Source organism: Moschus berezovskii, chromosome 5 (genome assembly GCF_049115385.1).
Source record: "Moschus berezovskii isolate FMDL1 chromosome 5, NW_MosBer_1.0, whole genome shotgun sequence".
Lineage (NCBI taxonomy): Eukaryota > Metazoa > Chordata > Mammalia > Artiodactyla > Moschidae > Moschus > Moschus berezovskii.
The window spans coordinates 113,828,785-113,900,873 of NC_142464.1; the positions used below are offsets into that span (position 1 = coordinate 113,828,785).

Below are 72,089 nucleotides of genomic sequence, written 5' to 3' on the forward strand. Positions count from 1 at the left end.
AAGCACTTTCTATTTAACCAGCCTCCTCCACTGGGCTATGAGTTCTTTCAGCAGGAACTGCGGGATTCATCCCATAGTCTCTATCATCCATCCAGGCTGTGTCTGGGATAAAGTGTGCACCAAGGGTGGTGGTGTCTGCACCAGATTTTCCTCTGGGCTCCAGCTTGCCCTTCCTCACGCAGTTTTGGTGGACACACAGTCCTGGTACCTGACCTGATTCAGTCATGAGTTGGGTGAGGAACTCAAGCTGGGCCAGTCAGATGTTCTTCCCTGAGAATTTCAGGCATGATAGAGTGACTTGAGGTCACTCTAGTTGGCACCAAGCTGTTCTGACTTCTCCTTACTTTCTGGTAGCTAGAAGCTCAGTTTCCCCAGGTCCTGTCTCTCTGAGGCCTAGTAGTTCAGTGTCTCGCAGCTTCTGGGACCTATCCTGAATCTTGGAAATGAATATTTTCTGTTACAAAAAGACTTGCCAGAGTCCTTTTCTGTTGCTTACCTCCAAAGAACCCTGACAGACGCAACACATCTATATTTTTAAAAGTAGATGTGTGGATGGGGCAGAGATAGGATGGGAAGGGTGAAAGGAAGAGAAGGCGCCGCTGGCAGAGAGATCACCACCGACAAAGATCCCCGGGAATCTGCAGGCTGGCTGGGATGCTGCAGCAAAGGGCAGTGGGAGGAGCTGGTCAAAACCAAGCCTGAGACTCAACACTGGGCAAAGCATGAAGTGGAAGGCAGGCTTCATCCATCCTCCACGAGGCAAGGGCTTCACAGAGCTGCTGGGAAACGCGTACTGAGAACGTCACCTCTAGAAATCATCTGCACCAGGACACTCTGTCCCCTGGGATTTGTTTACTTTGTGTCCATTGTGATTTCCTACAAAACAGATAGACGATGCTCGAACACACACAGCAGCTTCAGGTAGTGGGACTGGGGACAGGAGGGCGCTGGGAATGAGGTTCTGGACGATGCCCCTCTTTTCAAGTTTTCGATGGAAAATTTGCGATGCAGTACGGTGCTCCACTGGAGAAGGAAATGGCACACCACTCCAGTACTCTTGCCTGGAAAATCCCATGGACGGAGAAGCCTGGTAGGCTACAGTCTGTGGGGTCACAAAGAATCGGACACGACTGAGTGACTTCACTACGGTGCTCCACAGCCAGTTGAAAAACAGAGGCCTGAATCAGCTGACAGCGCACGGTGAGGAGTGGCCTCATGTAGATAAAAATTCACAATCTCTCCCTTAAGCCATTCAAAAGGTGGGCTCCAGATGGACTAAAGCTTTAGATGTGAATGTTACAATAACAAAGCCAATCAAAGAAAGCATAAGAAGGCGTCGTTGTGCCCAAGATAGATTCTACTCCAAATGACTCAAAAAGGGCCAGACAGAAGGGAGAAAAAAATGATGGATCTGCCTGCATCAAAATTAAGGAATCCAGCTGATGCAGGAGGCCACAGGCAAAGGCAGCAGACAGGGCACACGGCACAGATGCAATTGACAAGCAGTTATAACTGAGAACATGCTGAAACTCTCAACAATAAGGACAAAGGTCTGATAGAAAAATGCCCAAAGGTGGAGCCTAAAGAAGACAGGCCTGAATGCCTAATAAGAGATGCTCAAACTCATTAGTAAAGAGAGGCACGATGATTTAAAAAGTGAGGCATGGCAGCTTAAGACGTGTTAGGAGAAAGGACTGTCCCTGAGTGTGTGGTTGGGCTAATGTGGAAGGTAATGTGAGCAGGACAGGCCGGCCCGGGGCCCCAAGCCCCAGGTAAGGAATCGGGCTGCCAGGCACCCAGCACGTAGGTCTCTGGCAGGCAGGATACAGATGCCCAAGTGGCCCACGGGAAGAGGGGGACGGGGGACAACCTGGCACCCATCTCTCACTAGGAAACACATGTAGTGGTCAAGGCGGAGGGGTCCAGGCATATGACACCATGGGATCAGGTGGTAAGCAAGGGGAACAAAGGTGACATTCTGAGGTCACAGAGCAAGGCCTGCACTTCTCGTTCCAGCATCTGCTGGGCCACTTTCTAGCTGTCTGAACCAGGGTGAGGGAACCCTCTAAGCCTCTGTCTCCTCTGGCAGATGAGGGGATTAGAAAGTCCTACAGCTGCAGCAGCAGCAGGGCCAGGCCCCTGGTAGGTGCTCAGTAAACAGTAGTCACCAGTTCTTCCAACAAGATATCTGCAGCAAGGCCAGGCTCCCACACAGGGAACTGCTCACCCTTGCTTCTCAGGATTGCCGGCTACCCAGCCAGAGTGCCTGGAACCTCCTGGCACCGAGTTCTTTATTTAGGCTCCTGAAGTCAAGTCTCTCCAGTTTCTCTTTCTGGCCATATTAGAAGCTGCACTCACCGCCCCCCGCCCCTCCAAGCTTGGTCCTGCCACAGGAAATGCAGCCGGGCTGATCCTGAGGCCAGAGTGGCCTCCTTCCTGCCCACCCCCTCCCCCGCCGCCTGGGCCCTGATTAGCCTGGGTATTGGATGACCCTTGCTCTTCTTTTCTGCCCCGCAAGGGTTAATCAGTCTTCCTGCTGGGCTGCTGGGCGGCTCGGAAGGAGGCAGCAGGGCGGCCTGGCGGCAGGAGGCTTTCATTACTTTGATGGGATACATGTGCTCGGCTTTATCTCCGGCCCTTTCTCCGTAATTCAGCGCTTGAACGTCTCAGCTGTCGGCCAGCCGATCTGCAGACAATTGCTCCGGGTAATACTATCCGGAAAAAGCTGATAAAACGCAGATGTGACGAGGCCTCTGAAATTTGCGGTTTGCTAAGTGGTTTGCTGCGATGCTAGCCCGTGGCCGGGGCGGCTTCCCCACGAGGTTGGGAACGGGAAGGGGTGGGAGCCGCCTTTTTTTTTTTTTTAAGTGAAAGGTTGAAGAGAGGAAGTGACTGTGGAATTTTCTATAATTAACGGAGATGGGCAAATAGAAAGTGGAGGGTGATGTGACCATCAGCAGGACTCATGAGCTCACCGGCCCCTCTGCTGGCATCCTAACCAAGCTTGTGGGACCTATCTTGGAGTGAAGTTTTCCCCCCTGGAGTTTCTCTGTGCAACCTGGAGTCGGGTATGATGTAAGGGGTCCTGGGGTGGGGGGGACCTGTGTGACCTCCAGCAACTCACCTGACCTTTCGCTCAGCCCACTCAAACAGAAGACCAAATCACTGACAACCACAGTTACCCACCACTCCTGATGCTGCGATGTGATTGGCAGGGTGTCAGGCACACAGTAGGAACTCACTTAGTGATGTGGAGGTTTCTTCCATCCACTGAGGTTCCCAGAGGACCCCAGAGAGTAAAAGTGGCACGATGCGCACATGAAGAGACTGGATCCCAGTTGGGTGGTAGGTGAGAAGCCAGGTTATGACTTTCCCAGGCCAGAATCAGGAGGCTGGACCCCTTGGGTAAAACAACAGTCGCCGGGGTCTTCCTGGGCCAAAGGAAGGGTTAGAGCAGTGGCCTTCAACTGTATGTGTGCCCAGACCCCCGTGATCATGCCCGTTCCGGAGGCCGGGGAGGGGTGCTGAGAAACTGCATTTCTCGCAAGGTCCTAGTGATGCTAAGGTCCCTGGACCACACTGTGAGTAGCAACATGGGGGAGGACCCCAGTGCATCGGGCAGGAGAGAGGATCCGGGACATCACAGGGCTCATCCCCGCGGAAGTCTCTGCTGACCAGAGAGGGCGGGCAGTGTGTCCAGTGTTGCTCAGCACATCCGGGGCAGAGCCATGCTGAGGTTCGCCTCTGATCACACATGCGTTCCTTCGCTGGCTGAGAGCTAGTCTCACACAGTGGGGCTTCCCCGGTGGCTCAGCAGTGAAGAATCCGCCTGCAGTGCAGAAGCTTCAGGAGACTGGGCTCTACCCCTGAGTCAGGAAGATCCCCTGGAGGAGGGCATGGCAACCCACTCCAGTATTCTTGCCTGGAGAATCCCGAGGACAGAAGAGCCTGGCAGGTTACAGTCCATAGAGTCACAGAGTTGGACACAACCTAAAGTGACTTAGCACGCATGCATGCATCCACATGAAAGCATCCCAAAGACAGCACGCTTCCTTACGTCCTTCCCAAATCGCTCTGATGACAAAGGAAAAAGTATACCAAAAAATCCCATTACGTGCTACCCTCGAGGCTGCATAACGTGGTTCTCCAACAGCCGATGGGTCTGACTCACAGCAGCAAATATTGCCATCTGTTTGTGGACCCCAGGCCTCTCTTGGTGAGAGCATCTCCCCGCAGATTGATCAATAATTCCACCAAGAGAGCCTGTGGAAACATGGCCACTGCTTCAGGTTAGCTGTTTGCTCTCCTTTATGTTTATGTTAAGGTGAGAACAGCCAGCGTGCATCAGGCCCTTCCCCTGCTCTTACCTCTTGCCCTAGCCCAGAGCAGTGAGTTGATCATACCCATTTTTCTGATAAGAGAAACTGAGGCCCAGGAAGGCTAAGTCATATGCTCACTCCCAGGTGATGGGGCAGAGCTGGGGTTCAAACCCAGTTATGTTTAAGAGCGGTCGACTGCAAAGCCGCACACCTGTGTCTGTCCCACCCTGCCTCCGGATAGACAAACACTATCCTGGGTGAGTACACAGACGCTTCAGCCAGCTCCAAAAGTTAGAGCCAGGGTTGGGTCTTTCGCTGCCATTAAAGGGCCCGTTTGCAGTTCCCACCTTTCAAAGAGAGAGGGCGTCTCTCCTCCTGCTGGGTGTGGGCAGAGCTGGTAGCAATTTTCCCACAATGTGTAAATTAGTCAATCTCCGAGTCTGTAAACGGGGGCCTTTGAAGGGGCCTTAATGAAGCACTCCATTAGGGCTTAATGACGGCCGCCTCCAGCATTACTGGACCGAGTGCCTTTTGATGTCTCCGGGCCACGAGTTGGAGGCTCAACTTATCTCAGTGCCCCAGCAGGCTTAAAAAAAAAAAAAAAAGGCAAAAAGCCCCCTTAGAGAAGTTGAAAAATTTTTAATGAAAAAAGTTAGTCCTGGCCTGACTGATGTTGGCACTTCAAAGCCAGTGCGCACTAAATTGCTGTAGACTGCTTAATTCAAAAGTGCTCCCTCGCTGGTGACAGCCCAATGGTGACAAAATACAATTGGCAACAGGAGACTGGCAAGATCAAAGGCTGGCTATTGTAATAGTTTTGTTCCATGAAGAATTGCTTATTGTCAGGAGTTTTTCAGCCTTTTTTTCCCCCCACTCTTCTTTTCTCTTTTTTTTTTTTTTGGCTCCAGCGCCATCTCAGTATCCTCTGGTTCGGAATCCGCGCACTAAATACTTGTAATTACATCCTTTTGATAGTACATTTTAGTTTGCAGAGGCCACAGCTGCCTGTCCGTCTCTTTCGAGGTTCATGGAGCTGTGTGGTGGGTTGGACTGTAAAAAACCATTTTTGTGTTTTTGTTAGAAAAGGTCTGATGAGGCACCCGGAGAGTAAATTAGAGCTGGGATGCGCTCCTCATAGTCCTGGAGCTGTTTTAGGATTTAGTTCAGATTAAACGCCTGCTGATGGGGGCCCTGGTGGAGCAGAGGGGTAACATCAGAGAACTCGGCTCTGAGGTCCCGCTTGATTCTCCCAGTTTCTCCTAAACTCAGTTTCCTTAAGGGCAACCCTGGGGCTCATCGGAGCCCACAAAAATACTTGCCTTGTAAGGTTGTATAAAAGATGGGGAGAAAGGGAGCATAAAAGCACTCTGTAACCTGGAAGTTTCCCCGGGTGGCTCAGCAGGTGAAGAATTTGCCTGTGATGCAGGAGATGTGGGTTTGATCTCTGGGTCGGGAAGAGCCCCTGGAGAAGGAAACCCACTCCAGTATTCTTGCCTGGGAAATCCCATGAACAGAGGAGCCTGATGGGCTGTACAGTCCATGGCCAAAGAGTCGGACACGACTTTGAGACTAAATAACAACAACCTGGAAAGGCCTTCCTCCTCCTTGGTTTTGGAGGGTCGTATTCAGCAGGTTTACCTGCTTCTGAGGCCCCAGTCGTTGCCTCGGAACGCAGAACCTGGGATGAGACATTCTGGCGAGCCGGAGGTCCCCCAGGTGAGGATCACACCCTCGCTGCTCTTCTCACAGTGTGACTCAGTTGGGCCACTTAACCCCCCCAGATCTCAGTTTCCTTCTCTGTAACATGGGACTCATCACCCCTGTGCTGCCCTGACCTGACCCAACGCTCAGACAAGCAGAAGGATGCAGAAGCAACTTCTGAAAAGCCAGAATGCCATCCACACCACCAAGTCATTTCACATTAATTTCCAATAGACATAACTGGAGGAGGCTGTTTTGAGCCGGGTCGAGTCTGAGGATGACTGGGGACCTTCAGGAAGCAGAAACGCTCCGGTTCATTTTATTGCTTCGAATATTAGTCACCAGGAAGCCACCCCATGAAGCAAACACGCCTCGTATCATTTCCTCGTCTTGAATTAATTAAGAAGGCCGGTATGGGGACAATTAGAGAGACCTTAGGCTGATGACATCTCCTCGCGATGGAATTTGCTTCTGCATCCACTCTGCCTCCCTTGCAATTTCCCAGATCCTGCCAGGTTTGGTTTTTTCCAGACAGGGTGTCTCAGCTATAAGGTAGGACTGGATTCATGATTCTGCCGACATGTGGGGGGCACACATAGCCCGGGGGGACAATGGCTTGAGGGTCAAGTTGATGTTCGTCTATTAACGAGGAATCCTGGCTTGCTTTCTACCTTCCTTTCCACCTCCCTTCGGCCACTTGGCCACCCTTGCTGATGTTTCTGTCTGTCCTTTGTTTTGAAATTCCATGGGCAGCGAACATTCTAAATTCCCAAACATTTTAAGCAAACATTCTAGGGTGGCACTGTCCTAAAGTCAACACTCTACAGGGCTCCACCCCCACTTTCTGAGGGTGCTGTCCAAACGTCGTCCACAGGCTATGTGAGGACCCCAGTGACTCTGAGACCCGCCTGTTCCCCATAATCACGCACAAGTATGCATAAACCCAGCTGAGCAATTATGAATAATTAAATCAATTAGAGACAGTCTAGCACTAGGGATTATGGCCGCTCGGGTGTGGGCCTCTGTAATATTTTAACAGTAAATGCAAGAGCCCCAGAGAGGGCTGGCGGGAAGAGGGGAACAAAAGCGGGCCCAAATGCCAAGCCATGTTGCTTGGTGACCCTCCTCTGCGGAATCGGCAGCCTTCCCAAAGAAAACAATGGCAATGAAATGCCAATAAAATATTTGGGGGGCAAGTATGAAAGCTTTGAAATGAGTTAATTAAAAACGGATAAAACACGAACCGCCGAAAGTATGTTGAGTAAATTTCGGGCTTGAAATTTGACAGAAGGAAAAGGTTCTTGAACACGAAGCAGAACTTTTTAAAGTGGCAGCGCTGGGCAACTGGGTCATCTTCTATACCAACCTCCCTCCGTCTCCGCCGTGGAGGGAAGCTCAGCGGAGCCTAGAAGGCAGTGACAGCGGTCTGTGGTTCCACAGCCCAGCTGGGGCACTTCTTTAAGGCTGTCTGGGGACTGGGCACCCAGAAACTTGTTTTAGATGTTGGTGGTGTACGAGGTGAGTGAACTCCAAAAGGAGCATGTGCAATGTTTTGCATTAGCCAAGCAAACTCTTGACTGCATTCACGCTGGCGTATCAGTTAGCCCCCCAATAAATCCGCACAAGTGACAACTGGAGAGACTCATGCTGTTGTGACTCATTTCCCAGAAAGCAGCCAGCCGGTTCAGATGGAGAAAGAGTCTGGAATTGAGGACACATCCTTAAAACATCTTTTTGGGGAAATGGGACTCTTCCCGGCAGCCCAGCTGGTTTGAGAGCTGCCATCAAAGGTCCTGGCTTCCCCAGTCCCACTGCCCCAGTGACCTGGACATGGTCGGGATCTCAGGGTTTAATTGTAGACAGTTCAGGAACAATTAGGGCTATGATGGACTTGATGAAATCGACAGGGACATCATCACTTTTCTGTTTTCTCAGTCTGAGTCAAAGCATCTGATTTGCTTGGGCCCAGAAGAGAGATCTGAACGGAGCCCCTCCCGTGACAAAGGACAAATGTGCTTTTGAGTGATGATGTGTCCAGACTTGCCGATGAGGGCAGACATGTTGCACAGGAAAAAGAGTAGGAACGCCAAGGGTTGTCTCCAACAGCCCAATGCAGCCCTGTGTTCACAAGTGTGAAAAAAAGCACAGCTTCCCACACTTCATTCTTCCAAGGTCCCAGTTAATGGTTTGCATTGGCTGTTCACTCTTACATTGATCTTTGAGACTGGCACCTCTGTGCTCTAAACAAGGCTACCAAGCTCAGAGAGGTCGAGGAACCTGCTCAAGCCTCCACGTGACAAGGGGCAGACCAAGATTCAATCAGATTTTTCTGGGTGGACTGCTCGCACTCACAGTTCCCGTCTTCTGAGGCTTCTCGGCGTGAATGCGATGGCCACTGTGCTAACAACCAAGGGGGTAAAGATACCCCAACAGTATGCTTCCCCATGATGAGTTCAGGGCCCTCATCGGTAATTTGCAGGATTGTTGCAAGGATGAGCAATCACTTCCCTCTTCCCCGTTAGTCATTCAGTCCTGTCTGACTCTTCACAGCCCCCTGGACTATAGCCCGCCAGGCTCCTCTGTCCATGGAATTTTCCAGGCAAGAATACTGGAGTGGGTTGCCATTCCCTTCTCCAGGAGATCTTAGGTCTCCCAAATTGCAGGCAAATTCTTTACCATCTTCATCTACCAGGGCTTCCCTGGTGGCTCAGACACTAAAGCATCTGTCTGCGATGCAGGAGACCCGGGTTCAATCCCTGGGTCAGGAAGATCCCCTGGAGAAGCAAATGGCAACCCACTCCAGTATTCTTGCCTGGAAAATTCCATGGACTGAGGAGCCTGGTAGGCTGCAGTCCATGGGGTGGCAAAGAGTCAGATATGACTGAGCGACTTACTTTTCTTTACCATCTGAGCCATGGGCTGGTTTAATCACACCCCTACCCAAACCTAATTTCCCCCAAATCCCAATGAGCTGGCTTCCTCCAAGGCTTGATCCTTTGAAGGGCGGGGGACTCTCACCATCAGGAACCCTCACAGGTCCCTAGGTGCACCCCCACCTTCAGCTCAGGCAGTCTGCTGAGATTCCGTTCCCAGTGGCCTCAGAAGGGACCCCAGCACTTTTCAGAGTCTGGTGGGGACGTCTCAGGAGCACGGCCTCTTCTCCAGACTCTGAGAAAGCTCATCCTCTCCACCATCCACTTGGTATCTGTGTCCACAGGCCGATTCAGTTCATCCAGCAAGTGGCACCAGAAAAGCCCTGTGTTCTCAGGATGCCCACGCAGAGGGTGCCCCGCAGTGAGATTCAGAACTGGGGGAAGGACCTCCTCGCTCCTGCTACGGGACACAGAGAGGGTCCCCTGTAGTGCTGCCTTGGCCTCTACGGGCTCAGGGAGAAGTGATGCCCTTTTCCCTTCTAGAAGCAGTCATCTCTAGGGAACCACCTGGGTGTCTGTCCAGGGGATGGATTTGAGTGAGACTGCTGAGTCCTGGGTCACTCTCTTCTAGGGACTCGGGCTTTGTCACTAGGTAGTTTTCTTCCAACTGCTGTACCTGCCTAAACAAGTGATGGATCCTTGAGTCTGTTCTTTCTCAGCAGGCTCCTTAGCTGCCCAGGCATCAACCCTGGGGCTTTCTTTGACCATTAGCCAGATGTGCCCAGAGAGCTTTGCCCATCAGCAGTGGAGGCTCTGTGGGTCCACGCTGGGATCCCACTCCACACACGTGATGCCTCGGAGATGCCCTTGGTTCATGTGAAGCATAAGATTAGAAGGACTGACGCTGAAGTCGAAGCCCCAAGACCCCCTGATGCTAAGAGCCGACTCATTGGAAAAGACTCTGATGCTGGGAAAGATTGAAGGCAGAAGCGGGTAACAGAGGATGAGATGGTTGGATGGCATCACCGACTCCATGGACGTGAATCTGAGCAAACTCGGGGAGATGGTGAAGAAAAGGGGAACCTGGTGTGCTACAAGTCCATGGAGTTGCAAAGAGTTGGCACAAATTAGTGATGAAAAACAATGACAAAATTAGTATAAAGAGCAGAGGTGTTCTGTCAGCCCTAATCTGGAGGAGGAAGAGCAGACTGGCATCCTCCCATTGAGACTTTCTCAACGATAAGCTCAGAGCACGCTTTGGAGCTGAGGGTGGAAGTAGGTCCACTGAACCCATTTCGTTCAGTGGGTGCTCGTGGAAGCCCTGGGCTGGGGTCCTGGAACCCCAGGAAGATCCTCTCCTTGTTCTCATGGCCACCGGGAGGATGAGAGGGCTGGGCATCAGAGCCTGAGCCGGCAAACTCCTCCGAGTGGCCTCTGCCCCCAGAGGTGGGGACGCGTCTCCTGCTGTCAGGACAGTGCAATCCCATCTTGCTAAGCCCTTCTCAACCACCAGGAGCCTCATGATCAAGTAATTCCGTGGGAAACTGGGGAGAAATGGGGCCTAGATGATGGGCACGGGGATTCGCAGGAACAAAGACCCAATTTCTGGTCTGCCGTTCTCTCCAGGACCCACCCTGCACCAGCCCCGCACCCTGGCATTCATTCCATCCCGTGGCTGTAACAAGGCGGTTCTGTCCCTGGTTGTGGATAGCTGGCCCCGGTGACAGCAGCCTGATGGGAATCTGAGTTCCCCACCCCCACCCCCTGACAGCCACCAATCAGATCACGGTTCCGAACCTCAGCTTCCCCATCCAGACAATGGGGACAGCCCTCAGGTTGGCCTGGCTGTCCCATGAGAACAAGGGGAGGAGAGAAATGAAACAGTGGGTGATGAGTGACTTGCAGACTGTAAAGTGCATGTACATCAAAGACCTCACTATCTTACCAGGAGACCAGCGGAATCAGAGCATTTAAGGCCACATATCTGTATTTGGTTTCCCAGACACGATAGTGAGGAGTAAGCAAATCCCGAGTGTGTGATTTTCCAAGGATTGTCAGTTTCCAACTCTGCTTCATCCCTTGGGGGCCACAACAGGGGAGACTCAGTGGGTAGAGCTCAGGGTTCACCAGCTTAGCTCTGCTCTCTTTTCTGCTTTACAAACGATGAGACGTCCATACAGAAAGATGCTAACCTTCAAGAGATGTCTAAAAGCCACAAAGTGCCCCTGGCAGACTTGTGGGGAAGACAGACCCCCCACAGATAACCCCAGGTAGGGCCCCAGAGGAAGAAGTCGAGCTCTTTGCTGAGTAAAGAGGAAAGACAAATCCCTTTTTTCCCCAGGATATGACAGTCACATTGGCCTCCTGAGATTTCTGGGAGAGACGTGGCTCCAGGAACAGGGGAGTACCTGGCGTCTGATTTGCTCAAATCTCTCCAAGCTCAATGCAGGAGACCAGGATTCAGTTCCTGGGTCAGGAAGATCCCCTGGAGGAGGAAATGGCAACCCACTCCAATATTCTTGCCTGGGAAGTCCCATGGACAGAAGAGCCTGGTGGGTTAGAGTCCAACGGGTTGCAAAGAGCTTGACACGACTGAGCACTCGGGCACACACGCTCCAAGCTCTCAGCTCTCCTGGCTCCAGACTCCCTGGGTGGCTTTGATCCAGTCATTTCCCCTCTATGAGCCTCAGTTTCCTCATCTGCATCATCAGAGGGTGGGCTGGAGGGTTTGCAGGCACCCTGTGAGCTCCAACACCTTAATCCTCTATTCACCAAGACCCTCTCCCTGCCAGGCCCATGGCACCCTCTCTGAGCCCTGCCTCCGTCTCCAGGGATTTCCAGCATCCCTACCTCTGGTCAAAACCCCTATAAATTCAGACTTCCCCTCCTCCCTATGAGGCCACTGCGGAAAGCAGCAAAGGCGGACAGAAAGCAACGATGTTTTAATTTACTCGATTAAATCACCATGTGGACAGAGGCTCGCGAAGGAATCTGCTCTACAGAACTTTTCGTTTAATAGAATTAGTTGAAACCAGATCAGCCAAGCCCCTGTTCCTGCAGGCCATCTGCCCAGACGGGGAAACGACTTCCCTAAATAGAACCCCATGCTGCCAGGAGCCTCTTCTAAACGGCCGGCAGGGAGCTGCCCCCTGCACCCGCCTGTCTGTTCGAATGGGTTCAAAGTCCTTCCCTTTGGGGCCAGCCAGGCCCTCAGTGCTCACGTCCACTTTCGGCTAAGACTCGGGAACTATAATCAGCTTCACATTCAGTTCCACCTGTGGGGGACTCCTGCCAAAACCGGGGACTGTGCAAAGGCGATGCCAACAGAGAGCCTTTTAATTCAGAAAAGAAGGCTGTCAAGTTATTGGCCTGGACTCTTTAAGAAAATTAGATAAACTAACATTTACTCAGCATTTTAGAATCTCCCAAGAAGTTTCCCACATGTTTTATTTAATCCTTGTGACAATCTTGGAGGAAGGTTTGTCATGGTCCTTTTGCAGACGAGGGTGAGAGAGGTTTAGTAATTCCCCAAGACTGCAGAGTTAGGAACGAGGACCCGGGGACCTCGATTGCATGAGTGCTCAGTCGTGTCCGACTCTTTGCGACCCCATGGACTTGTAACCCCCCAGGTTCCTCTGTCCATGGGATTCTCCAGGCAAGAATACTGGAGTGGGAAGCCATGTCCTCCTCCAAGGGATCCTCCCAACCCAGGGATCGAACCGGGGTCTTCTGTGTCTCTTGCATTGGCAGGCAGATTCTCTGCTGCTGAGCCTCCAGGGAAGCCCAAGCGAAGTAGTATAACTGCAGTGTCTCTTGCACATGGTGGAGTTTTCTGCCCTTCTGTGTACATGGGCCCAGAGCTGCTGGTTCGAATTCCACTTCTGCCCATTCTAGGTATATGACTTTGGGGAAGTTACCTGTTCTTTCTGGATCTCAGTATTGTCATCTCTGAAATGGGAGAGGGCAGTGACCCCTCTCTCTCGAGGTCAAGTGAGTTGACATAGAAAAAACTGTCTGGCACCCCAGACACACGTTCAATGTTTGTAACCCACGCTGGGAATCCCAGGTACCCACCTAAATCCTATAGGTGGCCTCCTTTTATCATGCCAGAGAGAAAGTTGCCAGCACAAAGACACTCAGGAAGGGGGACTCACCGTTTAGAACAAGGGTTAGCAAACTCTGGCCCTCAGGTCAAATCCAGCCCGTCTACTTTTGTAAATAAAGTTTTATTAAAACAGTCATACCCACTAGTTTACATATTGTCAATACCTGTTGTGACAGAAAGCATAAGGTCCCCAAAGCCTCTAAGAGTTACTGCCTGGACAGGTGGCACTAGTGGTAAAGAGTCCACGTGCCAATGCAGGAGACACAAGAGTCACGAGACACAGGTTCAGTCTCTGGGTCAGGAAGATCCTCTGGGGGAGGGCATGGCAACCCACTACAGTATTCCTGCCTGGAGAATCTCATGGACAGAGGAGCCTGGTGGGCTACAGTCCATAGGGTTGCAAAAAGTCCGACATGACTGAAGTGACTTAGCACTCATGCATGGACCTGTACAGAAAAACAGCATGGACATGTACAGAAAAAGTTTGCCAATGCCTGATTTAGAGTAAGAGGGTCATACAGACCCTCCCCCGCCCTCCACCCACCAAAGAGGCTGAGCTCTAGTTGGGGAGGAGAGAGGAAGTTGCTTGGGGACATTCTATCCTAATTGTTAATGAGCTTGTTTAACCTCTCAGGGTCCCACTCCCTGATCCTAGAGAACAGTTTGGGTCTTACGTGTTTTAATGTTGCATTCATGTTGAAAGAGGAAATTATGAACGTGCCCTGATTAGTCGGCCTTGAGGAGTTTAAAAGGAAGGAGGTGGGGTGGGGATAAACTGCTCTGTTATCAACGGCCACTTTATAAGTCTGGGACTTCCACCGCGGGGAGTGGCTGCTGTATGGAATTGATCCACACGGAGATTTATAAGGTCAAGTTTTATGAGCCTACAGATTCTCGTGGTGTATTACCACATCCTTATTACAAGCTCATGCTGCTGTCCAGTTAAACCAACGGAGCTAATATATTACTCCTGCCTGCCTGGGCCTGAGACTTGAAGGAAACACTGCAAATAAAATACTGCCTTTGGGACTCGATCGTGTCCTGTTTTTTTCTGCACAAATGACTTGGGTTGTTTTTGTCTCTCCCTAAACCCACAAACTGCTGTGTGCTCAGAACAATGCCTGGGGGGTGGCCCAATGGGACACTCCAGCTGACCCTGGTGATACCTCTCCAACGGGAGGGGACAGCCACGGGGGCCCTGCATAGACACTGCGCAGGAGGGATGTCTTCACCGCCGTCGTGCTAACAGGACCATCAATTAAGCCTGGGTTGTTTGTCTCTGGGATGTTTGAATGGGGAAGGGAAAGGCGGAAGCCTGAACCAGGACACGCCCAGGCTGGTGTGGGCATCCATGCCTTTGGCTCCGAGCCTCTTGACCCTCGCAATGGGGGACGCCCAGGACGGGGTTCCAGGCCAGTTTTGGGGAGCAGAGGCAGGGGCCATTCCACACAGGGGAGCAGGGGTCCTGGCCCCACCATCATGACTAGAGAGACATGTGGAAGTGATTCCTAATCCATCTCTGTCACCGATAACACGGGATGATCTTCTGTCCAAATATACACATTTACTTCTCTTTTCAATGAATGAACTGATCTACACACACACACACACACACACACACACACACACACACACACACACCCCACCCCACCCCACCCCCGGGTTCTGAAGCCAAAGCAAATGCTGACGACAACTGGCTGAGATGACCCCCGGAGTCTGTAATGCCCATAACATGAGGTCCTGCTGCCCCGTCCATTCTGCCCTGGCCACACCTCACTCCGCCTCAGGTGCTGTCGGAACCCCGGTCCAGAAAAATCTGAGCCTCTGGATCCACACCAGGGGCCAGTGGCAGATGAGCACTGGCAGGAGGGTCAGTCTTGCTGAGTTCTTGCCCCCTCGGTTTTGTGACCACAGGACAGCTCCTCTCTGGAGCTCATGGCTCATTTCCGCTTCCTTACAAAAAAGTCTCATTTCTAGAAAGCAATTTGACCATCTGCACGAAGAGTCTTAGATCATTTTGATTTGGGAATTCTACTCCTAGGAATCTATCTTATGGAAATAATTAGATATTTGTATAAAGATTAGGGATCAAAGTATGTATCCCAGCGTTGTTGATGTCAGAGGGTTGGAAATCACATAAACATCCAACCACAGGGGACTGGTTAAATAAACGTAGGGTCATCTAGTCAATGAAATGCTAAGCAGTCATTAAATATTTATCTTTGTAATGAATTTGTAATGACATGAGAAAAGCAGGCTATAATGCTTGCGGATAAAGCAGGATACAAGGAGAGTCTCAACCCTGGCTCCTGCAAAGCTGGAGAAGAGGCAGGCACTGGGGACCAACTCCCAGCAATTAAGGTTCCTCCCTCTCCCCTATCAGGGCCACGAGGGCAGCTGCAGGCCCACCCAGAGACCGAGTTCAGTCTCACCCTAGGGTGTCAGGCATGACTCTGCATCTTCCTCCGTGGGCTCCCTGCAGACCATGAAGCCAGTGGGCGCCCAGGACTCCCAAAGCACCTTCACAGGCCTGTCATTGGTCGCAGGGTGCTACCTGAAGAGAGCACCTGAAGAGAGTTGTTGTCCATGCCCAGGTCCTGGTTCCAGACAACTTGGCACAGAGAGGCTATGTGACTGGCCCAAGGTCACACAGAAAGTTGGTGTTGCCTGGATGTGAACCCAGGCAGGTCTACCTCTCCAAGCCCAGGGTCCATTCACAGTGAAGTCCCCCTCTCTGAGCCTGCTGCTGGGCACTGAGCATGTAACACCCCCTTGGATTTGCTGTACTTACAGCTGACCTTTGACTCAGCACAGGATGAGGTAGGGGAGGCTGGAGAAGCGATATGTTGGGGTGGCAGCAGGGAGCTAACAGGTATGCAGTCTTCCCACTGTCAGGCGTTGGAGTAGACACTATACAGGTGATAGAATGAACACGCGGCACCAGCTGTTGACCTTTACAGTGAAAGTCGCTCACCCATGTCTCACTCTTTGGGACCCCATGGACGGTACAGTCCATGGGATTCTCCAGGCCAGAATACTGGACTGGGTATCCCATTCCCTTCTCCAGGGGATCTTCTCAACCCAGGGATCTAACCCAGGTCTCCCCACGGCAGGCAGATTTTTTACCAGCTGAGCCACCAGAGAATTCTGCTAAAATCCCCACTGCCTCCTACACAGCTGCTGCTAAGTCACGTCAGTCATGTCCGACTCTGTGTGATCCCACAGACGGAAGCCCACCAGGCTCCCCGTTCCCTGGGATTCTCCAGGCAAGAACACTGGAGTGGGTTGCCATTTCCTTCTCCAATGTGTGAAAGGGAAAAGTGAAAGTGAAGTCGCTCAGTCGTGTCCAACCCTTAGCGACCCCACGGACTGCAGTCTATCAGGCTCCTCCATCCATGGGATTTTCTAGGCAAGAGTCCTGGAGTGGCTTGCCATTGCCTTCTCCGTCCTACACAGCACGCACTATTATTAACCTCACAGGTAGAGACACAGAGCGCATTCCTTGCCCAAGGTTATGGACTAGCAGGTGGCAGAGCTGAGACTCAAACCGAGGCAGACAGGCTCCCCAGCCCAGCTGAAACTCTCCCATCTAGACCCACAGCAAGGGGGCCCTGCGATTCACCCTCTCTCTGCCTTAGATCCCACTGGATCTGCCGGAGTAAAGGACTAATCCTCAGTCTTAAAGCCGCAGTCTTGTCAGAGGCCTGATGGCTCTCCAAGCAGCCCTTTGACGCCGTGGCTTGACGTCTCTGCATCATCAACAGCGGGTGTCCAGTGCAGGGGGCTGAGAAAGAACAAGAAAGCATGGGAAAGGTCATACCCGGGGAAGAGGCGTGGTGGGATGTGTGGCCACTTCCTCTCGCGCTCCATTGGCCAGTATCAGTCACGTGGCCCTGAGATCTCTGGAGGCTGGGAAGGCGGAGTTGGGTAGGGAGGGCTAGGTAAACTCCCCAAGGAGAAGTGAGGTGTTGGTAATGACTTTCACGGTCTGCCTTTCTGGACACCAAGTATTCTGTAAATGGCTCATCCCAGAGCCAACTCTCCTGCTCCCTTAAAAGAGAGAACTTCAGACCTCACAGTGCCCAGGTTGGGGTTTGTCTGGGCCCAGAATGGGGTTCAGGGGACCCACATTCCTACCCCCCAGCTCCCCACCCCTCCCCCCACCACATCTGGAAGGCTCTAGCACAAGCTGGAATCAAGATTGCCAGGAGAAATATCAATAACCTCAGATATGCAGATGACACCACCCTTATGGAAGAAAGTGAAGAGGAACTCAAAAGCCTCTTGATGAAAGTGAAAGAGGAGAGTGAAAAAGTTGACTTAAAGCTCAACATTCAGAAAACTAAGATCATGGCATTGGGTCCCATCACTTCACGTCAAATAGACGGGGAAACAGTGGAAACAGTGTCAGACTTTTATTTTGGGGGGCTCCAAAATCATTGCGGATGCTGATTGCAGCCATGAAATTAAAAGATGCTTACTCCTTGAAAGGAAAGTTATGACCAACCTAAATATCATATTAAAGAACAGAAACATTACTTTGCCAACAAACGTCCATCTAGTTAAGGCTATGCTTTTTCCAGTGGTCATGTATGGATGTGAGAGTTGGACGGTGAAGAAAGCTGAGTCCCGAAGAATTGATGCTTTTGAACTGTGGTGCCGGAGAAGACTCTTGAGAGTCCCTTGGACTGCAAGGAGATCCAACCAGTCCATTCTAAAGGAGATCAGTCCTGGGAGTTCATTGGAAGGACTGATGCTAAAGCTGAAACTCCAATACTTTGGCCACCTCATGTGATGAGTTGATTCACTGGAAAAGACTCTGATGCTGGGAGGGATTGGGGGCAAGAGGAGAAGGGGACGACAGAGAATGAGATGGCTGGATGGCATCACCAACTCGATGGACATGAGTTTGAGTGAACTCCGGGAGTTGGTGATGGACAGGGAGGCCTGGCGTGCTGTGATTCATGGGGTCGCAAAGAGTCGGACATGACTGAGCGACTGAACTGAACTGAGAGGCCTCAAGGCTCCCTGACCTAGTCCCTCATCCTTGGTGGTTGAGAAAGTTGCCAGTTCGAAGAAACGGGCAGCAAGGCAGGGTGGCCCACAGGCAGGGTGTGGTCTGTGTCTGGGTGATGATAACCCCCGCCTGCCCCCTTACTCTCTGTGCCCTGGTTGTCCTTCCCCACTTCAGCCCTCTCCAGGCAAAGCCAGGACAGGCTTGATGTCCCAGCTCCACTGAGCTAAGCTGGTGAGACCCCTTTTTGAAAATCTATGGGAAACATTTCTTCTCAGTTATCTGTGCCAGGAGTAGCAAAGCCATCGTGTGAGCCAGTGTCCTGTCTCTTATCGACCCTGTGCATCTTGCACCTGATCGTGTTTGCCTCTTTGCTTTGGCCACAAGGAAACACAGTCACCCTAGAAGTTCGGCTGTGTAAATGCTCACCACCTACGGCACCCTCTGCAGACCGAACTTAGCTTGGCTCCACCTTACTTTCCTATTGCACCCAAATGTTCTCATTTCCCCCCTTTCTTATTGCATTAAATGTATCCCCTTACAATGTCTCAAGTCCTCTTTAATGTGAGGAAGAAGTATAATATACATAAGTCCCTTAAACCCTCCTGCCCCAACATTCTGCTTCCTGTCCCCTCCCCGCCCCTGTTCTAAGGATTGCTCTAACGAATATCCTCATGAGACACTTTAGTTTTTAAACAGTCAACACTGAGCCAGACATCCAGAAAGATGGAGAATGCAAAGAACCATATTGCACAGCCACCACCACCGCCAGAATCCACATGGTCATCCCAAGGGATTTCTTCACTTTTTTTTTTTTTTTAATCCCAGCCTTAAAATGACATCAAGAGCTCTGGAGGAATTCCAGGCACTGTCTAGTTTTCATCCTGCCCTTCTGTTGTGTTACGGCCTTGTTAAGAGAAGATGATCATGTCTGATGCGAAAAATGGCTCCATCCCAGTGTTTCCCACGGCTCTGCCAGCCCTGCCCTTCCCCAGACAGCCTCAGAGGTTGGAGGGAATGTGGCCTGGGGCTCTTGGATGGCTCGTACAGAGCTCAGCTAAGACTCGTGAACACACAGCCGTCATCGTAGGCAGCGAAGAAGCATGGCTCAGAGAAGTGGGTGTTTCCCTCGCTGACAGCTTCAGGAGCATCTGAGAAACCGATCCTGAACGTGCCCATACTTTCTTCTGACAGTCATGCTGCTGTTGCTGTTCAGTCGCTCAGTCGTGTTCAACTCTTTGCGACCCCATGGACTGCAGCACGCCAGGCTTCCCTGTTCTTCACCACCTCCTAGAGTTTGCTCAGATTCATGTCCATTGAGTCGGTGATGCCATCCAACCATCACATCCTCTGCCACCCGCTTCTCCTCCTGCCCTCAATCTTTCCCAGCATCAGGGTCTTTTCCAGTAGGTCAGCTCTTCACATCAGGTGGCCAAAGTACTAGAGATTCAGCATCAGTCCTTCCAGTGAAGGTTTAGGGCTGCTTTCCTTTAGGATTGGCTGGTTTTGTTTCCTTGCTGTCCAAGGGACTCTCAAGAGGCTTCTCCAGCACCACAGTTCGACAGCATCAATTCTTTGGCACTCAGCCTTCTGGTCCAACTCTCACATCTGTCTATGACTACTGGAAAAACCATGGCTTTGACTACATTGACCGTTGTTGGCAAAGTGATGTCTCTGCTGTTGAACATGCTGTCTAGGTTTGTCATAGTTTTTCTTCCAAGGAGCAAGTGTCTTTTAATTTCATGACTGCAGTCATGGTCTGCAGTAATTTTAGAGCCCCAAAAAAGAAACTCTGTCACAGTTTCAAACACTTTTCCACCATTATTTGCCATGAAGTGATGGGGCCTGATGCCATGATCTTAATTTTTTGAATGTTGAGTTTTAAATCAGTTTTTTCATTCTCTTCTTTCACACTCATCAAGTTTCTCTTCTCTTTCCACCATTATAGTGGTATAGTCTGCATATCTGAGGTTGCTGATGTTTCTCCTGGCAGTCTTCATTCCAGCTTCATTCCTGGCTGATTCATCCAGCCTAGCATTTCTCATGATGTACTCTGCATAAAAGTTAAATAAACAGGGTGACAGTATACAGACTTGTCGTACTCCTTTCTCAATTTGGAGGTAGTTCATTGTTCCATGTCTGGTTTTAACTGCTGCTTCTTGACCTGCATACAGGTTTCTCAGGAGACATGTAAGGTGGTCTGGTATTCCTACCTCTTTAAGAATTTTCCACAGTTTGTGTAATCCACACAGTCCAAGGCTTTAGCATAGTCAATGAAGCAGAAGTAAATGTTTTCTTGGAATTTCCTTGCTTTTTCTATGATTCAATGGATGTTGGCAATTTGATCTCTGGTTCCTCTGCCTTTTCTATATCCAGCTTGAACATCTGGAAGTTCTCAGTTTACCTGCTGCAGAAGCCTAGCTTGAAGGATTTTGAAAATAATCTTGCTAGCATGTGAAATAAGTGCAACTGTATGGTAGTTTCAGCATTCTTTGGCATTGCCTTTCTTTGGGATAGGAATAAAAGCTGACCTTTTCCAGTCCTGTAGCCAATGCTGAGTTTTTCTAATTTGCTGACATATTGAGTGCAGCACTTTAACAACATTATCTTTTAAAATAGCTCAGCTGGAATTACATCATCTTCGCTAGTTTTACTCATAGTAATGTGTCCTAAGGCGGACTTGACTTCACACTCCAGTATGTCTGGCTCTAGGTGAGTGACCACACCACTGTGGTTATTTGGGTCATTAAGACCTTTTTTGTACCGTTCTTCTGTATATGCTTGCCACCTCTTCTTAATCTCTTCTGTTTCTGTTAGTTCCTTGCCTCCTTTATAGTGACCACCTTTGTGTGAAATGTTCCTTTGATAGCTCCACTTTTCTTGAAGAGATCTCTTGTCTTTCCCATTCTATTGTTTTCCTCGGTTTCTTTGATCATTGAGGAAGGCTTTCTTATCTCACCTTTCTATTCTCTCGAACTGTGCGTTCAGTTGGGTGTATCTTTCCTTTTCTTCTTTGCCTTTTGCTTCTCCTTTCTCAGTTATTTGTAAGACCTCCTCAGACAACCACTTTGCCTTCTTGTCTTTCTCTTTCTTTGAGATTGTTTTGTCACTGCCTCTTATACAATGTTACGAACATCTGACCATAGTTTTTCAGGCACTGTTCACCAAATCTAATCCCTTGAATCTATTTGTCACCTCCACTGTATAGTCATAAGGGATTTCGTTTAGGTCCTACATGAATGGTGTAGTGGTTTCCCTACTTTCTTCAAGTCTGAATTTTGCAATAAGGAGCTCATGATCTGAGCCATAGTCAGCTCCTGGTCTTGTTTTTACTGACTGTATAGAGCTTCTCCATCTTTGGCTGCAAAGAATACAATCAATCTGACTTTGGTATTTACCATCTGGTGATGTCCATGTGTAGAGTTGTCTCTTGTATTGTTGGAAGAGGGTGTTTGCTATGACCAGTGTGTTCTTCTTGGCAAAATGGTTAACCTTTGCCCTGCTTCATTTTGTATTCCAAGGCCAAACTTGCCTGTGACTCCAGGGATCTCTTGACCTCCTCCTTTTGCATTCCAATCCCCTGAGTTGAAAAGGAGATCTTTTTTTTTTTTTTGGTGTTAGTTCTAGAAACTCTTGTTGGTCTTCATAGAACCATTCAACATCAGCTTCTTTGATGTTAATAGTTAGGGCATAGACTTGGGTTACTGTGATATTGAATGGTTTACGCTGGAAACAACAGTCATGGGATTAGTACAAATTAGAGGAGGCCTATCAGCTACCTTTCTGTCCATCAGAGAGGAAATACACATGGAACTGGGTCAATTCCTACTTGGGGTGTGGACTGGGTGACCGAAGGACAAGCAGGGTCCCCTGAGTATTGGGGCCAGAAGGCAAGAGCTTAGACTTGAAGCTGTCTTACCCACTGAGTCACAGGCTGGGAAGCTGGAGTATAGGGACCTCACTTCTACAGGGTCGGGAGACCCAGGGGTGGGTCTTCCTTTTGGAGACACGAAGTACATGATGAATTCACTGTGCCCTAGAATGGGCATCCTCAGAGAGCAAGAGCCACAGTGAGAGAGAAGGTGGCACCTGCTTCATTTGACTATGAAAATCCCAAACACTAGTCTCCGGCCTGATGGGTTATTACCAGGCACGTGCTGCTGAGGAGCTGCTAAGGAGTACTGACCTGTATGGGAGAGAGAAGAGAAAAAGCTCCTTTTATCCTGACCCCCTAAGACCTTGCAGAGTTGGTTGAACTTTCCTTCTCTGATGAGGCATGGCAGGACTTGGAAAGGGGTTCATGGTAGAGGGTTGTACCAATGGCCCCGACTTACAGCCCTTCCCATCTCCTTTGCTGGGGGACTTTGCAGTCCCTTTTGCTGAAAGTGGCTACAAGCACATCATGTTTTATTGTGCTTCACAGATACTGAATTTTTACAAATTGAAGGTCTGTGACAACCCTGTGTTGAGCAAGTCTATTGGAACCATTTTTCCAACAGCTCTCTTCAGCCAAAAGATTGCGACTTGTTAGGACTTCCCTGGTGGTCCAGTGGCTAAGACTCTGTGCTTCCAATGCAGGGGGCCCAGGTTTGATCCCTGGTCAGGGAACTAGATCCCACGTGCCACAGCTCAAGAGTTCACATGCTCAAACTAGAAGATCCATGTGCTGCAGCTAAGACAAGGTGCAGTCAAATAAATACATAAATATTAAAAAAAAGATTATGACTTGCTATAGCTCAGATGAAGGCTATAATTTTTTAGCAATAAAGTATTTTTAAATTAAAGCTCCAATACTTTGGCCCTCTGATGCAAAGAGCCGACTCATCGGAAAAGACTCTGATACTGGGAAAGATTGAAAGCAAAAGGAGAAGGGGGCAGTGGAGGGTGAAATGGCTAAATAGCATCACCAACTCAATAGACATGAATCTGAGCAAACTCCAGGAGATAGTGAAGGACAGGAGAGCCTGGCATGCTGCAGTCCATGGGATTGCAAAGAGCTGTACTGGACTTAGCAACTGAACAAAAACAAAGAAAAATTGTCTTTTTAGACATAGTGTTATTGCATACATAAAAGATTACAGTATAGTATAAACATAACTTTTATATGCACTGGAAAGCGAAGGCATTTAATGACTCATTTTATCGTGATATTTGCTTTATTGCAGTGGTCTGGAACTGAACCCCCAGAATCCCTGAGATCTGTCTGTATCTCTTTATTCATCCACTGGGCATGCTTTATCCAAAAGGGTGTGAGGGAATGTGACACATGTACAAACTTGAGAAGGTGCAGATGTGTTTCCCTTCTGTTCTCACTCCTCTGCCATGGCTGTGAGAGCCTGCCAGGGCTGGCCTGCTGAAGGAAGAGACATGTGGGGTGGCCCCAGTCCCCAAACTGTTCCAGCTGAGGCCCCTCCAGATCAGCCAACCTGCCACCAGCTGCCAGAAATGAAAGAGACCCCAACCGAGCTCAGAAGAATCGCCCTGCTGAGCCCAGCCAAAATCAGTCACGGGCAAGATGCTTACTTGTTAGAGCCACTGCGTGTGAGAGTGGTTGGTGAAGCTCCATTATCATGGCAATAAATAACAGTCTCCGTTTGCACGAGCTTGTCTGAGCTGGGCAGGACCCTAGAAAATCTCACCCAGCGATTTTAAAGCTGTTTTTTTTTTAAGGACCATTGCAGATACATGTTTCATATTTCAGTGTTTTAACACCGTTGTTAACTGTTACAGAAAAGGAATAAAAAAATAACATAGACTCACATAGATGGAGAACAGATTTTAACACACTGGAGGCCACCACAAACGTGTATAACTTGGACTGCCAGGTTAACCAGATTTTGTTCAGACCTAAGAAAAAACAACCCTCCTTCTCCCCTCTGTATAACTAACTAATTAGTTACCTGAGACCCCTAGACAGATGTGCCACCAGTTGCCACTATTTAGCTCTGTGAGTGAGAATTCCTTTCAAAACTGTAAATTCCAAATAGACTCCAGAAATCAGAAATAAATTCACTTCAGCAGCAAAGAAAGCAAGTTTCAGAACACCTTCTTTTAATTGTTTATATTCAAAACTTCACTGGCTCAAAGTAAACATTACCATGGATTAATGAAATGCCATTGACGTCGTGTTTTTTCCCAGAAATCTGTCTGTGAATCATTGGGCAGGAATGGCCAACCTTGGACCCCACATTTCCAAGCAGCCATTGGCTGGAAAGAAGGGGTGTGACCATGAGATGGATGCTGCGGCACATCCCAAAGGGGCAGCAGGTGGAGGCTGTGGCCACCTTCACTCCTTTTGGTAAATTTCCTCATGAAGAAAGATCAGAGCAGCAGCTGCAACTCTGGGGACATGCTTCCATTCAGGATGAATCCCTCTGCCCTCTCATGGGGTTGGAACCTTGAGACTGGAGTCTGAGAATCAAATTCAGAAAGGAGCAGAGGGAGGAAATCAGATACCTTGAACATCAGTGCTCAAGGCATTTGCTTGTTTGTTCATTCGTTCAGTCATCAGCCAAGATTAAGAGAAGGCCGACTCTGTGCCAGGCACTGGGACCTGAGCACCAGGATTCAAGTCTGGCCTGCTCTTTGTGGAGCTGCGCTCTGGCAGAGCAGAAGGGTAGTGCAGTGCAGTGGAAGTATGGCAGCCCGCTCCAGTATTCTTGCCTGGAGGATTCCGTGAACAGAGGTGTCTAGCGGGCTACAGTCCTTGGGGTCACAAAGAGCCAGGCACAACTGAGTGACCAACACTTTCACACTTAACAGGAACAAAACCACATCTAGTAAAATGCCTGATGCTTCAGAGACACTCGAAATAAAGCATTACCTTCCCCCTTCCCTGCCAAGTTTGTTTGTGTGTTTTTAGCTTGCAAGTACCTGGTAAATAATACATCACTCACTAATGTTTAACCCTACTCTACTCCTACTGTATCTCTGATTTTTTTTCCTCTCCCTTTACCCATGAGGTAATAATCTAGCAGAGATATAGGGCTGCTATATATACAGTAGGGTGGTTTAAAACAACTGAAATTTACCCTCTCAGTTCTGGAGGCTGAGCAATCAAGGGGTCAGCAGGGCCATGCTTCTTCCAAAGTTTCCAGGGGAAACTCCTTGTCTCTTTCAGCTTATGGTGGCTCCAGGTATCCTTGGGTTGTGGCCTTATCACCCCAATCTCTGCCTCCATCTTCACGTGGCCATATCCCTCTGTGTCTCTATGTGTCTTCGCAGGACCTTCTTATAAGGACACCAGTCACTGGACTTAAGGCCCCCCCAATCCAGTGTGTTGTTGTTCAGTTGCTAAGCCTTGTCCCACTCTTTGCAGCCCCGTGGACTGCTTCATGCCAGCTCCTCTGTCCTCCATTACCTCCTGGAGTTTGCTCAAATTCATGTCCATTGAGTCAGTGATGCTATCTAACCATCTCACCCTCTGCCGCTGCCTTCTCCTTTTGCCTTCAATCTTTCCCAGCATCAGGGTCTTTTCCAATGAGTCAGCTCTTCGTATCATTTGGCTAAAATATTGGAGTTTCAGTTTTCACATCAGTCCTGCCAATGAATATTCAGAGTTGATTTCCTTTAGGATTGACTGGTTTGATATCCTTGAAGTCCTTGATTTCCCTGAAGTGTGATCTCCCTTTAACTACATCTACAAAAGCCCTATTTCCAAACGAGGTCATATTCTGAGGTTCCTAGCCGACATGAATTTTGAGAGGACATCATTCAACCCAGTGCAATGCCTCACAAATATTAAGTGCATCTGAAGTGCCAGGGCTGTGCTGAGAGCTCAGGAGATTTTAGCCACATCAGCTGTGCAGAGCGCTTAGAACAGAGCCTGGGACACGGAAAGTATTCACACTCTTATCACTGTCACTCATCCTCATTACCAATCTCTAAGGCAGGACTAAGAGCATCCCACTGATTATAAAGTGAGACTATTACTTTATATCTACATCCCTAATTTACAGATGTAGAAACTAAAACACGGAGAGGTCAAAGTACTTGCCCAGGGCCACACAGCCCTTAGTGATGGAGGCAGCACTTAGGCTCATGCAATCTGGTGCCAAATTGCCCCTAAACACCATTCACACCATCTCATGGGGATGAGGTGGGAGTCCTCCCCAAAGAGTTTCCTTGTTGTTCAGTCCCTCAGTCGTGTCCAACTCTTTGTGACCCATGGACTGCAGCACACCAGGCTTCCCTGTCCTTCACCATCTCCCAGGGCTTGCTCAAACTCATGTCCATTAAGTCGCTGATGCCATCCAACCATCTCATTCTCTGTCATCCCCTTCTCCTCCTGCCTTCAATCTTTCCCACCATCAGAGTCTTTTCCAATGAGCTGGCTCTTCACATCAGGTGGCTAAAGTATTGGAGCTTCAGCCTCAGGATCAGTCCCTCCATTTAATAGTCAGGACTGATTTCTTTTAGGATGGACTGGTTGGATCTCCTTGCAGCGCAAGGAACTCTCAAGAGTCCTCTCCAACACCACAGCTCAAAAGCATCAATCTTTGGCACTCAGCCTTCTTTATGGTCTCTCACATCCACACATGACTACTGGAAGGCCATTATAATTCTTGATTATCAGCTGCAACTGCTCTCCCATTTCAGAGATGAGAAAGTTGAGGCATAGAGAAGCCAAGCAACTTGTGACTGCGGTGCTGTGACTCCTCCACCTCTCAGTCTCCTGTAGGGGGGTGGGGGTGGTCTTTGTTTATCCAACACAAGCTGAACGACAATTTGTGCTCCCTTCGACATTCCAGGCCCAGGATCCAGCATGGGCTCTGTAGTTGCAGCTGCTAAAATCTGTTTTGTATTTAATGTGGCAAATTATGCCAAGTACACCAACCCAGAGCTGTTTAAAATTCCTCTGGGCCTTGAGGACAGCACTTCAGAAAAACATTTGCTTTGCTGTTTTCCCTGCTGTGGTCCTTCTAGCCCTTGGTGTGCCCAGAGCAGACCTGTGGTCCCCGGGAGTCTGGGCTGCAGAGGAAAGCCTTCCTCCTGCCTTCTCTCTTTGCCTCTCTTCATTTTCTAGTGGCCTCCGGGGGAGTTTAGTCCATAACATGAACCTAGACTTGGCCCTGATCTAACCCATTTACAGCCAAGGGAAAAAATTCCCCATTTCTCATACAAAATTCACTCCAGGTCCTCAGTGACAAAGCCATGCTCCAAACCATCAAAGGTCAGTTGTGGGCTACCCCGGGGCTGTGACCTCCCCTCAGATTCCGGGGCCACAGATAGAGCAGATTCAAGATGCCTCTTCTCTGAGAACAGGAATCCGGGGGCCAGGAGGTAGGAATAAGTGGAGAACTTCCAGAGACCCAGCTAAAGGTTACAGACTCAAGGCCCCACAGGGGTTTGGCAGGAAACATAAGTGAGCAAAGTAGGGTCAACGGGAGGCAGTAGGGAGTGGTGGGGACTGTGGCACAATGTGGGGACTGTGACCCGTCTCCAGGGCAACTGTTTTCAGCTCTGGCTGAGAGTTCCTGGACAAGAATAAGCCTCTGCTCCCAGATCTTCTAATCTGTCCAGAGAAGTAAAGCTCTGAACTTTTTGGTGAACCATTTTCTCTAGGCTCTCTCTTGAAATTCTTCAATTTTTCAATGTTGATGACTCAGTTCAGACTTTTTGAAAAACACTGTCTGGTTTGACAAAATACATGTTTGGGCTGTCTTACAGGCCTTGGGTCAGCACTTTGAGACCAGTTGAAGAGACACTGATAACACGACTTTTCGTTAACTTCAGTCTCTCAGGAGCAGGTGGTCCTTGAAGAAGGGACACACCCAGTGTGGCACCATCTTCTCAGTCTTGGAGATGCTTGGGTAGCTTCTTGTCCACATTCCCTCCCTTGCAAACTTCATTCCATCTCAGGCTTTAAATGAGCTTTCCAGGTGGCATGAGTGGTAAAGAATCCGCCTGCCAATGGAAGAGACACAAGAGACATGAGTTCAGTCCCTGAGTTGGGAAGATCCCCTGGAGGACGGCATGGCAACCCATTCCAGTATTCTTGCCTGGAGAATCCCATGGACAGAAGAGCCTGGAGGGCTACAGTCCATGGGGTCTCAAAGAGTCTGACATGACTAAACTGACTTAGCACACACACACATGCTTTAAATACCAGCAGATGTTCCCTAAACTAGTGTTTCCAGTCTTTTCCTCTCCCCTGAGGCCCAGGATCAAATGTCCAACTTCTGCTTGACACCTTTATTGGGATACCTAATAGCTCCTTCAGATTTAATCTGTCCTTAACCCAAGCACGCAGGGTGCCCATCTCCTCAAACCTATTTTTCTTGTCATTTTCCCCATCTAGGTACTACGTGTATCCTAAAACATCTGGCTGAGTCCAGCCTAGCTCAGCCAACTCCAGTCACCCTGTAGATGAATGATGACTACTTAAAGTCACTAAGCTTCTAGGGCAATTTGTTACACAGCAATAGCTGGCTGATACAGTGGTAGCATCTTTTCTTCCACTGTAATCACTTTTCTTGCCCCCATGCTCAACTTTTGAGGGGCATATTGTTCAAACAAGGCAAAAACAAGGGAAACACAGCAGTAAAGAACCACTCATACTGAGAAGAATCTGGAAGTCCTCTGGGATCAACATCATCTGAAATACACTCTCCTTATTTGGAATGTGACTAGAGACTTTTCCCATTCATCATTTTATTTAGGAGAAATGTTGTATTGAGTTATTTGAATGTGAATATCATTTTTTCTTATATAAACACTGACAAAAAATAAAATACTGTGAGACACAGATAGTATATAAAATTTGGGCATTAAAAAAAAGAGAAACGTCCTCTCAGGAAAACATTAACTGGGGTGGGATTCTGGGGAAGGGTGTCTATATTTCTTCAGTTCTAAGATCAATGATAGGTATCACTGAGTTAGTAACAACTTCCCTTCTGAGAAAAAAAGTAAAACATTCCACGTACATTTAGATTTTGGCACCTCAAATGCAGAAGAGTTAAACAGACACAACAAGACCCTAGATCTGAGGACACACAAGTGCTCACAGACTTGCGCGTGCCCAGGGATGCAGCAGCTGTCCCCCTTGACATTCCCAGCTGATGCTGATGACAGAGTCTAGTCAGAGCAAGTGTGTCCTCCCAAAGCGCTTCAGATCACTTTAATTGAGACGACAAAGCTTGGTGCGGCCACTTCACTTTGATCTGTGTCAAATTCTAAATGGAAACGCATCTGCTCTCCCTGCCAAATATTCCCCTGAACTTGGGGCTGGGGTCTGGATTCTGCCCCTGTGCGCCTCAGCCCATGGGTTCTGCCACAGAAGGATGCCCAGGAATGCTGTCTGTGAGATGGGCTTGGAGAGGCCTCCAGGAGGTTCTCCTGACACCCAAATATCTCCCTCACTGCCAGTCACAATGTCTGAAATTCCACTATTAAATTCTTGGATTTTATTTTTTTCCTTTTTAATGCAGAAATTATTTGTGTCCATCAAGGTTTAACCAGGAAGGCAGAAGACACGTTCAAACATTTTAAGGCAGCAAGGCAGCACAGAGATTAGCAATAGCAGGAACCACCAGCACCCCTGGATGGAGGACAAGGTTGAGGTGCCAGTGGAGCTGGGGTCGGGGCCACCCAGCGGCGCCAGGGGCACAGGGGGCTGCAGCGGACGGGGTGAAAGCTGACTCATGCAGGAGGCAAGGCTGCTTCTGGACTTTCTGAGAGGCATGGGCAGGGAAAGTCCCGGGCCCCACCTCCCCTTCCTGATCTGCCCTCGGGCCTTTCTCCAGAACCTTCCATTCATTAAACCCAGCCAGCGTTCCATTTTATGAATAGACCAGCTTTTTATGCATTCACCTTTTTACACATTCACCTAAATGACAGACATTTTGGTTGCTTCAGTTTCTGACTACTACAGACAAAGCTGCTGTGAATATTTGTGCACAAGTATTGGTCTGGACATACACCTTCATCTCTCTTAGGTAAATAGCTAGAAGTAGGAGTATGTGGAGAAGGCAATGGCAAGCCACTCCAGTACTCTTGCCTAGAAAATCCCATGGATGGAGGAGCCTGGTAGGCTGTAGTCCATGGGGTCGCTAAGGGTCGGACACGACTGAGCGACTTCACTTTCACTTTTCACTTTCACGCATTGGAGAAGGAAATGGCAACCCACTCCAGTGTTCTTGCCTGGAGAATCCCAGGGACGGGACAGCCTGGTGGGCTGCCGTCTATGGGGTCACACAGAGTCGGACACGACTGAAGTGACTTAGCAGCAGCAGCAGCAGGAGTATGTAATATGGTAGCTATGTGTTTAAATTTTCAAGAAGTTGTCAAACTCTTTTCCAGAACTTTACCTTTTAGCCTTTCCATCAGCAATATATGAGAGCACCAACTGCTTTATACCCTCATCAGCACTTAGTATTGTCTGCCTTTTTGATTTTAGCCATTTTAGTGCATGTATATTAGTATCTCATTAGACTTAAATGTGCCCTTCTTTAATCATTAAGAATGGGAACCATCTTTTAATACACTTATTTTCCATAAGTCTCTTTTCTTTGATGAAATGTCTGTTTAAATATTTTGCTTAATTTTTAGAATTTTCTTTTATCAAATTTGGAGTTTTTTAAAAAATACATTCTAGATACCAGATCCTTATCAATATGTGATTTACAAATATCTTTTCAGTCTGTGGCTTGTCTTTTTAATCACTAAACAGCATCTTTTGAAAAACAGAAGTTGTTAATTTCAATAAAGTATAATTCATCAATTTGTTCTTTTTAGGTACTGTGCTTATGGTGTTGTGCCTAAGGTCTTTGCCTAAACCAAGGCCATGAATGTTTCTATGATATTTTAGTTTTAGGCTTTACATTTAAGTTTATTATCCCTTTGAGTTAAATTTTCTATGCTTCAGGGTAAGGATTGAAGCTCTTTTTTTTTTTTTTTGCATCTGGATATTTAATCCATTATTTGGAGAAATTTAATTGGCCTTACTCCTTTGCTAAAATTCAGCTGACTTATATATTATACGTGGTTAAGATGGGTGGCTCTATGTCTGGACTCTTGATTCTACTAAGGGTTTTTAAAAATCTATTTGTCTATTTTTATGTCAACAGCACACTCTCTTGTTCTGTAACTTTATAATAATTTCTGAAATCAAGCAGTGTGGGTCTTCCAACTGTTTCTTTGTCAAGTTCTTTGAGCTAGTCTAGCTCCGTATGAATTTTAGAATCAGCTTGTCAACTTCCATCAAAAAAGCCTCCTGGGGTTTTGCCTAGGATTGCACTAAATCTCTGAATCAATTTGGAGAGAACTGACATCTTAACAACTTTGAGTCTATCAATCTAGGAACACAGTATAGCTCTCCCTTTATTTCCGTTCTGTCGCTCAGTCGTGTCCGACTCTTTGCGACCCCGTGGACTGTAGCCCACCAGGCTTCTCCGTCCATGGGATTCTCCAGTCAAGAATACTGGAGTGGGTTACCGTTTCCTTCTCCAGGGGATCTTCCCGACCCAGGGATCGAACCCAAGTCTCCCGCATTGGAGGCAGACGCTTTAACCTCTGAGCCACTAGGGAAGCCCCTCCCTTTATTTACGTCCTCTTTAATTTTTCTTAACAATGCTTTGTGTGTGTGTGTGTGTGTTTAACATACAGATCTTGACTATCTTTTGCCAATTCTATCTGAAGGAATTTTCTATCTGTTGTTCTATTGTATATGGCAGGGCTAAACCAATTGGCTAAATCTCACCCACTGCTTGTTTTCCTCAAACTTTCACTGGAACACAGTCACGCCCATTCACGATTGATACTGAAATAATAAGCTCTTCCCATATCCTCCAGTCTCTCTCTCGACTTGCCAGTCTTTTTTAATTTGTTATTTAATGACATCTTATGAAAAAAATTTAATTTTATATGATTAGCATGAATTTTACCACTCATCTTATAGTGTGCATGCTAGTTTTAAATGCAAATATAACAGTATTTGACTTATAGACCAAATGGCAAGAATCACACATTTGTATCTCATAGCTCATATGTATTTCGTATGTAGCATATGTATTTCGTTCTCACCAGAAAAGTGGAAACAGCACAAAACTAACTCAGGTTTTTAATTTCGCTTCTTGACATACTCACATTCTACCACCCCTCAACACCTTCAGCTCACTCGCCAGTGAAAAAAACTAAAGGGGAAAGGAACTGGGGGTTAGCACCCTTCCTTTTGCTTGAATGCCATCCTTTACAGCATTAGGTGGCTCTCACAAGGAAATAGCAGGAGACAGAAAGGATATCGTGGATCGTCTGCATTTCTTAGAATGCCATTGTCTTCTTTTCTGCATTTGAAACAAGTTAAGGTTGGAACAGAAATTGCAGCTTCCTGGAACTGTTAACACTCCCCCTTCGGCAGTCTGTAGATGGAACCATCTTACCTTGTACTTGCTTTGAGTCTCACTGACCTCTCATACGTTTGGGTCCATCAGAATTCTGCATTACTGGAGCCTCGTGGACACTACACCCAAACGGGGGGCGGGGCCAAGAACGCGAGGAAACACTGGACACCTAGCATCTGTTCGTGCGCATGCTCTGTTGTTCCCTCAGCGATCTCTTGCAAAAACACAGATGTGAGCTCGCGTCTCCAGCCTTACTGACAGGCAGGACTACCTGGGGTTCCCGTCTGTTTTCTATCCGACCCCCCAACCCGCGAACTCCCACTGCCTCAGCCTCCCTAAGCTCCTGTCAGGTCCCCAAACCCCCTGGGTGGAGTGAAGCCCCCAGCCCTTCACCTGCACGGTTCCCTCTGCCTAGACCTCTCCTCCCCTCTGATGAGTGAATTCCTCTGCCAGCGCTTCTTCGTGGGACTCTCCACGGACTTTATCTAGAGGAGCAAACTTCTCCTGCTTCTCGGTGCGTCCTTCCCACCCCTGCTTCTCCCCGGGAGTTATCTGTGTGCAGTGAAGAGAGCCGGATTCTGGAACCCGAAGAAGGGTTCAAACCTCAGACTCCCACTTACTCGCTTGGGGATTTTGGTCCGTAACTTCATCTCCCTAAATCTCAACGTTCCCATCTTTAAAATGAGGCTAATTCCAGGACTGCAAAGGTCTGCGGTGCCGATGAGATGTGGGCGGCTCTTCTTCGCCCCCGCAGTACGCTGAGCGCGTCTGTCCCTTTACTCGTCAGGATGCGTTCCCTGGAGTTCAGGGTCATCCCTGCAGCTCGTGGGCTTTGCCTGAGCTTCCCCCCTCCCCCAACACACACACATACACACAGTGCTTTTGGACTCTCCCCCTCCTTTTGGGAACGACATTTCAAATGGGAGACAGAATATGCCACCCCCCACCCCTACCCTGCGCCTTTCCCATTGCCCTGGAGTCAGTCCTCCTGCAGGAGTCAAAGTGGATTTCAACCTCCTTCATTTTCCATCCGCCCCAGCTAGGATTCCCATCCTGCCCAACCCTCCGATCCTCTGTCTGGGGCTGATTTGTGTTTACACCTCTCCTTTCTCTGTTTGTGTTCCCCCTCCCCTCCAAGGCTCCAGCCCGCATCATTCCCCACTCCTCAACTCTGCTCTCCAGCCTCCCATTTGCTCAGCCCACTTAGGGCAAGCACCAGTTTCCTCTCACAAACCCTAAGAGAGAGAGAAAAATAAAAGTCAGCCACCAATGCCAAAAGCCTCCACGAAGCCCAGACACCACACCATAATCATCTGGGGTTCCTCTACGTAATCATGGGTCCTGCCAAGTCTCTGGTTTAAAGGGGGGGAAATTATTATGTAAATATACATATCAGACTGTTAGGGATTTTCAGTGTAGATTCCAAATTATTTGCAGTCTTGAAAAGAGGTAGACAACCCTGGGTTGGCATCTTTCCTGGCAAGCCATGGGGCCACCTCGAGCCTCCATAGTCTCATCTGTGAAGTGGGTGCATCTCAAGCAGTTCTGTATGGGACAAATGATTCAAGGTAAGAGATGAGTGGAACCAGCACCCACGGCTGGGTGAGCACTGAGTGCTGTATTCATGTCTCTCCTCTTGAACAAAATTGTCCCCAAATGGTGGGGGGGTAATGAGCAAGAATTTACAAGCAGCCATGGGGGCGCCAGTAAAACCCGAGGAAAAATTATTTCAAGCAGGAGCATAGATGCTACTGGAAGGTCCATGGGGTTAGATGGAGTCAGCTTCTGAGACTCTAAGCAGCTCTGAGGGGAAAAAATAAATAAATGGTTTCTCTAATACAGGGCCATCTGGCGATTTGATAAAAGTATTGGGTTTCTCAAGGCAATCTGCGAGTGCTCCCTGGGCGCCAGCGTTTATGGCTTAAATATGACTCGCCTGTGGAACCAGCATTACAAATGGGAAACAGCAGCTCTCGAGCTTGTTCCCTAATGGGAGCCTTTCATCACCCAGTTACCCTTAAGCGTCTCCCTTCCTATTGTAATTGGCCCTAAATGAAAAGCATTAGTCCCGTCAATAAAAACTAATGGTTCTACTTACTAAAAAGAAGGGGGTGGGGACAAGAAGAGAGATCTCTTTAAAGGCAGGAAGGGATTGGCGTCGCCTCCCTTCCGGAAGGTCAGAATTTGATATTGGGGTGCAGAGAATCACAGCGGGAAAAGTGCCCCTCCGGGAGTCGGGAGACTGGGTCCCCATTCTGGCTCTGCTGTACCTTGCTGTGTGACTGTGGATGGGCAGCTGTCCCTCTCTGGGCCTCCCTGATCCTTGTTAAAATGGATATAATGAAGCCGCTCTGCTCTGTTCACAGTAGGGTTGGTCTCAAGGATCAAAGGCAAGCTGAACTCGAAAAGTCTTTGCAACTGTAGAGGGCCTGAGTCCTAGAGATGTCATGGCAATTTGATCCTTCCTGGAGATGGGAGCTGTCCCCCAGGCATTTCTAACCGTCTTCTGTCAGGACCAAAGGGAAGCCTATTTAGGGTCCCTGCGGCTGCCCAGCCCACAAAGAGAGGCTGTTTGAAATTAAACTGAGAAGGCATTCTCCACTGGGTGACTTGGGGAAAATAGTTTTATTTATTCGTGTGCATAAGATTTTTCAGAAATGGTTTAATCCTCTCTTGGCCATGGACCTTCCCCAGCCATAGGGCCCCCTCAGGGCACACAGTGGGAAAGGTGTGTCCTCCAGTAAAGCATGGTCATCAGAGCCTATGGATGAGAGGTCCAGGAGCCAGCCTGTGCTTTAAAAAGCCCTTACTCCAGACTTGTCACATTCTACTTTTGTTTTGTTCTCTGGCCCTGGAACATAGAGTGCAGGCTGTACCTGCTAGGAGGTACAACCCTTGCGGCTGAGAGGTAGGAAACTTCTGCTAGGATCATTTGCTGTGGACCAGACCTCTCACCATCTGAGCCACCAGCGAAGCCCCTTGAACATCAAGGAGACCAAACCAGTCAATCCTAAAGGAAAATCAACTCTGAATACTCATTGGAGGGACTGATGCTGACGCTGAAGCTTCAATAACTTTGGCCACCTGATGTGAAGAGCTGACCCACTGGAAAAGACCCTGATGCTGGGAAATATTGAGGGCAGGAGGAGAGGAGGGTGACAACAGATGCCATCCAATGGACATGAGTTTGAACAAACTCCGGGAGATAGTGAAGGACAGGGAAGCCTGGCCTGCTGCAGTTCCTGGGGTCACAAAGAGTAGGACATGACTTAGTGACTGAACAAGAACAGACCCCTCACCAGGAGCTGAGGAGTCACCGTGGTCTGTGCTGCTGCAGATTGAGATTCCCATGTCATGGTGAATAAACAGAAACTCCGCCTGGCGAAGCATCCTGGTAAAATATCCTGCTCAATTCCATGAAGCCATACAACAGCAAAGGAGGCAGTAGATTCAGACTGGGCACAGGGCAGGTGCTTGACCCTTCAAAATGACTTTCTTAGGACAGTGGACCACGGGACGGGGCCAGAGTCAGGTTCCGGAGCAGACGCTAGGATTGCTGCCCCTCTGTTGCAGTGCCCTCACCATCACGGAGCACACTGCTGCATTTCCCGCTATCGGCACTTGTAGTTCCTTGCCTGAAGTCTTTCTCTGGCCCCCAGAGACAGTGCTAGAAGGGCTGAGAATTCACACCTCCCGGGAGCAGCCCCTGGGCAGTGTCTCAGGAAACTTGGTGTATACATACCTCTACTCCCTCTCCCTTTGGTAAGGTAATCCTGAGTTGCCCATCTATGCCTCTTTCCCAGAATTTTCAGTAGGCACAAGCCACAATCTGCTGCACAACATATTCTTCATTGACTGTTTTCTCTTTCCTATTTCTCACTCTTCATTGTGCCTTAAATCTGTGTCTCGTGCTCTGATTCTGGAAGAATCTAAACCAAGATGAGCAGGTTGGAGCTGGGGAACGGACCTGGCAACTGGGTCATTCAGTGTCAAGGAGATGGGAACCCAGATCAAGGCTGAGACACAGCCATATTCATTCATTCGTTCAACATATATTGGCTATCACCCTGACGGACCATGCACTGTGCTAGGGCTGGGGCTTCCTGTGAGCACAAAACCGAGATTATCCCCAACCTTGGGGAAATCAGGGGGAGGATTCCATCAATAAGTGATGAACAAATAGCATGTCAATGACCTACCCCAGGGTCACGAGGATGAGAGGAGGTGACCAAACAGGATAATATCAGCGACGGATGTGCTGCCTCGGGGAGGATATTTGTAAAGAAAGCAAAGAGCGACAGAGTGGCCCCTGGGAAGGCTCTGAGCAGGAGAACAGAGGTTTCACCTGTAGGGGAAGCTCTGAGCTGTATTTGTCACAAAGCTAAAGTGGGGTTTTAGGACCTGATGGGCATGTAAATAGGACAAGTAATTGAAAACCTGATTCAACCTGGCTTTCACATAAAAGGGAAGAAGTTGCCTACAGGGATAGATGCTTTTGAACTGTGGTGTTGGAGAAGACTCTTGAGAGTCCCTTGGACTGCAAGGAGATCCAACCAGTCCATCCTAAAGGAGATCAGTCCTGGGTGTTCATTAGAAGGACTGATGCTGAAGCTGAAACTCCAATACTCTGGCCACTTGATGGGAAGAACTGACTCACTGCAAAGGACCCTGATGCTGGGAAAGATTGAAGGCAGGTGGAGAAGGGGATGACAGAGGATGAGATGGTTGGATGGCATCACCGACTCAATGGACATGAGTTTGAACTCCAGGAGTTGGTGAGGGACAGGGAGGCCTGGCATGCTGCAGTCCATGGGGTCGCAGAGTCAGAGACAGCTGAGCGACTGAACTAAACTGAACTGAACTGATGGGGTAGATGAAGTTTCAGATATAAATGGAATTGGGGATCAATGTCTTCAGGAACTGCCTTTGCTCCTACCATCCTCTTGGTTCACAGACTCATCTTGATTCTATTTTTAGACCCTCTCTCCCTTGCAGCTGAATACTTGCCAGATACACCCAATTGCTCAGCAAAAGGCTGGAAACTCTTATTGGTCCACCAAAGTGGTTCATACAAAAGTAATTTCATGTCGAGACCAAATGATATATTGATTGATTGACATCTGGGTCAGGTGCCACGCTCCCAACAGGGCTAATGGATGATGGATGTCACTGAAAGGCAATGCTTTTGCCCAGTGAAGGGGAAATGAATGCTGAGAAGGGAAACAATGTCTTCTAGAAACCCTACGCTCCCGTGGGAATGGCTAAAATGAAAAAGACTGACAGCAACAAGTGTGGGCAGGGATGTAGGTAGGATAACTTTCGAATGCTGCTGATGGAAGTCCTAAATGGCACAAACACTTAGAAAAAATGCCTGACATTTTCTACATATAGTACCATATGTCCCAGCTATCCTATTCCTGAGCCTATACCTGGCAGAAATGGGTGCTTATATCCCTCAACAAGGTTCATGGCAGCTTTCTGCATAATTGCCATGAAGTGGAAATGACCCAGGTATCCATCACCAGTAGAATGGATAAGTATACCTTGACATATGTGGGAGTACTGCTGCTAAGTCGTTTCAGTTGTGTCCGACTCTGTGTGACCCCATAGACGGCAGCGCACCAGGCTCCCCTGTCCCTGGGATTCTCCAGGCAAGAACACTGGAGTGGGTTGCCATTTCCTTCTCCAATGCATGAAAGTGAAAAGTGAAAGGGAAGTTGCTCAGTCGTGTCCCACTCTTAGCAACCCCAGGAACTGCAGCCCACCAGGCTCCTCTGTCCATGGGATTTGCCAGGCAAGAGTACTGGAGTGGGGTGCCATTGCCTTCTCCCAGTAGTAAAAAAGAATAGACCAATTCCAGGTACCAACCTGGATGTAGCTCACAGATGCATGATCAGAGAAAGAAGCCAGACACAAAACAGCGCTGTGTTTCTGTTTACTGTGATTCTATTTACATGAAGTTTTTTTTTTAAGATAATCTTTACTTATTTGTTTATGGCTGTACTGGGTCTTCGCTGCTGCTCGGGCTTTTCTCTGGATGCAGGAGAGGGATTACTCTTCACTGCGGTGTGCAGGCTTCTCACTGCAGTGGGTCCCCTTGTTGCGGAGCACAGACTCTAGGGCGTGCAGGCTTCAGTAACTGTGGTTCCTGGGCTCTGCAGCACAGATTCAATAGTTGTTACACACCCTCTTAGTTGCTCTGCAGCACGTGGAGCCTTCCCCAACCAAGGGTCGAACCCGAGTCACCTTTGTTGGCAAGTGGGTTCTTTGCCACTGAGTCACCAGGGAAACCCCTACACGAAGTTTTAAGGGAGGCAAAACTCTATTTAGTGAAAAGAGTTCAAATAGTGGTTATCTTGTCAATGGTGCTGAGTCGAAGCAGAAGGCTACCGGGATGTGGCAAGTTTCTGGTCTTTTTGTAGGTGGTGGTCACCTGGGTATATACACAGGCAAAAACTCATCAAGCTGAGCTGAACATCTAAGATTTCTATATGGAATATATGTATGTTACACCTCAATTAAAAATTAAAAAGAAATTAACTATTTGAACCTCCCCCCAGAGGACCATGTACTTCTGTGTATCTTTTCCCTGACTATTCTATTATTTTATCCTTATTGTTCCTTCTTCCTGATTCCTTAACCTATTTCTTTTCAGTCCATCCTATTGTGTCTTTGTAAACTATGTCAAACTCTTTCACCATGACAGAAGTTGAAAATTTAAGCAGGAATGAAAAAAAACAACTCGAGCAGTTGTCTATTTTTTTCTAACTTAATGAAAGTGATTCTCTTTTTATTGCCTTAGCTTCATTGCTTTTCATCCTAAATCAAGATTTTTCTCTGTCTGCCAATTTGCAAATGGACCAATTTCTACCAATTGGCCTTAACATATACAAATCAGTCTCATAAATAAAAACAAAAGTTTTCCAGCCGACACACTGGCTTTCCATCTCCAGGCCCCTGCCCCACGGTGTTCTTCTGGCAGTAAAACAAGAGAGCTATCATTCTCTTCAACACAGCATAAATTGTCATCTTTGCCTGGTTAAGTCTCAGATGCCGACTGCCAAAAGCAGGCCTCTGATTCATTCCACTGAGATTCCAGAGTAATCTGCCTTGCGGCCTGCAACCAGAGATGCCTTCAGCGGACCCCGCAATAAATTAACATTTAATCCTGGCCCAGGGAATGCCGGGCCTGGAACAGCCCATGGGGACGGCTGAGCCCACCCCTGTGAAGTCAGGGATGGGGCCCCAGCCTAGCTCTGTGCCCCGTGGACCCACCACAGTCCAGGGATGGATGTGATTTCTCGCATGGCCGGATGCAGGGCTCCATCAATGGCACCGTGTGATCCTGGGATCAGGAGAGCCTCTCCAAGCCTGTCTCTTTCCCACTCTGCCCCCATAAGCTGAGGTGCACAGTGGATTCAACAACCTCCTCTGCGTCTTGATGCCCTCTGAATTGCAAGCTGGTGAGCAGAGATCCCATGGTACCCCCAGAGCCCAGTGTTGGACACATGACCAGGACTCAGGCAAAGTTTGTCAGATGCCTAAAGACAGATCCAAGCGATGCCGCTGCCTGGTTGGGCATAGGAAGCCAGGGAGCAGGGAGAATCAAATATGACAGCCAGGTCGTTCTTAGATGACCCATTGGACAGTGATGCCGTTGACCTCAAAGAAGCACAGAGGAGAGGGAGCCAGTGGTGAAGGAGGAAGATAAACCTTGGCCACATACCTGCTCTGCCCCCCAGACCAGCGCCCTCTGAGAAAGATGCTGGGCTCACAGACACACTCAGAGCTGCTGTCCTCATCCACCCATCAAAATGCTCGAACAGAACAGTCAAATGGAATAAAGGCGCTCCGTTTACAAGGGTGGGATTCCAGGCTTAGCAAGAAAAGAAAGCATCTTTTCTTGAGATGGAAATGGACTGTGGGGTCACTAGAGACAGCACCCAGCTCTGAGAGATGGGACGGGGGCTCAGACTTGCCTCTGGGGCTGGGAGGACATGGAAGTGGATGGGTAGGTGTTCACCCTGGGTAGCCAGCTAGCCCCACCCCAGAGAGATGGGCCAGGAAAAAGCATCAGTGCCCACCCGGTGGAGGCTGAGACATGACCCCCAGCTGCAGGTCTCTGGGCAGCTCCAGGATGAGCCTCAGGGTCAGTCCCATGAGTGGCCTGAATTTATGTTTCAGAAAGAGGGGGATGGGAGAGCTTCATACCAAGAGACCTGAAGAAGGAACTGGGTCTGGGGCCAGGGCAGGGCGGAGGGACAAGCAATTCCCTCCATGAAAGATCAAGTTCAGAGCTACACAAGGGAAACTGGAATTGGTTTGAAGATGAAGAAGTTGTCCCTGCCTTGTCTCCTCCGGCAGACAGCCTGACATCCCAGCAGCTGCGCCAAAGCATGTGCATTGGTGGGGGCTCTGGGAGGGGGCGGGCTCAGTCCCTCACCTTGCAGACTATTGCAGACAGAAGGAGCTGGCCCTGTGCTGGTCACTGAGCAGGAGCTACAGGGGCCTGCAGGCAGCGGATGGGAGGAGCCAGCGAGGGCCGCGGCACTATCCGGCCCCTCAGCATCCGCGAGGCGCCTGCATCAGCATCCCTCGCTCTGCCCAATGACGTTCTTAACCCTCACGACCACCGCAGGAGGACAGTCCATCGTCACCGCCTCACTGACGACTCCAGCAGCCCCAAGAAGTAAAGATCGGCTGCTCAAAGTTACCTCTAGAAACCTCTCAGAACCCGGAGCTGGGAAAGCAGACTGCGAGATCATGCCGCCTGATCACGCCTCCTGATTCCACGGGATTTGAAAAGATGCCCCAGGAACGGGTGCTGGAGCCTCCGCACCTCACCCCCACAGAGAAGAGATGCTCGGTGTTCATATGCCTGCGTGGGCCATGAATTTTGTGATCTATTCAGCCAGTTCCCAGAAGGGCAAGAACTCCTTTATTATGTCCAAAGATCCATCTATGAAAAGATTACATAATAATAGCATTTCATAAGCGTTCAGCTCTTTGCAGTGTGCAGACTTATCACCTCTATGAATGCAGTCAAACCTCCCCGGAGCAACCAAGTGCAGAGGCTGGGCCTTTTCCAGCGCGAAGGTAACTGAGGCCCAGAGGGGTTAAAGGAGCTGCCCCATGTGGCACAGCATAACACGTGTCAGGCTTTCCACTCAAAGAAGCCTAAAGCCAAAGCTTATGTCAGCATTGTCTCGTGACAATAAGACTTTTTATTGAAGGGGAAAAATTTTTTTTAACATATGATGGATAGGAAGCAGCTTGGTGCTTTTAATTCAAGGAGCCTACCCCAAAATTGTAAGGTATTTCCTTTCCAAAACAGACTCAGAAGTGGTTTTGCTGTTTTCGTGGGACCGTCTGCGCCAAGACCCTCAATGACCACTCGGAGGGCTGAGGTACCGAGCGGGAGGAGCATACCGCCCACCCCCACCACGGAGCCTGGTCCTCCCAGAGAGGACTAGAGGGTGCTCCAAGTCTCTACAGAGGAAGCAGCACATTCCCACCATCTTCTAATTGCACACTGCTGGGTAACCAAGCCACGGAAAGTGATCAGACTCATGTTCCTGGGCCAGCTTCAGAGAAAAATCCTAAAAGCAAATTGTTGCGGTGGAAAAAAAGACTGTCTTTGTGCCAAGGAGTTCTGGGGGGCTGGAGGGGGGAGCGTTCCTGTGCTTCCCGAGAAAGTATCCACAGTGTTCATCCCATGTCTTGGGCAGCACCCAGGAGGGTCACCATCTCCTTTTCAAGCTTCTGTCCCCTGTAGGGCTTTGTGACCATGGCTAACCGACTAAACTTCCCTCTGTGCCTCAGTAGTGTAGAGGCATGGAGACCCACCTGCCAGGGTGGTTAGAGGATATAGAAACAGGAGAGAGGTAAGCACCTAGCCCCGTCCTGATGCACAGCAAGCTCTGCTAAATGTCACGTTTCTGACCATCACACGCGTGCACCCCTCCCCCACCAGGCAGGGGGCACCTGCTGCTCCAGAGGAGGGGTGCTCCCACAGTTCTGAACCTGAGATGTTGAATGAAACTCACCTCACTGGCCTTAAACTTAAACAGATTTCCTGGGAAAGTGTTAGTCGCTCAGTCGTGACCGACTCTTTGTGACCCCATGGACTGTAGCTCGCCAGGCTCCTCTGTCCAAGGGATTCTCCAGGCAAGAATACTGGAGTGGGTGTCCATTCCCTTCTCCAAGGGATCTTCCCGACCCAGGGATCGAGCCCGGGTCTCTTGGATTACAGGCATATTCTTTACCATCTGAGCCAATAGGAAGCTGTAGCTCAAACTCTGGAGAAGGAAATGGCAACCCACTCCAGTATTCTTGCCTGGAGAATCCCAGGGACAGAGGAGCCTGATGGGCTGCCGTCTATGGGGTTGCACAGTCGGACACGATTGAAGCGACTTAGCAGCAGCAGCAGCAGCTCAAACTCTGTCACCTAAAGCATGGGGGCCACTTGTGAGGCTTCTGCCATGTCTGTGTATGCTGGCAGTGAGGGAAGCAGCACTTCTAAATTCTAATAAGGCAATCTGTGTTGTCTGCTTCACCAAGTCAGCATGCAGCAGACACTTTGCTATTTTCCCACTGAATTGCTGAGGCATGTGGTGCTCAACTAGCAGGAAATTCTTATCTCCTTCTTGAGGATCCCTTGCTACATACTGAACCTCCCCCATCAGCTGTCTCATAATTATTTGGATCCTTGGAGACACACTCAGCCATGAAGGGATTATTCTTGCCTTCGTGGTCCCTTTGGGAAATGGAGTCTCATCTGCCCACTACGGTCATTACTCCCTGTGGCCACAAGATGTCACTGTTGAAGAGGGACTTGGTGCAGTCTGGGTAACATCTGCTCCTGAAGCTAACCCACTCTTGATCTTTGGGGCAATCAATAACACAAGAGTTGTGGTTCATATTCCCACATTCCCATACTCAACCATTGCTTCCCCCAAAATACCCACCACACAAGGGTGACTGGGTCCAGAAGGCTTCTCAGAATAGTTCTTAAATTATGCCCAGACCAGTTCTTTCCCTGCTGACCCTCTGTGATGGTCAATTTTATGTGTCAACTTGGCTCAGCCATGGAATCCAGCCATTTGAGCAAACATTATTCTGGATTTTTCTGTGAAAGTGGTTTTAGAAGAGATTAGTATTTAAATCAGGGGACTTTGAATAAAGCAGATTGACCTCTGTAATGTGAGTGGGCCTCATCCAATCAGCTGAAGGCCTGCATAGAATGCAAATCTGAGATTCCTCAAGCCAAAGGGAATTTTACCAGCCTTTGAACTTAAACTGCAACATCAGCTCTTCCCTGGGTCTCCAACCAGCCAACTACCCTGTAGATTTTAAATCTGCCAGCCTCCAAAACCATGTAAGGAATTTCTAAATAAATAAATCTAAATAAATCACACATATATATATTTATATATCCCATTGGTTCTGTTTCTCCAGAGGACTCTGACAAATACACCCTCCACCCCTGTTCTGATCAGGACTCTGGACACTTTGTCCTACCTTCAGATCTTTGTTGCAGTGAGTTCAGTCTTTCCTGATAACATTCTTCAATTTGGAATTTCAGAGAATGGACACAGGAAACTGACTCCCTGGACTAGTAAGCAAGGTGGTCTGAGCAACGAGGGTCCATCTGCCTTATATTTACAAACTCGGGCTTCTCAAAGATTCTTTTCTCCAACTCCCAGGGGCTGAGAATCCCAGGCTGTCTTCTGACAACTAGAAGCAGTCACAGACAGGACGATCTCTGGGCCTACTAAAGTGTGCCTGACATAGACTCTCTCATCTAATTGGATTCTCTGCTAGTCCTGGGCGGTGGGTGTTGTACATTTCACAGTGAGAAAGAAGCCTGACAAAGTCAGTCACTTCTCCTGGGTCACACCATGGGTCAGTGGCAAAGCTCATATGCCCCTCAGAGTTCATAATAATGTTTTAATAAAAATGCTATTTTTTAATAGAAAAGTAAAATTGGATTTGTGCCTTAATCTTCAGCCAATTTTAGCTGTCTTGGGGCCAGACTACACTCCAAACTTTTAAAACCATTTTTGGATTGATTAGCCAGGAACCAAACAGCTTCTAGGGAGTGTGCTTAGCAATGCCAAGCTGTTAATTTCCAGCAAAAGTTGACCATGATATTGAAATGAAAACTTGATAATATCTATTATTTATCATATTGTTCCCCCACCATCCCTTTATGAAAAATGGATGGAGGCCCAGAAACCCTAATTGCCATGCTTCTTCCGGATGGGAAAAATAATAATTTTCTCTGTTCTGCCTTTTTTTTTTATTTGAATAAAGTTTATGGAGAACTCAGAGTTTATTCCATCTGGTGTTTATGGAAAAGCAGAAAAGGTTTGGTTGTATCCCAAACCTTTGGGATAAGTCTGGCATGAACTAGGTATGCGACACTACAAAAGTCACTCCATCTTTCTGAGTCCCAGTAAAACCAAGAGGCATAACTGGAGAGTTAAAAGTCCCCTCCGAGTCCCATGGTCCAACGGGCTCTTGTCTGACAGAGAGCCCTGGGGCTCCCCCAGGGGTAGAACATTGCTCTGTAGAGAACGAGGCCCCAAGGCCCTTCTGTTCTCCAATACAGGTAACACCTTCATAATCTGAGCATTTCCAAGGTCCAGATGCTACTCCTGGCTCACACTATTGGCTACAAAATCTTGGACGACTCACTGAATACCTTGGCCTTTCTTTATCTGCATTTTCCACAGTGGTAAAGCAGGGATGATAACACTGGGCTGAAGCCTACCATGAAAATAGGAAACGGCTTCCCTTAAAATGTTTGCAAGGCCGAGCACTCCACCGGGAGAGTCCCTTGGAAAACAAGGTTTGGCTGCCTACCACTCACGCCCCCTTTGGCCATTGCAAGGTTTCTGTGCAACAATTGCTCTCCCCACTTACGGGCTGCAGACCGCTGGGGATGCCTCCACCCCTGATGGTTTGCCCCAACCTCTGTATTACTGAGGAGGAGGAGGGCCATTTGATTAGGCAGAGACAGGCAGAGTTATGGCTGGATGGTGGGGTGAGTTTTCTATGTCTAGTCCAGCAACTTCTGCTCCCCTTGACTGGATCTGATGCTCCTCTCCCCCAAGCCAAGAACGCCCATCCTCCAGGGGCACGGGCAGTTCTTTCCAGTGAAGTCAGGAAGGGCTAAAACTGGCAAAGGTTCTTAAGATCAATTTTCCAGTCAATTTCTATCCCTCAAAATGCCCTCCCCCTCACACACCTTAGGAGCTCCCGGAGGAACGGAAGTGGAGGAGAAGGGAATAGCTGTATGGCCAGGAGTGCTGGGGCCAAGACAGCTTGGCACCTGGTTTTTGCAAATGGCAGACCCTTTAGAGAGAAATGAGCAAACCAGCAGAATGTGTGCTTGCTTGTCCAGGCCAGGGCCTTCTCTGAGCCTGGGAGACAGAACTTGTATACCAAAGGGAGGAGGAAGGATCTTCTTTTTAAAACTGGATGGAGGCTTCTCCGGTGGTCCAGTGGTTAAGACTTCCCCTTCCAATACAGGGGGTGTGAGTTCAGTTTCTGATCAGGGAGCTAAGGTCCTGTTTGCCTCACAGCCAAAAAACAGACCAACAAAAAACGTAAAATGGAAACAATATTGTAACAAAATCAATAAAGACTTTAAAAATGGTCCACATTAGAAAAAAAAAAAAAAAACTGGGACAAAGAGTGGCAATCATCAGTTAAAGCTTCTCTCTCTCCTTCCTGGACACCGTCTCCCAGGGTCTGGCCAAGGTAAAGACTAGCCAAAAGTGAGGTTCAAATGTCCCACAAAGAAGTCTACGCTAGAGACTATTGTTGTTCATTCGCTAAGTTGAGCCCAACTCTTTTGCGACCCCATGGTCTGTAGCCCTCCAGGCTCCTTTGTCCATAGGATTTTTCAGGCAAGAATACTATAGTGGGTTGCCATTTCCTTCTCCAGGGAATCTTCCCTACCCAGGAACTGAACCCATGTCTCTTGTTATTGGCAGGCAGATTCTTTACCACTGAGCCACCTGGAATAGATGTTTATATAAATGGATTTAACAGAAATGTTAGTCTGCACAAATGGCTGTCTCTGCTGTTCTTTGAGCTGATTACTCATGAGAATTTTAGTTTTATAGCCCATAGATTTTGCACCAATGAGGAGGGAATGACAGCCCAGACCTGGCAGGGACCCAAGGGCTAACTCCTAAGCCTGATGCTTGGTTTCTGGTTTGAACAAATGGGTAGGTGTTGGGGTGATGCCTCCAATGGGGAGCTCTGGAGGAAGAGCAGCAGGGAAGGAAGATGTGAGTTCATTTGGGGAGTTTCTGAGTCTAACCTTCCTGAGCCAAGACCAAATAGATGGTTAGTCAATTGTTCAATATTTACTGAGCATGAAATATAGTCTAGACATGAAGGATTTATTGACAATACAATTCTGGACAATATACTGGCAGCCCAAGCTCCAAATTTATATCACCCCAGGATGTGGGAGAATTTTGGAGGAAGCTAAGAGTCCAGAATTAGTAGACTATTGGCCCCAAAAGGCTGTTTTATACCGGAAGTGACTGAGTTGACCTTGAATTGGCAACAAAACATTTCCACCAACAAAGTAACTGGAAGGTTTATAAGACAAGCTGAATTCAGTGGGAGAAAACTCCTGTTCTTGAGCCCATCACTGCAAGAGAAGGAGAAAAAGGAAAAGCAGGAAGAGAAGCAGACGGACAAGTGAGTCACTTAATATTGCCACCAAAATGGAGGTACAAATACCTCCCTTTCTTGCCGCACAGAGGAACGAGAGGGGAAAACAGCAATGAAGGCACTTTGCAGACTCGAAACTACACTTTCTGGTTGTGAAACGTTAGTTTTAAAAATAGATGTTTTATTGAGGAATGGAAGCTTTGGGGCCCTGATTGAAAGTTGTTTAGTGGTCAGCTCATCGCTAGGGCAGTGGTCTCCAAATTATTTTGATCTGGTATTCATTTAGTAAAAGGAAGTTTGCACCACTAATACATGTTAGTTAATTTCTTTATAAATGCAGTACAGGTCCTGTAATTAATAGCTAATATCCCACGACACAAGAAACAACTTAAGGGAAAGCGTAAGACAAAATCACGGAGACAGGTAAAAGATCTGTGGTTGCTTGGAGCTTGGTGGGAGAGAGGTATGAAAATGCAAAGCACGGAGGATGCTTAGAACAATAGGATATCTGTATAATATTGTAATGGAGGGGGTGCGATCACATACATTCATCAAAATCTACACAATGCCCGGGTGCTTCCCAGGTGGTTAGGTGGTAAAGAAACCACCCGCCAATGCAGGAGATTCTGGAGACGAGAATTCAGTCCCCTGGTTGGGAAGATCCCCTGGAGGAGGAAACGGCAACCCACTCCAGTATTCTTGCTGGTACAGTTCCTTGGCCAGAGGAGCCTGGCGTACACAGGAGCCACTGAGCACACACAATGAAACCATGGAGGCTCATCCATTGTAAGAATGTAGCACCAATGAAAGATGTTAATAACACGCGAAATTATGCGCGTGGAGGGGAATTACGGGAACTGTCTACACTTTTCACTCGATTTGGTCTATAAATCTGAAATTGCTCTAAAAAAATAAAATCCATTCATGTAAAAAATGTTTTTACCAAAAAGCCATTTTATTCAAGAATTTCACATGGTTTTAAAACACTAAACCCTCCTGAAAGAAAATTTTTTTTCCCATAAGTCCAGTGAAATGAATTTAACCATCTGCATTCATCCTAAAGGCAAAGCAGGCTGTTCTAATCCTTGTGAAAATCCATAGGCCAGCCCTGTTTTGACATTGTTAAAATCCATTTCTTAGAATCCTTTCTATCCCAAAACGAATTTGATATGCTTTCCTTTCATCGACCGCTGGGAGTTATTCTAAGGGGGTGGTCTCCGGGCGCTTTCTGTTATTTCTGGAGTTTAAAATAAGCTCCGTGTTGCTACGGAGGAGAGGAAGGTACATGAAAAGCTTACCGGGTTCCATTTCATGTTCCAGAACACAAATATTTCAAAATCAATTACTCAGCTCTTCGCTAGAGCCTTCAAAACCCGTCCCTAAGTCATAACAGAGGTGCCTGCAGGGCAGGAGGCCCCAGTTGGCCTCTTTGTTGTTATTTCGAAGTCTGCTTGCAAGTTCGGGGCTGGTGGATCTGTCGAGAGCCTGAGTGAGCATCTTCTTGACTTGTGTTAGGGTTCAGTTTCCCTTCTTTTCTGTCACCCCCAAATGCTGCAAGCAGAGTCACCGCTACACCCTCACACGGCTCCCACCCTTCCCGGCCCCATTTGGATCCCATGTGCTGAGCACTGTTCTGCGAAGTTCCTGTTTTACGTTGCTTCGTTACCAAGAAGTCTCGAAGGGTGGATATTAGAATTATCCCATTTTCTGGATAAGGAAACTGAGGCCAGTGGCACTAAGTAGCTCTGATGCTTTAAAAATTTCACAACAACAGACCTAGAGATGATCCTCTAAGTGAAGTGGGTCAGACAAAGACAAATATCATATGATGTCACTATGTGTGGAACCTAAGAAAATGATACGAACGAGCTTATTTATAAAAGAGAAACAGATGCACAAACATAGAAAACAAACTTACAGTTACCAAAGGAGAAAGGAGGGAGGCATAAATTAGGAGTCTAGGATCATCAGATACACGCAATTATATATAAAACAGATAACGAGGACCTACTGTATAGCACAGGGAACTATATCTGATATCTTGTAATAACCTATCATGGAAAAGAATCTGAAAAAGGAAAAATATACAAATATTGAATCACTTTGCCATACGCCTGAAAGTAATACAACTTTGTAAATCGGTTGTACAACTGATTGTCAATCAACTATATTTCAATAAAAATTTTAAACTAAAAATTAACATTAAAAAATTGGTGCTGGAGAAGACTCTTGAGAATCCCTTGGACTGCAGGGAGATCAAACCAGTCAGTCCTAAAGGAAATCAATCCTGAATATTCATTGGAAGGACTGATGCCGAAGCTGAAGTTCCAACACTTCGGCCACCTGATTCAAAGAGCTGGCTCATTTGGAAAAGACCCTGATGCTGGGAAAGATCGAGGGCAGGAGAAGGGGGTGAAAGAGGATGAGAGGGTTGGATGGCATCACTGACTCAATGAACGTGAGTTTGAACAAGTTCTGGGAGATAGTGAAGGACAGGGAAGCCTGTGCTGCAGTCCATGGGCTAGCAAAGAGTTGGACACGACTGAGTGACTGAAAAACAGCTAATCCAGAATGACCTCATCTTAACTTTAGTAATTACATTTGCAAAGACTATTTCTAAATAAGGTCACATTCACAGGCAGTGAGGGACACAGTCCAAACTGTGACAGGGGCTGAGTCCAGTGTGTACTGAGGAAAGAGTGTTAAGCACAGGAAACAGACAGTGCAAAGGCCCTGATGCAGGAATGTGCCCAGCATGTTTGAGGAAGAGCAGAATTTGGTGCCTTTCTGGACCCTTTCCAGAGGGAGGCAAGACCATATCTTGCTGCAGTAGTGCATGATGGCAGAGGAAAGAGACCACATCTTTTAGACTTAAAAGTAGGAAATTCTGCTGGTTTCAACAACACGGATGAAACTTGAGGCCACTACGCTAAGTGAAATAAGTCATTTAGAGACAGAAACCATATGATCTCCCTTACTTGTGGAATCTAAAAAAAAAAAACTAAGCCTATGGAAACAAAGTAGAACGGTGGTTGCCAGAGGCTGAAGTGTGGGAGAATGGGAAGACGCTTGTCCAAGGCTACACGCTTCCAGTTAGAAGACGAATAAGTTCCAGGATTTAAAGTATAACATTGTGACTATAGTTTACAATACCATGTTTTCAACCTGAAAGTTTCTGAGACAATAGATCTTAAATGGTCTCAACACACACACACACACACACACACACACACACACACGCATGCACACACAGAGATAGCTATGTGAGGTGATGGGTGTGTTAACTAACCTAATGGTGGTAGTCATTTCACAATATAAATGTATGTATGCAAATCACCACATGTAATATGTCAATTACAACTCAATAAAGCTATAAAATAAAGCCTCATTTCTAAGTAGCAATGGGCACAAGTAAATAACCATGTGATGTGAAAAATCTATCATTTCTACTAGTGACAAATTCACGGGGACTGCCAGTGCTTCAGTGGTTCATTGTCTATATTCATGAGCAAAGGACACGGCTAGATTTCCATTCAAGATTAGTAAAATTAAAGATGCAGTTTGTTTCTCCTGCTGGACCTATTCCAAGAGCTGGTGCTTTCTGAACTAATGCTTGCATGAGAATTCACCCCTCCCATCATCCCAATGAATCCCCTTTGATGCTAGAGGAAGTCTGCCATCAGAAGAAATGGGTTTTAAAGCTCTGTCTACACATCCTCCCCCACAGGGGTATTGATGATGGCTAAACAGGACTGATGCTAAAGCTGAAACTGCAATACTTTGGCCACCTCATGCGACGAGTTGACTCACTGGAAAAGACTCTGATGCTGGGAAAGGTTGGGGGCGGGAGGAGAAGGGGACGACAGAGAATGAGATGGCTGGATGGCATCACCGACTCGATGGACATGAGTTTGAGTGAACTCAGGGTCTTGGTGATAGACAGGGAGGCCTGGCGTGCTGTGATTCATGGGGTCGCAGAGAGTCGGACACGACTGAGCGACTGAAATGAACTGAACTGAACTGAACTGAAACCCTGGTTACTTCTCCTTACACAATGTGAGTCTCGGGGTGATCTCTTTCTGTGCTGTTTCTTGAGCATCTAGCCAGGAGAAGAGCCACGCATTCACAAAGCCTCTGTGGCACAGGCATTATGCTGGGAGCCTCACAATAGCCCTTCAAGGCAAGTAGCCCATTTCACAGCTGAAAAAACCAAGGTTCAGAAAGGCCAGATCTGTCTAAGTTCCCAAAATAAGGAAGAAGTGAAGCCAAGATTCAATTTCTGGTCTGACTCAAAGTCACATACTCCTATCCATGATATCATCAGAACAAAAAGACTTGATGCTGTGTGTGTTTTCTACATTAAAGCACGTGGCTCCATTTAGAAAACATGAACTCGCGATCATTCTGTAGTAATTATATTATATACCCAGCTGTCTTCATTGGACCTGAATGTTTCAACAGCTTGGATAATGGCCAAGGTGCTCAGTTGTGTCCGACTCTTTGCAACCCCAAGAATTGTAGCCTGTCAGGCTTCTCTGTCCATGGAATTGTCCCAGTAAGAATACTGGAGTGGGTTGCCATTTCCTCCTCTAGGGGATCTTCCCAACCCAGAAATAGAACCTGAGTCTCCTGCTTTGCAGGCAGATTCTTTCCCACTCAGCCTTCAACAGATTGCCTACAGATTTTTAGTGATCTGCGAGAGCCCTCAACTGCAAAATATGATCTGTGTAATTATAGCTGTGGTGCTTCCCAAATTATTTTCTGATGTCAAGCTTAATTCTCTTCCTCTTTGCCACCCAGCAGATTTGCTACACACTGTCAAGCTTGACTCAGCTACAACCCAACAGCTCAGGAACTCTCTAGAAGATTGAATGATGGCTCTCCAAAATATGTCTACATCCTAGTTCCTGAACCTGTGAATGTTACCTTACATGATAAAGGAAAGAATTTTATTTTATATGGCAAAAAATGCGATTAAGGTTTTAAAAAATATTTATTTATTTGGCTGTGCTAGGTCTTAGCTGCAGCATGTGGGATCTAGTTCCCTGACTAGGGATCAAACCTGGGTCCCCTGCATTGGGAGCATGGAGCCTTAACTATTGGACCACCAGGGAAGTGCCTACATTAAGGTTTATTATAAGAGACACTAATCCTAGACAACCCAGTGTTTAGTTGCTCAATCATGTCTGACTTTGTGTGACCCCATGGACTGTAGCTCACCAGATTCCTCTGTCCATGGAATTCTCCAGGCAAGAATACTGGAGTGGGTTGCTATTTCCTTTTCCAGGGGAATCTTCCCAACCCAAGAATTGAACCTGAGTCTCCTGCATTGCTGAAGCTCCAATACTTTGGCCACCTAATGTGAAGAACTGATTCATTGGGAAAGACCCTGACGCTGGGAAAGATTGAAGACAGGAGGAGAAGGGGATGACAGAGGATGAGATGGTTGGATGGCATTACCAACTTGATGGACATGAGTTTGAGCAAGCTCCGGGAGTTGGTGATGGACAGGGAAGCCTGGCGTGGTGCAGTCCATGGGGTTGCAAAAAGTTAGACATGACTGAGCGACTGAACTGAACTGAACTCCTGCATTGCAGGTAGATTCTTTACCATCTGAGCCACCAAGGACCCAAAATTCAATAACGTGTCCTTAATAAGAGCAAGGCAGAGAAAGATCAGACACACGAGGAAGGGATGTGAAGATGGGGCAGAAGTTAGAATGACGTGTCCCCAAGCCCAGAGACATCCAGGACTGCCCACAGGGGCCAGGAGCTGAAAGCGGCAAGGAGCACACTCTGCCCAGAGCCTTTGGAGGGAGCACAGCCCTGTCGACCCTTTGATTTCAGATTTCTGGCCTCAAGAACAGTGAGAGAATAAATTTCTGTTACTCCAATCCTCCAGCCGGTGGTAATTTGTTACAGCCACAGGACGCTCATACAAATCCCAGCCAATGGAAACCCTGACACGCTGCCTCTCCTCCTGGCAGAGCCGTGGCCCACCGGGGGCTCCTGCTTCTTTCTTGTGCTAGGGTTCCGCACCCCTTCCCAAGGGAGCCACTCACTCCGTTGTGTGTCCACAGGGTAAGGACCACGTCGGCCTTGATGGCTGCATAGGGCGAGCAAGGAGAAGATGGAGTTGCCTCATACACCTTCATCCGTGAACACTTGAGGTTCGGGCATCAGCTCCATGGGTTTGAATCTCACCTCCCACACTTAGTGTGGCTGAGTAACTTTGGGCAGCTGATCTCTGAGTTTCCCTTGGCCCCTCTCTTACACAGAGGAGATCAGTACTATCTCATCAGGCTGTTGTGAGGATGCAAGGAAATAACATGGAAACTTCTTACAGCAGTGCCGGCACTTCATAGACACTGAATGTGTCTTTGTTATTTTCGTCAATAATTACAAAAAGAAGGAAATGAGCAGTACTATTAATAGTAGAAGAAAGAAATCTGGATGAAGTATTGGAAAACCAAGTTTGGTGTTTTGGTGTTTTATCAATAACGTTCTGAACTATTCAAATACAGAATCAGATAGACAGATTAATAACTATGTTGTGTGTGTGTGCTAAGTCTTTTTAGTCGTGTCTGACTCTTCACAACCCCATGGATTGTAGCCCACCAGGCACATATCAAACTATTCAAATTACAAAACCTTTGTCTTTGCTGATTCTAATGCTAATGCTTATTTTCTATATTAGTATGTTTACTCTTACTTGTATTATTTCCTTCCTTTTATGTTATTTGGACTTGTTCTCTCTTTTTTATAACTTAATTATGTGGATACTTACTGTTGCATTTGACAGCTGTATTATCTTATTTACGTCAATTTGATTCAGTTTTCTAATTCTATTAACTCTTGTACATTCTTACCCAATTTTTATCTGTATATTCTATTAATTATCGAATAAGTTCACTAAACTCTTTCACTATAACTTTATTGCTTTCTTCTCTTTTTACCAATCTTAATTTTTGCCCTATGAACTTTGAAGCTGTGCTATTAAACATGCATATAAATTTAGAATCATTATAAATTATTGGTGAGTCAATGATTTTATGAAGCATCCTTTTGTCTTTAACAATGCTTCTCATCTTAAAGTCTACCTTGTCGGATATTAGTGTAAGCACATTGGCTTCCTTTTGCTCAGTGCTCCAGGGTGAGTATTTTTCATTCTTTTGCTTTCGGATTTTCTCTCTTTACTTTTCATGTGTGCTCTAGTAAGCTACACACAATTGGGCATTTTTATTTGCATCATGTCTGACCTTTATTCTAATTGAACTATGTAGCTCATTCACATTTAATACCATTTCTCATATGGTTGGTTTAAATCAGAATCTTACTATTTGTTTCTTGTTTTTGTTCCAACTACTCTATATGGCTCTTTCTTTTTATTAGTCAAATATTTTCGTATTCCTTTTGTATGCGTGTTCGTCATCCATTCCTTCGCTACACTTTTAGTGCTTACTCCAGACATTACAATGTGCATCTTTGATTTATTGGGGCCGAATATAAATTTGTATTTTTACTGCTTTCTGGATAATAAAAGGAACTTGGAGTGCTTTAACTCTGTCAATATTCTCCTGCCTTCTGCATTGTTGTCACATAGTTTAATTCTGCATACATTTGAACACCACAGGGCACTTGTAACTGTGTATACAGTCAATATTCATTTACACTTACCTCACATATTTACTCTATTCATCATTCCGTTCTTTGCTGAGTTTCAGTGTTCCCATCTGGGACTGTGCCTTTTCTCTGTGCCATTTCTCTGCCTGAGAAATTCCTTTTAACGTTTGGTATAGGTTTGCTTTACTGTAGGTTTTCTATGCTTGATTTTTTTGTCTAGAAATATGTTTGTCTTATATTCATATTTTCCCCAAAATTATCAAGCTTAATTTGGATCATTAAAATACTTTGATGATCCACAGTATTTTTCATAGAAGTTTCAAGACTCAAAGGCTTATTTTACTATTGTATTTTGATTTATTCATTTGCTCAATTTTCAGTTGAGAATAATTAATTTTTTGCAGCTTTGAAATATAAATTCACATAAGTAAAATTAACCTATTTTAAATGTTCAGGTCAACCAGCTTTGATCAGTGTATACAGTTGGGCAACACCACCACAGTCAAGTTTAAGAACATGTTCATCATATCCCCCCCAAAAAAAAATCTCCCTTGACCCTTTATGATCAACCCCTTCCTACACTCTCAGCCCCATGAATTATTAATTTGTTCTATCACTATAATTTTATATTTTATCGAATTTAACAAGTGGAATCACGTAGTATGTAGTAATTTTATGACTGGTTACTTGCACTTAGTTTGATTTTGGAGATACATCCACACTGTTGCCTGTATCAGTTCATCCCTGTGCATTGTGGAATAGCATCCCAGTGTATTATGTCTCATTTCACTTATACATTCACATATAATATATATGAATTAGATTAAGTGATTTAGGATTATTTTTATTTTCCGTTTTTAAGGACATCTTTGCCAGCTTCACAATTCAACGTTGGTTGGCCGTTATTCTCTTGTAAGGCATTATTTGTTAATTCTTTTAGTTTTTGTTTGCTTTTAAAAATTATCTATTTCTCTTTCAGTTCTGAGCACTTTTTTCCTCTGTGCAGATTTGTTTTTTCTTTCAGCACTTTGAAGATGTTGCTCAACTGTCTTCTGACTCACATAGCTTCTGATAATACAACTGCTGTAATTCTAACCCTTGTTCCTCGGTATGTGATATGTCCTTTTCCCTCTGGCTGCCTTCAAGATTTTCTCTTTATTTTTAGTTTTCAGCAGTGTGAATATGATGTGCCTAGATTTTTTTTTTCTACTTCTGCTTGAAGTCCTCTGGGCTTCTAGGATCTCGAGCTTGTTGTCATTCATTACCTTTGGGAAACGCTCAGCCTTCATCTCTTCAAAGACTCCTTTGCCCTGATCTCTTTCTCTTCTCCTTTTAAGATTCCAGTAACACGTGTCATAGACCATTTCATGCTGTTCTACAGCTCCTGTGTGCTCTGTTCTGCTTTTTTGCTCTCCTTTGTTCCCTTCATGTTTCAGTGTGGTAATTCATATTAGCCTGTATGCACGTATACCGATTCTTCATTTATGTTGGGTCTACCGATGAGCCTGTTGAAAGCATTCCCTACTTATTTCACCAATATTTTTATCTCTGACATTTCCTTTTGACTCTTTTGGTGTCCACCTCACTGCTGAGAGGCCATTTGTCCGTGTGTGTTATCTGCCTTCTTCACTAGACCTTTAGCCTAATTAGTCATAGTTACTTGAATTTCCTCTCCGATGGTTACAGAACACGGGCCTCTTTTGGTCTGGTTATATTGATGGCATCTTCTCTTGACTGAAATTTTTCTCCTCACTTTTTTATGTGCCTCATTTTAAACATTGATTTCTAAGCCTCACATTTGGAACAGTAGAGACTAATATAAATGGTGCTTATGCCTGGAAATGAGCACATCTCTTCTAGAAGGCTGTTATTTTCAAGACTGATTCAATCTAGTTTGGTTTTGAATTGGCTTTAAGTTTTGTTGTTATTGTGATTGTCTTCAATACATCACCAGATTCAAATTTCTCTGGTTTTACATTTTACTTAGAGTAGGGCCTGGCTTGTCCTAGGATTTTTCACAATATCCCCACTTTATCCTTAGCTTTAAGGTTCCATTATGAGCCTATGGAGAAGGCAATGGCAAGCCACTCCAGTACTCTTGCCTAGAAAATCCCATGGATGGAGGAGCCTGGTAGGCTACAGTCCGTGGGGTTGCTAAGGGTCGGACACGACTGAGCAACTTCACTTTCACTTTTTACTTTCACACATTGGAGAAGGCAGTGGCAACCCACTCCAGTGTTCTTGCCTGGAGAATCCCAGGGACAGGGAAGCCTGGTGGGCTGCCGTCTATGGGTCACACAGAGTCGGACATGACTGAAGTGACTGAGCAGCAGCAGCAGCAGTCCAATATTAGGCATGCCCTGTACTCCTGGGGCTCATAAGTGGGCCTTTCTTAGTAATCTTGCCTTCTTGAGCAGTAGGAATCTCTGGGTCAAGGATGGCTTCCTGCCTCTTACCCAAAGATAAAGGACTTTTCCTCTTTACAACTGCAGTAGGTCTAGAGTGCATTGATCAACTGGGAAATCATATGAGACAATGATAAAAAGGAAGCAAAGGACAAGAATACAAAAGGCTTCAAATCCATGGTGAGACTTGTGATTTTATTTTGAGCAGCATAGGAAACTACCAGAGGGTTTGATTAGTGACATGATTTGTTGTGTTTGATTCTCTGGAGGCAGAGGGGAGACTAGAAGGGGCCAGAGAAGGGGTCTGGGCAACTGATAATGGTCTAGACACCAGTTTCACAGCTGTGTCCAGCCTGTGAAAGTCATTGATCGAGCTGTATACTTAAAATGTGTGTACTCGCTGTGTGTATATTAAATTTCAGTAAAAAGTTTTAAAATGGCCTTTTCAAAGAAAAAAATGAAAAAGAAAATGTAGGAGTGTTGGTTGTCAAGGAACATTTCAGTTTGTTGGTTACTCTGAACTTTCCTAGGGAAGCAGGTGAAGACAGTTAATGAACCAGGTGTCCAAGAAAGAACAGCCTGGTTACTGTCTTCCAGAAGCTCTTGGGACCTTCCTGGCAATCCAGTGGTTAAGACTTTGCACTCCCAATGCAGGGTGCACAGGTTCAATCCCTGATCAGGGAACTAAGGGGCTTCGCTGGCAGCTCAGCTGGTAAAGAATACGCCTGCAATGCGGAAGACCTGGGTTCGATCCCTGGGTTGGGAAGGTCCCATGGAGATGGGAATGGCTACCCACTCCAGTATTCTGGCCTGGAGTATTCTGACCTGGTTGCAAAGAGTTGTACACAACTGAGCAACTTTCACCTCACTTTTTGGGGAACTAAAAGCTCCCTCATGTTGGGTGACACAGCCAATCAATCAATCAAAACATAAAGACCAAAAAGGTCTCCAACTAGTTGGAGGGATAGACTTGTTTTGTTTTAGAAATTTATGATTTCTTATGGCAAGTGCTATAATATGGGTTTTACAAGATGATACTGGGTTGGGGGCAAGTGAATAATATCATGAAGGAAGCAGAAGACGTTCTCAAAGGAGGTAACCCTTGGGTTTTCTCCTAGAAAGACAAGCATACATCCCCATTCCAAGGGGGTACACAAGGGCATATTCCATGCTGGGAAGCCCTGGTAGTTTGCTGTGTTCTGAGCTTTGGACTCCAAGGAGCAAATGGGGCTGACGGAACAGATAGAGAGTGGCTGTGAAGGACCTGGGGGCCTGGCCAAATGGCTGCATGCAGTGTCCCCGCAGAGATTCTTGGATAGGGGAATCCAGGTACAAAAGGAAGGGAGCAAACACTGGCAACAGGTACGATGGACTAGACCATAGTTTATTGCAGCCTCTACCCTAATTTACTTTCCAGGCTACCCTTGGAGAAGGTGATCGCTGGCTTAATTAGCCAGAATGTTTTTTTCCCAAGAATTCTGGGTCATCATCTCTTTGTTCCTATACAAAGGCGCAGGGATTGTGGAGTCTATTGGTTGCTCATTGTGCTGGACCTTAACATTCTTTCTTCCCATTGCAGACCAGCTGTGTGGCTTTGGGGAAGTCCTTTAACAGCTCTAGGCTCCTGATGCTCCCTAGATAAATTAGGGAACCAAACTTTGTGCTCAGGGCAGGAATCAGAACACATAATCTCGAAAACAATTTTATCTCATGTTAGTGACTTTGTAATAGTAGTTATCGATAATGTAGACTGAACACTTCATGGGCACCTAGCATTAATAACTGCCACATACACAGGCTTCCCAGGTGGCTCAGTGGTAAAGAATCTGCCTGTCAGTGTTGGAGATGTGGGTTTGATCCCTGGGTCAGGAAGATCCCTGGAGAAGGAAATGGCAACGCACTCCAGTATTCTTGCCTGGGAAATCCCATGGACAGAGGAGCCTGGTGGGCCACAGTCCATGGGGTCACAAAAGAGTCGGACATAACTTAGTGACTAAGTGACTGAACAATTATATGTAGACCCAACCCTCACAACGTTATGGGGAAAATACTGTTGTGAGCCTCAATTTACAGACCAGAAACCAGAATCACAAAGAGATCGAGTCACCCAAGGCCACAGATAAGAACCAGCAAAGTTGGAATTTGAACTCAAGAAATCTGTCCGTAGATTCACATCATTGGCAACTATATTTTAGTCCTTCTAGGCAAGCCAAAGATGTTGCAACTTATATGTTTTTACTTTTGGAGAAATTCATATACTTGTGTAAAAATATTATTATTTTCCTTTTCATCCTGTTTCCCATGGAGTTTGCTCCAAAACTGAATTCCCTTCAGGCCCATTTAATTTGGCATCGAGTATTTTATTGGTCAAACCTCCATTTTATTAACATTTCATTTTATGAAAGCTCAGTATAATTGCACTGGTCACATTTTCTCACAAAATTATTTTCACAGGAAAAAAAAATAGCAGCTTAACAGAACCATTGTGTTTGAAATCAGGAGGTAAAGGCCAAGACAATCTTTCTTACAAAGCATCCTCCACTTTTCTTCCCTGGAGGAGGTGCCACTGGAGTTTCCTAACAGGATCCTCATCACTTTCAATGTAAGGTCTTAAGGTGACATCAAGGAAGGTTCACTGCTATTTCAATCCCCTGATGCCACGGAAACTGCAAAATCAGAAGCAAGTTTGCTGCACTTATAGACTGTCAGAGCTGCTTTGAGAATCATTAGTCTAACCAGGGTGGCTCAGTCAGTAAAGAATCTGCCTGCAGTGTGGGAGACCCAGGTTTCATTGCTGGGTCTGGAAGATCCCCTGGAGAAGGGAATGGCTACCCACTCTAGTATTCTTGCCTAGATAATTTCATGGACAAAGGAGCCTTGTGGGCTACAGTCCATGGGATTGCAAAGAGTAGGACATGATTGAGTAACACTTCATTTCACCTGAAAAACTGAAATTCAAAGGTACTTTGTCATGTCCAACATCATTCAGCAAATTAACATCAATTTTGAACCTAGGTTTTCTGGGTTTTGCTTAGGTATTCTCCCCATTCTAGTCTAAGGGAAAAGAAGCTGAAAAATAAATTTTAAAAAAAGATTTGAACTTGATTTCACTTAGGGCAAATTTTGTTGTCTTCAACAAAATGGTGAGATTGAGTCTTGAAATGTTGTAGTTACGAGAAAACATAAAAAATAAAATGATAAGATGTCAGGGGAAGATATGGAGAGAAAAAGAGTAGCAAAAGGTCCTGAAGACTCACCGAAGAAATGACCAAGCACCAGGATCCATCACTGGCCAATTTCCAAAAGCCCAGAATTTCCAGAAAGGACAGACTGAGCATAACCTTCCAATTTGCAGTGGAAAATACATTCATATTTCAGAAAGGCAGTGTAGCTAGCTGTTCATTAAGAAGCTTTAGACAGCCTGTAATCCCAGCTCATAGGAAATTACTGCTCTCTTAAGCAATTCCAGGTTTGTTTGTTCAAGCCAGAGGTCTTCAATGCTTGCAGAGTTATTACTGGTTTATTAAAGATTCTATGGGAATAAAGCAAGAGGTCAAGCCTGACTGCCTTCGAAGATAGTAAGCAACTTCCATTAACCCAGGCACCAGAGCAGCTAAGGATTTTCACAAACTTGTGAGCAAGGTGCAGAATGTATGCTGTATGCAGAGAGAGGAGCTGGCACTTAGCAGAAAGATGTGGGAGACATGCCACATGAATGAGTGTGGCATTGCCACTTCCCTCCAGTTCAGTTCAGTTCAGTCGCTCAGTCGTGTCCGACTCTCTGCGACCCCATGAATCACAGCACGCCAGGCCTCCCTGTCCATCACCAACTCCCGGACTTCACTCAAACTCATGTCCATCGAGTCGGTGATGCCATCCAGCCATCTCATTCTCTGTCGTCCCCTTCTCCTCCTGCCCCCAATCCCTCCCAGCATCAGAGTCTTTTCCAGTGAGTCAACTCTTCACATCAGGTGGCCAAAGTATTGGAGTTTCATAAAGCCTCATCACTCAGGTGAATCACCTGAGTCTGTCAGTGGACAGCATGGTGGATGCACTGAGATGTAGACCCATCCCTGCTTTACTGCTTACCTGCTGTGTTGTCTTGGGTTTGCCACTTCACCTGTACGCACCTCCACATCTTTACCTGCAAGATGGGCATAATGATACAGGCGTCACAGAGCTGTTAGAAAAAGTAAAAAATGCATGGAAATGTATAAAGTCTTTATCATCATTAATTACGATGTCTTCCAGCATTATTCAGTTCAGTTCAGTTCAGTCATTCAATCATGTCTGACTCTTTGCAGTCCCATGGACTGCAGCATGCCAGGCCTCCCTCTCTATCACCAACTCCCGGAGTTTACTCAAATTCACGTCCATTGAGTCGGTGATGCCATCCAACCTCTGTTGTCCCCTTCTCCTCCTGCCCTCAACCTTTCCCAGCATCAGGGTCTTTTCAAATGAGTCAGCTCTTCACATCAGGTGGCCAAAGTATTAGAGTTTCAGCTTCAGCATCAGTCCTTCCAATGAACATTCAGGACTGATTTCCTTTAGGATGGACTGATTGGGTTTCCTTGCAGTCCTAGCATTATTATTATCATTGTTAGCTGATCTCCAACTCTGACCACGTAAGTGCATCCATGTTATAAGGATGAGAGATGTGGTGCCTGGCTTTGACAGAGTCAGAGTTTAGAAATGTTAAAAATGTCAAAGTTTAGGTCTGAAGAAGTAGGAACTAGGGAGATATTGAAGGCTTTTCATCAATGAAATAAGATGCTGAACCAGCATTTGAGAAAGACTGACTTGACAGGATTATGCAAAATAAACTAGAAGGTGAGAAAGACCAAGGGTTGGTGGGTCAGCTCGGAGATGATCATCACAATGAAGGCAGAAGGAAGAAAGTAGGAGGCAACCACTAGACCTCTAAAGAATTCCTGAAGCTGAAATACCCAGACACCAACAGGGAGGAAAAATAACTTTGAGGAAATAGACTATAGAAGAAAGAAGAAAGATATTGCATCCATGAAGCAAGAATAGGCTGCTGTATAAAAGGAACCGCAACACAAAAAGCTGCGTTGGAATTTTAAAATATAATAGGGATGGTAAGATTAAAGTTTTTGACAATAAATTATGAATTTGAGAAAATTTCACAAAAACTGAGAAAATGGCAATGAAAAAAAAAAGGAAGAAAAGTGGAGACAAGAAAGAACATGAGAGTTCTGCTCAGGAAGTTTAACATATGAATGACAGAAATTATCAAAAAGAAAAAAAATACGAGAAGAATTCTTAAAGAAATAATCTTCAAGAACATATTCTAGAACTGAAGGCAGGAGTTTTCAGATTGAAAAAGGTCTATTGAGTGTCCATCACAGTAGACAAAAAGCAACTCACTACAAGACTCACCATCAAGAAATCTGAGAGCACTAGAGACAAGGAAAGATACTGCGATCTTCCAGAGAGAAAAAGTAGATCACATGCCAAGGGACAAGAACTGTGACACATCAGGCATCTTCACCACAACAACCCCACCTCTAGAACACAGTGGTGCAAAATCTTTTAACTCAGAAGGAAGTAATTTTTATCCCAGAATTTTACACTCAGCCCTATAACATAGAATATCTTCAGACATTCAGCCTTATAAAATTTTAAATGAAAAATATCTATCACAGAAATCTACACAAGAAGGCACGTTTGTTTCTAGAAAAAGGAATAAACCAATTAAGAAAAAAGAATCCAGCACATAAAGCAAGGTTCATCACAAGAGAGAGGCCGTGGGAACCCCTGGGATGCTGGTAGATGGAGAGCCCAGAACACAACTCTGCACTTGAACCTTGACTGGCTCAAGTCAGAAATCTCCAGGAGAGACTTCCTCAGAGAGAAAAATGTGCAAAATACCCGATACATCCGAACAGCATTTATGTGGTTATAATAATGTAAAGGCAAATATTAATCTAAGCAAAACAAAGATAAAATGCACTGGGAAGCTGGAAAGATTCAAAAGTTGGAGGGGGAGGTGGACAGAGGAGGATGAAAGAAAACGAAACCCAGTCTTCCACAGTGAAAAGGCAAAACCGAAAAATCTAGTATAACATAAGCACATTATCTTATAATAAGAAGGCAATTTAAAAACAAAAACTCAGGCAAAACCGTTGAAAGTTGTGACCTCTGAAGAAAGCAGAAAGACTGGAAAGGAGGCTTCTGTTTTTCACAGCAAGCTCAGGAAAATTATTTGACCCTTTTTACATTGGATACGTGTAAATTTTGATAAAAATTAAAATTTAAAGAAAGAAGACATAGGTTGCATTCTGAAATCTTTGGAAACAAACAGACAACAGAAATCTCATTGTGAGCTCAAGTGAAAGCCCAAAACTGCCTAGAACTATAAAGACACCTTTGGTTGTCATGGCAAAGGGCCTTTAACTAGATATTAAAATTTTGAAAATCCATCCAACTCTGCACAAATTCGTTATGTGACTTGGGATAAATCCCATGAATTCTCTTAACTGTGCTTTCTCCTTAGAGCAAGATAGGGATTAAACTATAAAGTCATAGAGGTTCCCCATGGACCCCACATTCTGTGTCCAAGGTGCTCAGATTATGAACTCTTTCCTTAACCATAAAGTGAAAGGAAGTGAAAGTGAAGTCGCTCAGTCTTGTCCGACTTTTTGCAACCCCATGGTCTGTAGCCTACCAGGCTCCTCCGTCCATGGGATTTTCCAGGCAAGAGTACTGGAGTGGGGTGCCATTTCCTTCTCCAGGAGATCTTCCCAACTCAGGGACTGAACCTGGGTCTCCCACATTGTAGGTAGACGCTTTACCGTCTGAGCCACCAGGAAAGTCCTTGACCATAAAAGTCACACAAAGTCGCATGGAGGTGATACAGAGGAGAGACAACTCAGGAGGCCCTGCAGCTCACTCCCTCCTGCTCTGAGAGCTCAGCCAGGTCAATAGATTCGCATTCGTGCAGAAGGATGGAAATTCAACTAGTCCCCCTTCCTAGCAAGTTACCTGGCTTCTTCTTGTGAAACCCCCTTCTCTTTGTCTGTAGAGCCTCCCTAGAGCAGGGTCCCTCTCCGGACGCCTCTCCCAGGCATGTCCATACAAGGTAGAGCACTGATCACTCGGCGGCCACTGGTCCTGCACCATCTGCTACTTCTCTGCTGGAAGTTTCCCCAACGCATCAGCATGGACTCTGCTAGGGACACGTGGTGCTATCCTCTGTGTGTTCTCTTCAGGATGGATACCTGAGGGACCCAGAGACGCTCCCAGGAAGAGCAAGCCTCCCTGACAGCAGCCGGCTCCCCAGAATCAGCTCTGGACTAAGATGCTCTCACTTTAATAGAAACAGGCTGGAAAACTCTTTATGACAAATTGAAACAAAACCCCATGCCTTGGCTGTGGGTTATTTATTGAAAATCACCACGTTTTAAGAGTGGCGAAGAACATAAGTGCCTGTGGGCTTTGGCGAATCCTCTAAGAATTTATATTCTAAGCAGCCACACTGCCACCATGGGAAGGAAGCTGTGAACTAGAAGTGCACAGTGAGGAATCGTTGTTTAAATAGAGAACCAGAAAAGCCTCAGGCTTGTTATAAATTCTGAACCCAGATATTTTTTGGAAGAAAAAAACCTTCCACTGAGTGAAGGTATCCTTGTGTCTACTGAAGTCTCCTGGAAGCAGTATTGGCCTTCTGTATGTGGCAAAAATGGCCACCATCCCAGAATACGCCCCACCATCCTCTTTTAAAACAAATCCATACAATCCAATAAAATAAATGAAAACTAAAGAAGCCAGAGTTTAATATTCAGGGGATGTAATTCAAGTATAGCCAACTGGACCACTTCCCTGTTAATCAGAAAAATAGCAAAGTTTTTCTCCTTGTGTTCTTTGTAGAACATAAAGTTAATACTCTCTTTCGGGAGGCCACATGATGTGTGGAAGGAACACAAGAGGCAGAATGGAAGCCTGGCTTGCCTTAGACTCACTGCATCTCCCAGAAAAGGCTCAAGACCAGATTTCCCCCAACCTGACTGTATTAGAATCACCTGAGAGCCTTCTTTAGGAAATCAGATTCCCAGGCCCTCAGACTCTCAGCCTCTAAGCAGACGGCCCCACTCTCTCTGTCCTATTCCCAGCTCAGGGTCTCTCTTGCCTCTAACTGATCTCAAAAGAACTCACTTCTCTGCTCTCCCCATCAAGGAGTTGGGGCTCTTGGACAATGAAAACCAGTGATCAACACGTTTCAAGGTGATGGTTCATTATCATGACTGTGGCAATGGTCCACAGGTATATATCTATGTCAAGTCATGCACCTTAACTATATCCAGCTTGTTGTATGCTGATTATGCTCCCAGAAAGCTGTTTTAAAAGCAGCTAATCAGATGGTTGAGTGGCAACGTATGCTTTCAGGCTGGTAGCATCACCATCTCCAAAGGCAGTAAGGGGCAAACACACGAGTTACAGTGTATAGGTAAAGCTGCTGTAACCCATAGGTCCTAAGACACAGTGGCCCCAGCAAGACAGAAGCTTCTTCCTCTGTCTCAAGACAACCCAGCGGAAGGCAGGCAGCCCAGGCTGGGTGAGGTCCACCAGGTTCCTCCCATCTTGTTCTATGCTCATGTGATGGGAGCTGACCATGGCTATCCATGGCCACATTCCAGCTTCTAAGAAGCTGGGAGAAAGAGAAATTGGAGGGTTAGTAAGTTCCTTTTTGGGAAATGTTGCAGAAGTGGCATACAGCCCTTCCACTCACCTTCTGTTTGTGAGACCATGATCACGTGGCCACACTTGAGTTGCAAGGGAAGCTGGAAGATGTAGTTTCTGCCTATTAAAATTGGGGAAGAGAGGACTTCCTTGGTGGTCCAGTGGTTAAGAATCCACCTTGCAGTGCAGATATGTTTCCCTGATCAGGGAACTAAGATCCCACATGCCAGGGGGCAGCTAAGTCCATATGCTGCAATGAAGACCCAGCATAGCCAAAAAAGCAAAAAAAGGAAGGAGGTTTCTGGCTTCCTGGTAGCTCAGCTAGTAAAGAATTTGCAATGCAGGAAACCCCAGTTCGATTCCTAGGTTAGGAAGATCCGCTGGAGAAGGGATAAGCTACCCACTCCAGTATTCTGGCCTGGAGAATTCCATGGACTGTATAGTCCATGAGGTTGCAAAGAGCCAGACATGACTGAGCCACTTTCACCCTCTTCTGGGTTTCTGTTATTAAAAGGAAGGAGAACAGTTAGCCATCTCTGACCCTAGTTTTGAGGAGATAATAAGGAAAAAATATGGGGAGAACACTAGTCTCAATAAGTAATATTGCCACACAGAGCAGGTCCTCAAGAACTACAATTCCTGTTACTATGGTGAGTGATGTGTCAGTTTCCTTGTGTTGCCATAACAAAGTATCTCAGACTGGGGGGGAGGGGGTGGAGTTTAAATAATACAGATTTATTGTCTCACTGTTCAGGAGGTTGGAAGTCTGAGATCTGGGTGTCACATTGGCTCCTTCTGAGAGCTGTGAGAGAAAATCTGTCCTATGCCCCTCTCCCAGCTCCCGGTAGCCTGCAGCATCCCTTGGCTTGTCGATAACATTCTTATAGGTCTTGACATCATCTTCCCTCTGTATGTGTCTCTGTCTCTTCACATGGATATTTTCCACAAGGACCCCAGTCATAATGAACTAGGGATTCACCCTACTCAATTGTGACTCTATCTTAACTGACTGCCAAGACCCTATTTCCAAATAAGATCACACTGAGGTGCTGGGTTGGGGGAACTCCAATGTACAAATTGTGGGGGAGGCACAATTCAACCCATCACAAGCAGGAAGAGAACACTCAGGACACTCAAGTTCATGTCCCAGCCCTGCCACTGGCTAGCTGTGGACAATCTCACGAGGCCTGGTCTCATTGACCTCCTTTGTCAAAGATGAAATAACCACATCAAAGGCCTCAAGAAAACTGGGAAGGGCCTCGGTAAGACAGGCTGGAACCTGGGACCCTTTTCTGCAGTACTTCCATCTGGACAAACGGACAAACTTGTCCTTGAGCAACAAGACACACAGAAACTATAAAGGACTGAAAAGGAAAAAAATAAAACCAAAACTGCGTGCATGCACAGTTGGGGCACATTATGGACAATAAGACACAAAAAGACCAAAAGAACCCAACTGCCACTTCTGAAGAGCTGGGAGCAAAAGCAGGGTGCTGCACATGCCCCCTGCACACAGCACAGCCAAAGTGGGTGGGGAACCACCTCAATTACCCCTCTGGCCTGACCCCTGGACCCACTCACCCTCAACCCCTATGAGGAACCAGCTTGCCCCTCTCAGGGAGCGAGCAAGGAAACCTGTTATTTGTTCTTGCTCCCCTCTCCTGCAGCAGGGACCCCAATAAAACCTTGCCTGAATTTCTCATCTGGCTTCTTGTCAATTTCTGTTGATTAAGGAGGCCAAGGGGCTTCCCAGGTGGTGCTTGTGGTAAAGAACCTGCCTGCTAATGCAGGAGACATAAGAGATGTGGGTTTGATCTCTGGGTTGGGAAGATCCCCTGGAGGAGAGCATAGCAACCCACTCCAATATTCTTGCTTGGAGAATCCCATGGACAGGGGAGTCTGGCGGGCTACAGTCCATAGGATCACAAAGGGTAGGACACAACTGCAGTGACTTTGCACACACACACACAAGGAGGCCAAGAACCCTGATCCGTAACACTGGTGATTCTCTGCCTCTCACCCTCCTCTGGCTGAAAGGTCAGCTCCAGAGAAAGATGTATCTCTGGCATGAGCCCAGCTTCTCTTCCTGGGGTGCCCTCTTTTTTGAATTAAGCTTTGTGGAGGATTATCCACACTGCTCAAGTCAGAAGGGGCCTCTTAGAGAGAAATGCTACCATAGGCAAAATACCTTCAATTCCCTTAAAGGAAAAATAAAAAATTCCTTTTGGTCTACAGATGGGTAATTGTGTTCACTGTTTCCAAATGTCCACATGCCAGCCTGGGCCAGCTTTCTACTGAGATCAAACGGACTCCCGGGTCTCCTTTCTACTGATGTGGGTGTGCCTTTAGCCATGGTGTAAAAAGCTGATTCCTACACAGAGTGGGCTGGGCAGACTGCACTGTTCACACAGCAAAGAGATGAAGAGTCAAGCCTTTTCCAGAGTCAGACACCAGAAGTTACACCCCTCCCCCCTCCCCGCCTCCCCTGAGAAACTCTCAGGCTCCCAGATCCTACAGTCTAGGTTGCCCAACACGTAGAAACAAACCTGGAACATCCTTGAGCTCAGGCTGTGAAAGTGTTAGTCGCTCAGTCATGTCCGGCTCTTTACGACCCCATGGACAGTAGCCCACCAGGCTCCTCTGTCCATGGGAATTTTCCAGGCAAGAATACTGGAGTGGGTTGCCATTTCCTTCTCCAGGGGGTCTTTCCAAACCAGGGATCAAAGCCAGGTTGCCCATATTGCAGGCAGATTCTTTATTTCTTGAGCCACCAGGGAAGCCCAGGCTAAACTCAGGCTAAGGTATGCTAAAGTGGTAACCAGATTGCCATTTATGAATGTATCAAATCCACACGTTTTATGCCTTCAACTCACACAAGTCTCTATATCAGTTATATCTCAACTTTAGAAAAACTTCTGGACCAGCTCATGAAAATAAAACGGCAAGCAAGTTTTTCTGGTCTAGGTTTAAATTTTTGTGATTAAAGGCTAGGCTGAGTCTTATCATGAATTGGTATTTGTTGGTGTTTTTAGAAATTCAGTCAGTGAGTTAGTGTGAATGAGAGGGGAGAAAGATGTGCCCTCGGGCACACACCTGGCGGGTGTGAGCGTTGATTCAAGCCTCCCTTTTCCCAGGACATCTGGGAAATGTGCCTGCAGAGCCTGAGACAGTGCCTTTATCCTAAGGAAGAAATCAGACAAGTTTACATCAAAGACGGTCCACGCTGTTTAAAACAGCAAAGAATGCAAACAACGTCAACATTTAAGGAGAGCCTGCAGCTTGCCTCTTCGGTGCCTGAGTCTCAACTCCAGAGTCAGCCCATCTGGAAAGCCCTCTGGACATCCCTTCAGTTCAGTTCAGTTCAGTCGCTCAGTCGTGTCCGACTCTTTGCGACCCCATGAATCACAGCACGCCAGGCCTTCCTGTCCATCACCAACTCCCGGAGTTCACTCAAACTCATGTCCATCGAGTCGGTGATGCCATCCAGCCATCTCATTCTCTGTAGTCCCCTTCTCCTCCTACCCTCAATCCCTCCCAGCATCAGACTCTTTTCCAGTGAGTCAACTTGTCGCATGAGGTGGCCACAGTATTGGAGTTTCAGTTTAAGCATCAGTCCTTCCAATGAACACCCAGGATTGATCTCCTTTAGAATGGACTGGTTGGATCTCCTTGCAGTCCAAGGGACTCTCAAGAGTCTTCTCCAGCACCACAGTTCAAAAGCATCAATTCTTCGGTGATCAGCTTTCTTCACAGTCCAACTCTCACATCCATACATGACCACAGGAAAAACCATAGCCTTGACTAGGCGGACCTTGGTTGGCAAAGTAATGGCTCTGCTTTTTAATATGCTATCTAGGTTGGTCATAACTTTCCTTCCAAGGAAATAGCTGTGAAAAGAAGAGAAGCGAAAAGCAAAGGAGAAAAGGAAAGATATAAGCATCTGAATGCAGAGTTCCAAAGAATAGCAAGGAGAGATAAGAAAGCCTTCCTCAGCGATCAATGCAAAGAAATAGAGGAAAACAACAGAATGGGAAAAACAAGAGATCTTTTCAAGAAAATTAGAGATATCAAGGGAACATTTCATGCAAAGATGGGCTCGACAAAGGACAGAAATGGTATGGACATCTCTTATCCTCTCCTATTCCCACCATTGCTCTCCGTGTGCACGTGCTCAGTCGTGTCCAACTCTTGACCACCCCATGGACTATAGCCTGCTGGGCTCTTCTGTCCATGGGATTCTCCAACTAAGAATAGGACCTCTCCACAACTCCACTACAGCAACAGCATGCATTATGAGCCTTTATTCGGCACGTTTCTCTTTTAAGGACTCCAGAGTTTGGCAAACCACAGTAGGCCAGCCCACCACCTGTTTTTGTAAATAAAATGTTAAGGCACACAGCCACACCCATGGTTCACATATCCTCCATGGCAGGAGACCACAAGACCCCTGATGTTTACTCTCTGTCCCTTTACAGCATAAAGCTTGCCAACTCCTGAATGATGCCAGGAGCCCTTTGAAGAAAGAAAACATCTCATTCATTTCCACGACCTGTGAGGCCTGTGTGGTGCCAGGCACACAGTAGGCACTTCATAAATGTTGACCAGGTTGACTGATGAACATAAACTGTCAAAGAAGCAGAAGTTCTCACACTTGTACGCACGTCATCATCATCACCTTGGGTGTTTTTTAAAATGCAGGTTCCCAGGCCAAATGCCCACAGGTCTGATTTGACAGCTTGATCCCTTACACATTCCCAAGGTGACTCTGGCGCTGACAGACCTCACATGGGCTCTGTCAAGAGATGCTCGTGGTGACACAGGGAATCAGGCAGGTTTCAAGCAATATGGTGGGACTAGATAACCCTCCTGCAATGGGCTAGAAAAAAACACAGAAAACTCAATTTAAATGCAGAGCTAAGCCCCTGAAAACAAGTAAAGGCAATTTCTGGGGCTTCAAGAAATGGCAACTGACTGTCAGAGCAACAGTACAGGTGACCTGTGTCTGGCCTGGGTGGGGGAGATGCAGAGCTTGGATAACTTGGAAGCTAGGGCCTTAGGGGCTAACTGGGGCCAGAAGATGAGGCCCTAAGCCCAAGCACGATGGGAAGTTAGACTTGAGAACCCCACCTGGAAGTGGGGACCCTCAACCGACTACAACTTCAGAGAGGGATGGGTTAGAAAAATCCTTCCACCACCCCTGGGAGCTGACTGACAAGCTGATCTCTCTCAACCACATTGTCCTTTAAGACATCCCCATGGCTTATTTGCATTCATCCTCAGTATCAGCAGTTACACTCCCCATGTAGTTGAAGAACTTTCCAGCAGAGAAATTAACCTAAGAGGGCGGGTTAGCGAGCATCATCAATCCTGCCTTGTTGATTGCTTTAGAAATTAAGTTAGTAGCCCAGTGGTGATGGAGGTGGGTATCTGGTGTGCCTAGGAGAAGCATGTGCCAAATCTCCTTGATCATGTAACCCTCAAACTCAGCAGCAGAGTGTGTCCACCAAAAATGAGCTCACACTCCACAATCACAAAACAACAAGAGTGAGCCGGCAGACACAGCCAAACACTAATAAGAGAATTTTCGTATCTTACTGCTTCTCACCACCTTCTCCGGGTGGAATTACTGCTTCTGCCCGTGTTCTCTCCGCAGTTTATGGTCAACCTTGATGATCAGTTGCTAAAACATAGTCGGATCACATCTCTCCTCCGCTCAAAACCCTCCAGTGCTTCTCCATCTCATAGAGTGAAAAGCTGTGGGCACGACATCCCCCAACCCCTCATGACCTTTGACAGCTCACCTTTAACACTGCAACTGATGCCCCCCTCTATGCCCAAGGGCATCCCAGACGCATCCCAAACACAGCAAGTCTGTTTACTTACTCTGTGGTCTGAATTCTCTGTGGCGTTGTAAGCGTAAGATCTGGCTTCTGCCTTGCTCCTCGCTGTGTCCCCGGTGCCTGAAAGAGTGCCTGGCACATCCTAGATGTTCAGTCTGACTTGAATGAAAGAATGAGGACAACAGAAAGTCACTGCCGCATTGTCAGAGTAACTTGATTCTGTTAATGCTTTAGAAAAGTCACTCTTCACGTGAAAACCATGATGGTGTTCCCCACCTCCTGCCTCTTTGTGTTGATTTCATGGCCACGACTACTATGCAAGGTCAAGGAGAAGTGAACTATTTTTATGCCTACTTCATAGGTGAGAAATTGGAGGCTTGGAGAGCTTAATCTCTCATCTGACTTCATGCAACTGGAGGGATGGAATTGCACCCACCCTTCAAGACACCGCACTTAGCCACCCACTTTCTTACC

At 46.9% G+C, this 72,089-nt stretch overlaps 1 non-coding gene across 1 annotated transcript; it reads left to right on the plus strand.

Moving 5' to 3' along the window:
- The first annotated feature begins 22,547 nt into the window (after positions 1-22,547).
- On the plus strand, positions 22,548-22,620 carry TRNAG-UCC (transfer RNA glycine (anticodon UCC)). The gene has a single exon. It is a non-coding gene; the product is annotated as a tRNA-Gly (tRNA).
- Positions 22,621-72,089: the final 49,469 nt, after the last annotated feature.